At 39.9% G+C, this 72,089-nt stretch overlaps 1 protein-coding gene across 3 annotated transcripts; it reads right to left on the bottom strand.

Annotated features, from left to right (window-relative positions):
- Nucleotides 1-24,119: 24,119 nt before the first annotated feature.
- CTSC (cathepsin C) lies at nucleotides 24,120-62,430 on the bottom strand. Of its 3 annotated transcripts, XM_008515322.2 has the most exons (7): nucleotides 60,119-62,430; nucleotides 58,214-58,359; nucleotides 39,869-40,035; nucleotides 36,758-36,913; nucleotides 32,002-32,117; nucleotides 26,325-26,456; nucleotides 24,120-25,016 (listed from the first exon to the last, which is right to left on the bottom strand). In XM_008515322.2, the coding sequence occupies exons 1-7, from the start codon at nucleotides 60,588-60,590 to the stop codon at nucleotides 24,514-24,516; spliced, it is 1,692 nt and encodes a 563-aa protein (XP_008513544.2). In that variant the 5' UTR covers nucleotides 60,591-62,430; the 3' UTR covers nucleotides 24,120-24,513. The 3 variants fall into 3 exon arrangements, with proteins under 3 accessions (XP_008513544.2, XP_008513545.2, XP_070480040.1); XM_008515323.2 differs by lacking the exons at nucleotides 24,120-25,016; nucleotides 26,325-26,456; nucleotides 32,002-32,117; nucleotides 36,758-36,913; nucleotides 39,869-40,035 and adding exons at nucleotides 48,207-50,626; nucleotides 52,294-52,378; XM_070623939.1 differs by lacking the exons at nucleotides 24,120-25,016; nucleotides 26,325-26,456; nucleotides 32,002-32,117; nucleotides 36,758-36,913; nucleotides 39,869-40,035 and adding exons at nucleotides 48,207-50,128; nucleotides 52,294-52,378.
- Nucleotides 62,431-72,089: the final 9,659 nt, after the last annotated feature.

Genomic DNA, 72,089 nt, shown 5'->3' with positions numbered 1-72,089 from the left:
TTTAAATGGCTTTGGGTAAATTACCTTTTTTTTTTTGCTGAGAAAGATTCACCCTGAGCTAACATCTGTGCCAATCTTCCTCTATCTTGTATGTGAGTCATTGCCACAGCATGGCCACCAATGAGTGGTGTAGGTCCACTCCCAGGAACCAAACTCCAGGCCACCAAAGTGGAGTGTGCTGAACTTTCCCACTAGGCCACAGGACCAGCCCCAATTCTTTAATATTTTTAACAACTCTATGAGATCCGTGCTGTCATTACCCTCACTTTCCAGATGAAGAAATTGAAATGCCAATGGGTGAGTAAGTTTGTCGTAAAACCTGGACTTGAAGCTAGCCAGCCCGACTCAAGGATTTTGGCTCTTAACCCCTGTGCTACATTGGCTCTCAGTTTGAATTTTAACCCAAAGATAGTGGTAACCTTGTAAAGGTTTTAACCAGTGCAGTCTTAGAAATCACTGGAGCCAGTTTGGTTTTTATAAAGATGGCCCAGATGATAAAATAGGAAATACGATACAAAGGTTAGCTCTCAGTATTGCTAGGAAAATTAATAAGAATAATCATGTGCAAAGAAATTAGAAATAGGCTCAACATAACCTAGATAAATATCTAACGGCCCTGAAACAATTTGGTGATTTTAAAGGGTTCAGAACAAGGTTGCCCTACAGGCCAGTTTTCAGAAAGCATAGTTTGCTTACCCTTTTCTCTTGTGAAGCAAAATCTAGCTTAATAGCAGGACTAAGAACATTTGAGTTACTGACAGTGTGTCAAGCTTTGGGATAAAACAGCCTCAGACTCATGAAGAGATCAGTCAGGTATTCAGCATTTCTAGGATCAGACTGAGAGGGAGCTCCAACGGGACACAGGAGGCCTGAGCTGAAATCTCTCCAAAGCACAGGCCTGCAAAAGAAGTACCTATGTGCTGCGAATTCCACACCCGAACAATTGCCAACTGGAAGAAAGCCTGGTGAGCTCAAAACGTTTCATCTTCATACCAGGCACAGCCCCAATTTCCATCTGAAAGTTGATGATTAAAATCTTCAAATTTCTCTTGGAAATTGGCCTTCATTTCTCAATTTCTCATCTCTCTCTCTCTCACACACACACTCATACACACATATATGTGTATATATACATATATATATACCTACACATGTGTATGTATATAAATACATATACATGCACATAATATCCATACTTTACTGATTAATTTCCCTTTGATATATTGTGTTTAAATAAATTCCATTCCTGATAGCATGGATATTCTTTTGTATCCTCTCATATAACTCAGAATTCTTTTGGCTCCTTGTTTTTTTCAATCATTTATTTTTATGTTCTGGATTTCTTCAAAGTCTGCTCAGGGCCTACCTCTATAACTAAGTAATAGATTCAGGGCAACAAGAAATAGCTTTTTGATTTCTAGTAACCCAGGTGTGTTTCATGATATTTTAGTCCATCTTGGCTTATATAGGACATGAAGGTTTTATTCTGGTCACAAGAAGAAAGGAGTCCATGTTCTCCCTCCTTGGCAAGCAGCCTATTCTTCAGAGGTGGGGCTGTTGACCTAGATATACTACAGAGTGATCCGGTCACCTCTCCTGACTTACTTCCAGATGTTATTATATGGACCGTTACATAATTGCTAGATGACCTCTAAATATATCCTCCTCATCCTTCACACTTCAGAATGTCTGTGCCGTTATCCAAGATCAATATGAGGTTTACAGAGCAATTATTCCCCACAGATTCACTACCAAGACCCAGAAATAAAGCATGACTAGGTAAGGCACTTTATGTGTGTGCACAAGGCAGGGATTGGTCTGGAAAAGCCAGAGAGGTTTACTACCCATGACAAAGGAACTATGGAGATACTAGCATTTTTACTCTTTATTAGACCTTTTTAGTCATATTTAGAACAAGTTATCCCAGAGGATCTTTGATTATCATAGAGGCCTGCCTTGTAGAAGGCCTACTCCTTCTTTGCCCTTATTTCCTGCTATCCAGCACAACAGAAGAACTCTCTTTTTCCTCTTCATCTACCTATCCAAGTATATGATATGATGGAGTGATTTTTAGAGTCTATTTCACTGGTCGTTTCCAAAACAATATCTGAATTTCAGCACAGATTAAACAATAATTTAAAGGTGTATAATTAGTAGATGGGACTATTCATATTATTCAACCACCAATGTTTTTTGAGCATCAATTACGTGGCAGCAATTGTGTTAAGTATGGAAAATGCATCATCTGATTTCTACATTTTATTAGGGTGTAGAAAGTCAGAGGGGAATGTTGCTTCCACTCTAATCATGAAGACAAGCTGGATAATATGCTAAACCTTAAAAGACTTTTTTAGCCTATCAGAGAATTGATGGTACAAAGTAACCTAATGAGCTGAAATGCAGAAGGTGACAAGCTTCTCTGATGAGAGAAAGGACTCATCTTTGGTGGGGCAGTGAGAGAAAGAGGCAGCTGCTATAGATACGGGTAAGAAGAAAGTAGATGGAATTTTAATTGATTTTTAAAAGCTGAGGGACAAAGATCTCCACATCCACCCACCAACTGTTTCCCCCAAGTCTTCGCCAAGAGCTCACAAGAAAGACTGGGGACAGAAAAGAGGAAATAAAAGAGACTGTCTCTGTGATGCAATTGTGGATGGTTACCTAAATCTGATGGTGAAGAAAGATAAGCCTTCTGCACCCCAGACACTGAGAAAGTTGATGTGACTTGTGATTTAAACAGTCGCCCTTGGGGCTGGCCCCGTGGCCAAGTGGTTAACTCACGCGCTCCACTTCAGTGGCCCAGGGTTCGGATCCTGGGCACGGACATGGCACCGCTCATCAGGCCATGTTGAGGTGGCGTCCCATGTGTCACAATTAGAAGGACCACAACTAAAATGTACAACTATAAACTGAGGGGATTTGGGGAGAGAAAGAAGAAAAAAAAAAAGATTGGCAACAGTTGTTAGCTCAGGTGCCAATCTTAAAAAAAAAAAAGTGTTGCCCACTCATTAACACCTTGCTACAGGAATCAACAATCTATCCTGTTTTGACATATCTATATCCCTGAATATAACATCTATTACCTTACTTTCTCTGCACAGGCCATGCTTTATTTGTCATATGTTGTATTCTTCACTGCAAAGCATCCATGTATTTTTCTGATTATTTATAATGAACTTAATGCTATTAAATTCAGCAAATTCACCAAAGTTTACAATCTCTTCAGAGAAGTATGATACAGAAACAGATAATAAGTATTAAAGGATTTGGTAAGGGTAGTCCATTCTACAGATATTTGGAAAAAGAAGTCTGACAAGGATAAAGGTGAGACAGACAACATTTTGAAGATATCAGCAGCCTCCTAATTGGGCTTGCTGTTTCTAGTCTTCTCTTCCTCTCAAATGTTCTTTAACAACGCTTAAAAATAGTATCGAAATAAAGATCTGATTATGTTATTTCCCTGCACAAATGCTTTCTCCCTACTGACTCCATCCTCATCGTCAGGTGGGTCTATCTAGTATGGTTAAAATCCAATGTATATGGGATGAAACCCAGGCCCAAAGCTGTAGCCTTTTTTCCTCCCTAGAACCTTGAACACTCTCCTAGATTGTACTCCAGTTTCCAGGCCCTCTAACCCCCCGCACCAGAGCCCTGGCCCATTTTCCTGGGTTCAGACACCATGCTTACCTATTATTTTTGTTGTGTCCTAACACTATGCCTACCCATCTTATCCAGGAACTAACTGAGAATCTTTTGCTCAAATTTAGAACTATGTCACTGCCCCAGTTTGTGTCCAGGAGACTTCTACAGCCAAGTTCCATCAACTATAGATTTCCCCTTATATATCAAAGCTGCCTAGATCACATCACCATGTTTCGCTGAAATCCATGGATTGGACTGTTGCTTCCCTTTATCTCACACAACCCACCTCTGCGGTCCTCGATTGTCTCACAAGTATAGGTTTATAACACTGTTCCATTTGACTCTTCCCTCACGGACTTCTAATCACCCTTCTCCAAGAAAAAGAACAAAAGATGATAGGAAGCAATATGCACAGGATTGAAATAAGCCGTAATTATTATCAAACTGAAAGACAGTGAGTTAATGCTATTGGCTTTTAATACAGAGGAGACAGACTATGTCCTTGTCTCATAACAAAGATCCCATTTAGAGGTCTCAGACTTCTAAATGATATGATGTTAAGGGTTGGAGGATGGTGAATTTACAGAGGCAGGGGATTCTAGTTAAAATAAATTGTTTAGGGAAAAAGAACGTGGGTGATCCTAATTTACGGCACTAGAACATATTTACTTATGGGCGTATTTGTAGACAAGCAAGCCCACACCTGTTTTATAACAGATCAGTCATGAGTAAAATAATTACCTTTAAAAATATGTGAAAGTACTAATGTTGAGGAAGGCATAAATAATTCTCCAAGTCATTATTGGCTAAGAGTGGTGTATAATTTTCTGTCGGGTTCAGTTAAAGGAAGAATTACTAACTCAATGCCTACCACATTGCATTTCAGATGATAAACATTAAAAATAATGTGGCAAAATGGAACAAAAACAGGCTGAAGTCTAAAGCTGAGGATTCAAATACTAGTTCTCTCAAACACCCTTGAGCCAGTCTTTTGGTCTCATTGAACCTAAGTTCTTATATCTATAAAATGGGCTGTTAAAACCAATCTATTTTTTTCTATCTCATAGGTTGTTTTGAAGAACAATATAAACAGTACACTACCATGCAAAAGGTAGTTATTTTGTCTATTATTATGGCCATTATTATGGCACAGTATCTCATAATGGCTAATATAATGTCTTATTTCTCACATGTAAATGGACGGCTATTAAATGTTTTAAAACCTTCTTCAACACAGGAGATTTGAAGACTAGCTTTCCAGGCCAGAGTTTTGGGCAGAGGCCAAGATAATTCAGCTGCCAGCTACAAACTATTATAGCAAGTGCCAGAAACACTACTCATTTTTGAATGGGAAAATGTCTTTGCCAAACCACATCTTAAGGATTTTTATACTTATTTCTCGTATGTCCCTATGAAAACATTATTTTTCCTAGCTCGTTTTTGAATGGGGCTGTCAGGAAAACAAGTATGAAGTGTTTTCCAGGCCTGAGAAGTTGATTCAGTTAAAGTGAATTTCAGGATAAGGAGCATTTTAGGGAATCCAGTGACTTGGGTCTTGACGCCACAGGCAGCACAGGTTGAAGCAAGCACAGGTGTCTGGGCTATAGTTTATGGTGGGCACACCCATGTCTGCTTCTGCATAGGCAGCTCCCAGAAACACTCCCGAACTGGCATCAACACATCACGGGGACAACAGTCAGGGAAATTTTTGACAACCAATCATGTTACAACTGATTAGGAAATGCCATTTTCACTCTTAGCCATCCCTCATGGCCAAATTAGAAACAGGAGAGATTCGTTAAAAAAGCAGACCACAACATATCTAAATTCCAAGCAGCTAGAATTGAATATGCTTTGGGGATGAATTAGAGGTCTGAACTGATATGCCCAGGCCCCTCCCTCTTCTAGGAGCTGCATGAGAATATTTTCTTGTTCTTACATTGGCATCCTGTGGGCTAGCAGAGACGCTGAGAGACTGAAATGTTAGAATAAATAGGTCTGAGTTTCTTAGAACTGGTGTGTAACTTTAATAAATGAAAATGCCTGGAAAGTTATACGGTGGGACTGAAATATCTTCAAGAGATTCAGCCCTCCAAAAAGATAATATTTTAAAGAACAATTGACAGAAGTTATTGCAAATACAACCATTTTGACTTTATGTTCCCTATACTTGAAATACCACACTAAACCACTTGTATCCTATTAAGAAGTTTGGATACTATTCATATAAAAAGCTATTCCCTTCATAAATATTCGCCAGTCAACTTCCATGTATCCCTACCAGCCAAGAAGATTTTGCGGAGTTTAAATTTCTGTAGCCCGCATTATGAAAACCACAGGTTTATTGAATGTTCATTTTCACACTGTTAGCCTTGTCTGCTTGAAATATTCCTGAGCTATGGGAAGCCGATTAAAGATTTTAAGCAGAAGAGTGACAATGTCACCATTGCTGTGGTGAGGATTGGAAGAGGGCAAGGTTGCAAGTAGGAAGGTAGGCTAGGAGGCTATAGCAGTGACACAAGTTACAGATCATGAAAGTTAAACAGACGTGTATGGAGACAGACATATTTAGAAATTAGAATTAGTAGGCAGTCATGACTAATTGAATGTTGGGGGTGAGGAAGAAGAATAAATCAATGATAGTACCTAGGTTTCCAAGTTTGTAAACTTGGTGAATGATGATGCTATTAACTAAAAGGAAGAAAATGAGCTTGTTTTAGGGGATGAGAAAAAGATGATGTAGTCAGAGTTGTGCATTTCGCACTCGCTAATGAGACTTGTACATCTATGTACAAGTGGGAAGTGAAATATCTGGTTTAGAGTTATGGTAGGTGTCTTTTTGATGGCCCTGATGATCACCCCCTCCTGGTGTTCAGGCTTTTTGTAATGCTCTCTCCTTGATAATTTGCTTCTGGCCAATAGAATATGGAAACATTGAGGAGATATCTTTTCCAAGATTAGGTTACAAAGACTGTGAATCCTATCTTGCTAGTACACTCTCCCTATTGCTTTCAAAGCTTGCACACTTAGATGAAGAAAGCTGTCCTACTGGAGAGGCCCATATGGCAAAGCATTGAGGGTGGTCTCCGGCCAAGAGCCAGCAAGGAACTGAGGCCTTTAGTCCAAGAACCTCCAAGGAACTGAATACTGATTACCATCTCTGAGCGAGCCTTCAGATGAGACTGCAGACTGTGAACTGACTCCTTAATTGGAGCTTTGTGAGAAGCCATGAAGCAAGAATCCAGTGAAACTGTACCTGGATTCCAGACCCACAGCAATTGTAAGATAATAAATGCATTTCAGTTTAAACCACTAAGTTTTTGGGTAATTTATTGTGCCACAAAAGATAACTAATACGTGTGCTCTGGAGATGAAGCCTAGATTTGGGATTCACCAGAATGTAGATAATATAAACTGACCGTGAAAAAGCTCAACAAGAGATAACGTGTAGTGATGGGGAAAAGGAGACTGGTGTGGAAGCTGGAGAAATAGTAAATTATGGCATACATGGAGGACCAGGAGCCTGAAAAGAGAACTGCGAAGAAATAGTGATCTGAAAGCTGGGAATGGCACAGGTAAGGAAGGCAAGACCAAACATCAAATGCTGAGATAAAGACTGAAACCTGCTTTTAGCAACAAGATGTTTTTTGCTTACCTTGACATGAACAGTTTCGAAGAAGTAACCTGGCAGAAGGCAAATTTCAATAGATTGAGGAGAAAACACAAAGCGAGAAGGTAAAAGAAACTTCTTAGAAGAAGCTTAGCTGTTGAGAGAAGGAAAGAATAATATGATCTTTACAGTAGGATGAAAAGTTGGTGGCTTTGATCTGAGGGGAGAGAGACTGGAGCATATTTATGTGATGAGGGCTTCTTGGTCATACAAATTTTGGTTACATTTTCTGTTATTTATTACAAAGCTCTTACAACAAAAACAATAAAAGAAATAACTTGTTTAGCCATTCATAACCTGCCTGCCCTTTTGAAGGAGCTTACGCGTCCATTTGCATTTTACACAACAAAACACAGCATCATTTTTCTACATATTAGAACATAAACATTTCCTGGTGTTGTTACATTGGTGGCAGGGTTATTTTTAGCATTGTATAATATATTGTCAAGCTTGCATTCTATAAATGATCTATTTCCTATTTGTTGGACCTCTAGGTTGTTTCCAAATGTTTATAACTGTAAATAACGCTGTGATTAATTGCGCAAAGTCACTCTAAAACAAGAACAGAGAAGCTCCTCCCAAGAGACATTTTCTGGATGCTTGCCAAAGCCAACACTATTCACATGAACGGGCTCTGAGCTGAAGTCAATAAAAATTCATGCCAAAACTACAAGGGCTCTTTCTTTTTTATTCTTTTATTATCCCAAACTACAAAAGACCAACAGGTGGGCAGTTCAAATATAAGAAAGAAATCATTGAGTGCCCAGATTGAGGTTAAACTTTCTGCAAACCCTAAACCAAGGTGTTCTGCGAACCCTTCCTGAGTTGATGTCTCTCAACCAACATCCTGAGGTACATGAAATACAGGAGAGAGGGCCTCAGTCATCTTTCTTCTGTTATTTATTTATTTTTTATATTGGAGCAAATGTTGTTGTCTTTCATACCTTCCTTGCCATTGCACTCCCAGTAAAATAACCCACTCTCGCTTGGAGGGCTGAGTGCACTGCCAGAAAATAATTTCCATTTGAGCTTACAGCGATTGTTGCAAATCTGCTAAACATTAGGTTCTCCAAATCCTTCTTAAGAATCGCTATCACATTTCCGGTTAGACACTTGCTGAAAGGAAAAGCTTTTCCTGCTTTTGCAGTGGTCAGCTGAAATTCAACATGTTTAAAATAGAGTAGGTCATTCCATTCTCACGGTTCCTCTCCTGACTTAACCTCTTTATGTCTCTGAGACCACCCTTCTTTTATTCATCCTGATTTAAGATGCTGAAGGCATCTTCTTACCTCTCAGGGTTTGTGCAAGTATGAGAGTTACCCACAAAAAGACAAGGAAGAACAAAAGGGACCAGGACATGAAAAAGCAACTCTCCACTGGGGAAGACACGGGAAGGACATGCTGAGGGAGCAGGCGTAGAGTAGTTAAGAGCTGTGGTTCTAGAACAAAGAGACATGGGTTCAAATCCCACGTAAATGGATGAGCTCTGTGATTTAGGGCAAGTTACTTAACTGCTCTGATTCCTTATTTGTGAAACAGGATCTTTACAAGGAGTTGAGTGAGATATTGTATACAAAGGGCTAACCACACCATCTGGCACAAAGTAAGACCTTGATAAATGGCAGATATTATTATTATCAATAAAAACAGAACTGTTTTGAGGGCGCACGACTAACTGGGTGCAACAATAAAGCATAGTTTGGCAGTTAGAGCTATCTGCTGGGTGAAGCTGCTGCAGTGGGCAGTCAAGGTAAGGAGGCAGCAGCAGGGTCAAGGGGAGGGGAAGGAAATGGTGTTGCCTCTGTGGATGGCAGGAGCACAGCGAGGGGGACTCCACAGGCTGCACAAAATGAAGAATTCCCGAAGGCAGGAAGTGGCATCAGACAGGTCTCTCCATTGGTGGAAGGTGGGGCTTTACTGGTCAGAGTCCTGCTCTACAGACACTATCACAGGAGTAAGGCTAGGTCCCGACCCCAGAGAAACCCAGACCAGGGACTGGGAACCACTAGGCTCAGAGAACAAATGAGCAGCTCAGTTTCCAAAGAGCATCTGCCCAAGAGTGGGATTACGACTGGAAGTTGCGTTATCTACCTGGTATAGGCTCCCTGAATTCCCTGTGCCAAGCCTTTTCAATGGTCCCTCCCAGCCTGTAGCTGAATGAAAACATCTGCACTTTGGAATGGCTACTTGCTGGGAGAAAAAGCACCCGTGTATGCAAAGGCATACTGTGCTGGGGCTTCTGAGTCTCCAAGAGCTTGCTGAAGTTTTATGCAGAATTCAGGATGAGCATGTGCCTTTTTCTCGGGAAAGGACCCATGGTTTTTATCAATCTCAAAAGGGTTCACAGTCCATGACCCAGCAAGGGCAAAGGATCAATGCTTGAAGCAAATGTTCTTTTTAAGCAAAAATAATACAGTCTACCTGTTTCCTTCTTATCCTTATCTTGATCAAACGTGTAGTGAGTTGAGATGGTGTGTTCATCTTCTATGGCAGAATTTCCTCACACACGTGGGCCTCCAATTATCGTTCTATTGTCCCATTTGCTCCTCCCCTTTTTTTTAAACAAGGATTTATCCAATGCCTGGTCCACTAATGACACCATTCTTCCTAAAAATTATGGCTCTGTATTTAATAAATTTTATAGCTTTTAAAAATCATATCAGTGGGTTCCTGTTGGATGGGGGCTACTGCAGAATGGGCTCAATCTGTCGTCTTGAAACTGAGGGCAAGTGCCCTCTCTGCTCTCATTACTTCAATCTTCCCCCTGGGCTTCGCATGTCTTCTACTACTCCTCTTTATTCTTCACAGCTCTGCTCAAGTTCCACATACAGGCACACCTCATTTTATCGTGCTTCACTTTATTGAGCTTCGCAGATATTGCAATTTTTGCAGGTTGAAGGTTTATGGCAATCTTGCATCGAGCAAGTCTATTGAGGCCATTTTTCCAACAGCATTTCCTCACTTTGTGTCTCTGTGTCACATTTTGGTAATTCTGGCAATATTTTAAATTTTTCATTGTTATTATATTTGTTATGGTGATCTATGATCAATGATCTTTGGTGGTACTATTGTAATTGTTTTGGGGCACCACAAACTGTGCCCATATAAAATGGTGAACTTAGGGGAGGGCGGGACCAAGATGGCAGAGTGAGAGGTCTTCTTTGTCTCTCCCCCCTCGAATCTACAACTAATTGGACATTCACTGATTAACAAAGGATATCCAGATAGCATCTCAAGATGCCTAAAAGTCTCGTGCTACTACACATTGGAAGGCGGACGGACTTCCACCCGGGAGGAGGTGGAAATAGGTGAAAACTCACCGACCCCTGACCCCCGACCCCAGGACAGCCTAGTTCCTGCAAGAGGCTCTCTTCCAGCAGACTCCCCCAAGCATCGCCACACACCAAGGGCAGGAGTGTGCACTCACCAGCGGAGTGATGGTGGAAACAGGTGACAACACCCCTACCCAAGCCCCCACAATCACACCTAAGCCCAGGGGGAAATCCTCAGGGTCCTGCACCCACTGGCAGGGAAGGCCTCCGCTCGCCATTAGCAGGGAGGCCCTGCCCAGAAGCCAGATCAAAGAGAAGCTCCTGGCAGGCCCAGCACAGCACCAGACCGCAAGCTGCCACTGAGCTCACAGTCTCTGGCACACAGCTTGGTGCAGGGGGTGCCCAGACTTCCCATAGACGTGCTTGGGGACATAGTTGGAGCTCCAGTGCCTGGCTCTGCAGCACGGGGGAAGTCTTCAGGGTCCCACATCTCCCCGGCAGGGAAAGCCTCTGCTCACCAATAGCAGGGAGGCCACGCCCAGAATCCAGGACAAAGGGAAACTCCCAGTGGGAGGATCCCCTGGGGTGGCTCCAGGCCACAAGCTGCCGCTGGGCTCATGGTCTCCTGCACACGGGTCGGTGCAGGGGGTGCCCGCACTTCCCGTGGATGGGCTTGGGGACTGGGTGGAGCTCAAACACCTGGCTCTGTGGCCCGGGGGGGTCGCTCCAGGGTCCCGCACCCCCCCAGCAGGGAGGGCCTCTGCTCGCCATTGGCAGGGAGGCCCCGCCCAGCATTCGGAACACCAGGAAGCTCCCTAGAGCAGAATTCCCCACAAGGCAGCAGCTTACAAGCCACCGCCAGGCCCACGGACTCTGGCCATGTCTCAGACGAGGCAAGAGGCTCCCAGAGATCCCATGAGAGTGAAGTGGGGCAGAGTAGAGGACCGGTAAAACGGCTATGTAGCCCAGAGGGGATCTCCATGTTCTTACAGCAGCCTCAGCGAAAGCCTCTCCACAGCACTAGTGGAGAGGTCCCGACTGGCAATCGCAAGGCGGGAAGGCCCTGGGACAAAAGCAGCACAGGTGAGCTAATGACAGACTGCAGAAGATACCCATAGCTCTGCTGAAACCTATAGTAGACAAGTGTGATCTGGTGGGCTCTGTTAGGGACAAATCAGAGATTATAGGTGATCCTGCTCCTGGCTGATGGGAAAGCCCACAACACTGCTGCAGACCACAAGGAGGGAGCGCGTCTACGTGGGCTGCAGCAGTAGGTAGCAGCAGCCTGAGGCCCCCTTGCAATTGCCCCCACAACTGACGAGGGACCCCACAGGACCACTGTGACTACGAGGAGGGGTCCAGGCCCAGTGTGTAACAGCTGACAGGGTTCCTGGTTGGGGCAGTCTAAACAGCTGCCCCCCCACACACACCAGACACAACAAGTGGAAGCAGCGACTAAACTCTATCTCTATGAGGAGGCACAAATCCACATCATCAAGCAGTATGAAAAATATATTAACTCTCCAGAACAGAAGGAAAATGATAAGCACCCAGAAAACAATCCCAAAGACAATGAAATCTATAACCTACATGACGATGATTTCAAAACTGCCATTATGAAAAAACTCAACGACCTAAAAGAGAATTCAGATAGACAACTCAATGAGTTCAGGAGCTATGTCACAAAAGAGCTTGACACTATAAAGAAGAACCAATTAGAAATACTGGAGATGAAGAACACAATGGAGGAGATTAAGAAAAATCTGGACTCTCTGAACAGCAAGGTCAATAATATGGAGGACAGAATTAGCAATTTGGAGGATAGGAATATAGAAATGCTGCACGCAGAGGAGGAGAGAGAATTAAGACTGAAAAAAAATGAAGAAACTCTCCGAGAATTATCCGACTCAATTAGGAGATGCAACATAAGGATTATAGGTATACCAGAGGGAGAAGAGAAGGAGAAGGGGGCAGAAGGCCTGTTCAAAGAAATAATAGCTGAGAACTTTCCAAACTTGGGAAGAGAGATGGAACTTCATGTCACAGAAGCCAATAGATCTCCAAACTTTATTAACGCAAGAAGACCAACCCCAAGACATATGGTAGTGAAACTAGCAAAAGTCAATGACAAAGAGAAAATACTAAGGGCAGCCAGGCAGAAGAAAATAACTTACAAAGGAAACCCCATAAGGCTATCAGCAGATTTCTCAGGAGAGACCTTACAGGCTAGAAGAGATTGGAATGAAATATTCAAAACTCTGAAGGACAAAAACCTGCAGCCAAGAATACTCTATCCAGCAAAAATATCCTTCAAATACGATGGAGAAATAAAAACTTTCCCAGATAAATACAAGTTAAGGGAGTTCATCGCCACAAAACCTCCTCTTCAAGAATTGCTCAGGAAGAAACTCATTCCTGAAAAATCAAAAAAAGGAAAGGGGTTACAAAATCCAGAACAAAGGAGATAAGCAGAAGGACAATAACACAAAGTAACAGCTCTCCATCAGGACAAAATGCAAAAGAACCAGAAAACAAGTGATAAAATTGCAACAGTAGGCCCCCACATTTCAATAATCACACTAAACGTGAATGGATTGAACTCTCCAATCAAAAGGCACAGAGTGGCAGGATGGATCAAAGAACAAGATCCAACAATATGCTGCCTCCAGGAAACACACCTCAGCCCCAAAGACAAACACAGACTCAGAGTGAAGGGATGGAAGACAGTACTCCAAGCCAATAATGAAGAAAAGAAAGCAGATGTTGCCATACTTATATCAGACAAAGTAGACTTCAAAGCAAAACAGATAAAGAAAGACAAAGAGGGGCAGTATATAATGATAAAAGAGACGCTCCACCAAGATGACATAACAGTTATAAATATATACGCACCTAACACAGGAGCACCAAAATTCGTAAAGAAACTATTAACAAAACTAAAAGGAGACATCAACAGCAATACAATAATATAGGGGACCTCAACACCCCATTAACACCAATGGACAGATCATCCAGACAGAAAATCAACAAGGAAATTATAGAATTAAATGAAAAATCAGATCAGATGGACCTAATAGATATATATAGGACACTTCATCCAAAAACAGCAGGTTACACATTCTTCTCAAGCGTGCATGGAACATTCTCAAGGATAGACCATATCTTGGGAAACAAAGCAAGCATCAATAAGTTCAAGAGGGGTGAAATAATATCAAGCATCTTTTCTGATCACAATGCTATGAAACTAGAAATCAACTACAAGAATAAAGCTGGGAAAGGGCCAAAAATGTGGAGACTAAACAACATGCTACTGAACAAACAATGGATTATTGAGGAAATTAAAGAAGAAATCAAATATTATCGGGAGACAAATGAAAATGAAAACACACCGTACCAAATTATTTGGGATGCAGCAAAGGCAGTCCTAAGAGGGAAATTCATTGCAATACAGGCTCACCTCAATAAGCAAGAAAAATCTTACATAAACAACCTCAAATGACACCTAACGGAATTAGAAAAAGAAGAACAAACAAAGCCCAAAGTCAGTAGAAGGAGGGAAATAATAAGAATTAGAGCAGAAATAAATGATATTGAAACAAAAAAGACAGTAGAAAGGATCAATGAAACAAAGAGTTGGTTCTTTGAAAAAATTAACAAAATCGACAAACCCTTAGCCAGACTCACTAGAAAAAAAAGAGAGAAGTCTCAAATAAATAAAATTAGAAACGAGAGAGGAGAAATCACAACAGATACCGAAGAAATACAAAGGATCATAAGAGAATACTATGAAAAACTATATGCCAACAAATTGAACAACCTAGAAGAAATGGATAAATTCCTAGCCTTATACAACCTACCCTAACTGAATCAGGAAGGAATAGAGAATCTGAATAGACCAATCACAAGTAAAGACATAGAAACAGTAATCAAAAACCTCCCCAAAAATAAGAGTCCAGGACCAGACAGCTTCTCTGGAGAATTCTTCCAAACATTCAAAGAAGATTTAATACCTATCCTTCTCAAACTGTTCCAGAAAATAGAGGAAGATGGAGCACTCCCTAATACATTATATGAAGCCAACATCACCCTGATCCCCAAACCTGACAAGGACAACACAAAGAAGGAAAACTACAGGCCAATATCACTGATGAACATAGATGCAAAAATCCTCAACAAAATTTTGGCAAACCGAATACAGCAATATATCAAAAAGATTATACACCATGATCAAGTGGGATTTATACCAGGGACACAGGGATGGTTCAACATCTGCAAGTCAATCAACGTGATTCACTACATTAACAATATGAGAAAGAAAAACCACACGATCATCTCAATAGATGCAGAGAAAGCATTCGACAAGATCCAACGTCCATTTATGATAAAAACCCTCAATAAAATAGGTATAGAAGGAAAGTACCTCAACATAATAAAGGCCATATATGACAAACCCACAGCCAACATCATACTCAACGGACAAAAACTGAAACCCATCCCTCTCAGAACAGGAACAAGACAAGGGTGCCCACTTTCACCACTCTTATTCAACATAGTACTGGAGGTGTTGGCCAGAGCTATTTGGCAGGAAAAAGAAATAAAAGGAATCCAAATAGGCAACGAAGAAGTAAAACTCTCGCTGTTTGCAGACGACATGGTCTTATATATAGAAAACCCCAAAGAATCCATAGAAAAACTATTAGAAACAATCAACAACTACAGCAAAGTTGCAGGGTATAAAATCAACATACATAAATCAGTAGCATTTCTATATGCTAACAATGAACTAACAGAAAAAGATCTCAAGAACTCAATCCCATTCATGATCGCAACAAAAAGAATAAAATACCTTGGGATAAATTTAACCAAGGAAGTGAAAGGTCTATACAACGAAAACTACAGACCTTCTTGAAAGAAATCGATGATGACATAAGGAGATGGAAAGACATTCCATGCACATGGATTGGAAGAATAAACATAGTTAAAATGTCCATACTACCTAAAGCAATCTACAGATTCAACGCTATCCCAATCAGAATTCCAATGTCATTCTTTACAGAAATTGAGCAAAGAATCCAAAAATTCATATGGGGCAACAAAAGACCCCAAATTGCTAAAGCAATCCTGAGAAAGAAGAACAAAGCTGGAGGCATCACAATCCCTGACTTCAAAACATACTACAAAGCCACAGTAATCAAAACAGCATGGTACTGGTACAAAAACAGATGCACAGATCAATGGAACAGAACTGAAAGCCCAGAAATAAAACCAGACATCTATGGACAGCTAATCTTTGACAAATGGGCTGAGGGCCTACAATGGAGGAAAGAAAGTCTCTTAAACAAATGGTGCTGGGAAAACTGGACAGCCACATGTAAAAAAATGAAAATCAACCATTCTTTTTCACCATTTACTAAAATAAACTCAAAATGGATCAAAGACCTAAAGATTAGGCCTGAAACAATAAGTCTTCTAGAAGAGAATATCGGCAGCACACTCTTTGACACCAGCTTGAAAAGAATCTTTTTGGATACCATAACCCCTCACATGAGGGAAACAATAGAAAGAATAAACAAATGGGACTTCATCAGGCTAAAGAGCTTCTTCAAGGCAAGGGAAAACAGGATTGAAACAAAAAAACAGCACACGAATTGGGAAAAAATATTCACAAGTTATTTATCTGACAAAGGGTTAATCTCCAGAATATATAAAGAACTCACACAACTCAACAATAAAAAATCAAATAACCCAATTACAAAATGGGCAGGGGACATGAACAGACATTTCTCCAAAGAAGATATACAGATGGGCAATAGACACATGAAAAGATGCTCATCATCACTAATCATCAGGGAAATGCAAATCAAAACTACACTAAGATATCACCTTACACCTGTTAGAATGGCAAAAATATCCAAAACCAAAAGTGACAAATGTTGGAGAGGCTGTGGAGAAAAGGGAACCCTTATACACTGTTGGTGGGAATGCAAACTGGTGCAGCCACTATGGAAAACAGTATGGAGATTCCTCAAAAAGTTAAGAATAGAAATACCTTATGACCCAGCCATCCCACTACTAGGTATATATCCTGAGAACCTGAAATCAGCAATTCCAGAAGTTCCATGCACCCCTATCTTCATTGCAGCATTATTCACAATAGCTAAGTCATGGAACCAACCTAAGTGTCCAGCAACTGATGAGGATAAAGAAGTTGTGGTATATATATACAATGGAATACTACTCAGCCATAAAAAAGGACAAAGTCGTCCCATTCACAACAACATGGATAGACCTTGCGAGTATTATGTTGAGTGAAATAAGCCAGACAGAGAAAGACGAACTCTGTATGACTCCACTCATAGGTGGTAGTTAACATATGGACAAAGAGAACTGATTGGTGGTTGCCAGGGGAAAGGGGGGTCGGGGGAGGGCACTAGGGGTGAAGTGGTGTACCTACAACATGACCAATAATAATGTACAACTGTAATTTCACAAGGATGTTAACTTTTATATCCTTAATAAAAAAAAAAAGAGAAAAAAAATGGTGAACTTAATCGATGAATGTTGTGTGTGTTCTGACTGCTCCTGCTCCAGCGATTGGCCATTCCCCTGTCTCTCTCCCTCTGCTGGGGCCTCCCTATTCCCTGAGACCCAACAATATTGAAATTAGGCCAATTAATAACTTCTAAGTGTTCAGGTGAAAGGAAGAGTTTTTTAATCAAAAGCTGGAAATGATGAAGCTTAGTGAGGAAGTCATGTCAAAAGCCAAGATAGGCCAAAGGCTAGGCTTCTTGCACCAAACAATTAGCCAAGTTCTGAATGCAAAGTTCTTCATGGAAATTAAAAATGCTACTCCAGTGAACACACAAATGATAAGAAAGCGAACCAGAGTATTACTCATATGGAGAAAGCTTTCGTGGTCTGGATAGAAGAGAAACCAGCCACAACATTCCCTTAAACCAAAGCCTAATCCACAGCAAGATCCTAACTCTCTTCAATTCTGATAAGGTTGAGAGCGATGAGGAAGCTGCAGAAGAAAAGTTCGAAGCTAGTAGAGGTTGGTTCATGAGGTTTAAGGAGAGAAGCAAATTCTATAACATAAAGGCACAAGGTGAAGCAGCAAGTGCTGATGTAGAAGCTGCAGCAAGTTATCCAGAAGATCTAGCTAAGATAATTAATGAAGATGGCCGCACTAAACAACAGATTTTCAATGTAGATAAAATAGCCTTATGTTGGAAGAAGATGCCATCTAGGACTTTCACGGGTAGAGAGGAAAAGTCAATGCCTGGCTTCAAAGCTTCAAAAGACAGGCCAACTCTTGTTAGGGGCTAATGCAGCTGATGACTTTAAGTTGAAGTCAATGAACATTTATCATTCTGAAAATCCTAGGGCCCTCAAGAATTATACTAAATCTACTCTACTTGTGCTTTATAAATGGAACAACAAAATCTGGATGACAGCACATCTACTTACAACGTGGTTTACTAAATATTTTAAGCCCAATGTTGAAACGTGTTGCTTGGAAAAAAAGATTCCTTTCAAAATATTAATGCTCATTGACAATGCCCTTGGTCATCCAAGAGCTCTGATGGAGATGTACAACGAGATGAAAGTTGTTTTCATGCCTGCTAACACAACGTCTATTCTGCAGCCCACAAATACTCAAGAAGTTATTTTGACTTTCAAGTCTTATTATTTAAGAAATACATTTTATAAGGCTATAGCTGTCATAGATGGTGATTTCACTGATGGATTTGGCTGAAGTAAACTGGAAGCTTTCTGGAAAGGATTCACTGTTCTAGATGTCATGAAAAACATTTTTGACTCATGGAAAGGGGTTAAAATATGAACATTAACAGGAGTTTGGGAGAAGTTGATTCTAATCCTCATGGATGACTTTGAGGGGCTCAAGACTTCAGTGGAGGAAGTTACTGCAGACGTGGTGGAAACAGCAAGAGAACTTGAAGTAGAAGTGGAGCCTGAAGAGGTGACTGAATTGCTGCAATGTATGATCAAACTTTAACGGATGAGGAGTTGCTTCTTCTGGATGAGCAAAGAATGTGGTTTCTTGAGATGGAACCTACTCCTGCTGAAAATGCTGTGACGATTGTCAAAATGACAACAAAGGATTTAGAATATTACATAAATTTATTTGATAAAGCAGTGGCAGGGTTTGAAAGGAGTGACCTCAATTTCGAAAGAAGGTAAGGTTATCAAACAGCATCACGTTAGAGAAATTGTTTGTGAAAGGAAGAGTCAATTGATACAGCACACTTCATTGTTTTATTTAAGAAATTGGTACAGCCATCCCAATCTTCAGCAACCATCACCCTCATCAGTAACAGCCATCAACACTGACGCAAGACTTTCCACCAGCAAAAGATTATGACTTGCTGAAGGTCCAGATGAAGATTAGCATTTCTTATCCATAAAGTATCTTTTAATAAAGGTATGTACATTTTTTAGACATAACACTATTGCACACTTAACAGACTATAGTATAGTGTAAATATAACTCTTATATGCACTGGGAAACCAAAAAATTCATGTGACTCACTTTATTGCAATATTTGCTTTATTGCAGTGGTCTGGAACTGAATCTGCGATATCTCCAAGATATGCCTGCCCTTTCTGGAAGCTTCTGGGATAACTTTAGCCCTCAGAATTCTCTTCTTCCTCCAAAATCTATAACACTTATTTGGTGCTGGGAAAAAAGTGTAAGGGAGTTTGCACGTGGTAGAGCAGGCTTTCTCAACCTGGGCACTACTGCCATTTTGGGCCAGATAATTCTTCATTGTGGAGGGCATCTCCTCCCTCCATGTGACAACCCAAATGTCCCCTGAGGGACCAAATCACCTCTGGCTGAGCACCATTGTTGAAGCATGATCCCCACATATCAGGTAAGGGGCTAGACTCTGTACAGACTTTGCTCATGGTCATTTCCTACTTTCCTATCAATTTCCTTTACTTCACTTTACTCACTTATTTTTTACTTATTTTGTACTGCATCTTTACATTTGTAAAGCACTTTAAACCTTTTTTTTACAAGGCAGGTAATATATAAACACTCAGTGCTTCTTTCAAACCTTGCCACAACCCTTGAAAGTTGATATTAGCATCATCTTTTAACAGGTGAACACTGAAGACTGGAGATCTCTGTTTGGTAACTGAACTAAGGTCCAAATAACAAAGACTGGAGGAGCAAAGACTGCTCCCAAAGTCCACGCTATTTTCAGGGCACAATACTATTTGTTTACTTTCCGTAGACTTATCCATATAGGTCAACTGAATTTTAACCCGCAGAGCTGGGATTGTGTCTACTCTCTCTTGGGAATACTGTGCATTTTTTGCGATGGCATAGGAACAGTTATCAAAAGGAAAAACAGACTTTTAGCACCCCAGTTTCTCTAGAAAAGAGAGAATGGGTGTATAAAAATCTGATACTAAAAGCATTCATTTTCCATCATTTATCTTACACTACACTGAAACTATTCAATACTTTTGAAGTTTCAGAAAATACATTACAGGAAAAAAATAAATCATCTCAATGATCACTTTAATGCACAACCTCAGCTTCATGGCAATTCCCTCATTTCCTCAGGTGAAGCCTATTTCTCCAACTTATTTCTTTTCAATTGATTGCTAGGATTTCAATCTCTTTAGACCTTTTGCATTAGAGGAAGGAACAAGTCTTCTCTTTTTTTTCTCAACTTGGGAAATTTGGAGTTTATCACACTCTTTCCCCACTTACCTACAGAATTGAATTTCAAAAAACAAATTGCCTTTTAGGACAGAAAGTTCAAAATCAAAGCATTGCCTCAGCATCACGTCCTCAAATTCAGAGAAGCAGAGGTTAAATTTCTCACTCCTGCTTACTCTTAAAAGGCATTTGAAGAAACAGGATCTTGATAAATGGACTTCTGAAAGGAAAAGGGAAGACACCAGCAAAGGCATGAGTCGCATTTTCTGTCCAAGGGCTCCATTATCTCCAGCAATTTTGGTTCTCCATCATCAGAGGACATTGTGTAGCGTGGCTAGGTTTGCTGAGGTTTCAATTATTTTACAGTCCACGCAATTTCACATTTTCAATCAGAACTACAGTTCAATGACATCAGTGTTTTACAGCTAATGAAACTGAGGCCCAATGGCTAACTTGACCCACCACCAACATACAATTTTAAGTCCATGCCCTTCCCTTCAGAGCAGAAGAATTTGAATGTCTAAAGCTCTCCATCTTGGTCAGGAAGTTTCTACTTATCTATAGACCAAAAGTAAATCTTTATTACAGTTAAGAAATATAAATGTCAACCTCACTTTAATGCGAGGAAAACTGTTAAATTAAACCTTCTGAACACATGGATTGGAACTTAGAGCACTTGCCCCCAGAGACGAGAATAGGATTTCTGGGAGCTGGAAAGGATCTTAGAAATGATTTTATAGAACAAGGTGAGGTTCTTTGTCTCACAACATTTAGATTTCTTTATTTTTCTTAATTGGGAAGCAGTGGGTAAAGTAGAAAGCTCTGGATACACTGGGGTCTAGATTTATAAGCTGGAACTCCAGGCATGATACTTCATCTCACTGAGCCCATTTTTACTGACAGAAGTGGACTAGACGACCTTCTAGAACTATTGTTACGTGAATCTCTTATGTTTACCTTATCCTAATAGGAAAATCCTGAGTAGGAAAATCAAATTGTGACAATGTTAGATTAACCTTAGTCTTTTTCCCTTCAGAGTTAGTGACTTTACTGTCCATGGGGACCTGATTTTCATCTCCACTGTAGCCATCTAAACTTGATCACCTCTCATACTTCTTCTTCTGTCCACAAAGGCAGCAGCAGAAACAGCGTAGGGGTGAGTAGGGGGTGGGAGTGGGGTAATGTAAAAACCTCCATACCAAAAAATCAAAATCGTCTCCAAAATTCAGTTTTTTAAGGTTTTTCTCTGTCGGTTTCTTTGTGCCAGTGTTCCTCTGTCGATTCTTTTCTCCCTCTCAAAAAAAAAAAAAATTTCCTAAGGCCCTTCTCTTCCCTCTCATAGTAGGGTAGAGCTTGCTTATTAATAGAACAAGTCTTAGCTGCTTCCCCATAGCAAATGGTTATTTTACAATGTGCATTCAGAATGACTTGAATAATTAATATTTATATACTTCTTATTATGTTCCAAGCACTGTTCTACCTACTTTGCATGTATGAAGGCATTTCACCCTTCGAGAACTGTCAAGTAGGTGCATGTATCCCTCACTATCCAAATCTCTTCACTTCCTGAGTTCAGTGGTTAGAGGTCAGATAGAGTTCAGTGAGCAAGTTTAGATGGCCAGGGAACATTCATTACCCGCATTTACTTTAGTTCGCCCACGCGGGATGGTGAAAGGCCTGACTTTAAATAAAACAAATAATGTCAAACAAAAGTACAAATCCATTGGGTTCCTTTGTTGCAATGGCAAAGGTTTAGTCGGGAGAGTTCGGACAGTGAGCGAAAACTACGCTATTATCTCCATTCCACAGAACAGGAAACTGAAGCACAGGAAGCTGAAGGAAACTGCCTAAGGTTTCATGGATAACGAGAGGCAGAGCCAGAAATCTTATCCAGGCACCACAGCACCAGTCATGACCATGCTCATGCTAGACTGCCCAGCTAAACTTTATTTTTCTTTGTGGCCCATGGCGTCATCCATGTATATTATCACTGTAGTGTTTCTGGGAATGTCTTTGGGGAGGCTAGCCAGAATTCCCATCCCACTTTTTCCCGAGCTCCATTTGTCAAGAGACTTTGATTATATGTTCTATTAGCACCAATATAAACAAGTTCTAGATAACAAAACTTGCTTTTTGTACAGCTTAACAATTTAATCACATGGCTTGAGGACCCATGATGTTCCATTTAGTCACTGTCTTTAATGAATTCCGCCACTGTGGATGAAACAGTGATCTTTCTGTTGTATAGAAATAGGAAAAGCAGAAAGCAGACTCCCACAGCAGACAAACGCAGGCTGAAGTGCAGTGTAACTTGAGCTCTCATTCTGGGCAACCCTTCTTGCAATCTCTGAAAACTTTGGCCCTCTTCAAATCATTGCTTGTCCTCAACTGATAATGCTTGAGACCCGCTTGCCATTGCCAGTTAGGTTCGCACCTGTATGTAAGTCTTTCAATATTACCTAAAGCATTTAATGAAGGACAGCAGCAATGACTCTTCTTAAGAGCTCAGTCAGGGCCCCTCGAGAAATTGTGCAAAAGCAGGGGTGCAGTGCGTCTTCATGACTTGCTCTTCTATGTGTCAGCTGATGGCTGTCCAAGTAGAAAACCAGAGGATATGCTTATGACTACATGTTAAATAAAATCTCTCCTGTTAAGCTGACAGGTAGCATCTTTATAAATTTTACTGAAAAATAAATTCATACTTGATTTCAAAGTCTACTTACACTTTCACATAGTCACAAGGTTAGGCATGAAGTAGGAGTAAACCTACATTCAATCAGTAAAAGTAACAAAGAAAATACACCTCCTTGGAGGCCTTCCAGATGCTAAGGGCCTTGGTTATGCCTGCCACTCAGACTGCCTGCTGCTTTGTCATCATGTGTTGAAAAGGTGAAAGGTATGTGGCAGTGTGCCAGGAGGCCCAAGAAGCCACACTTTAAACATGGGGCAAACGTCTGGAATAATACTTCAGTTCAAAGAAAGTAAAAATGTCATGAATGTAGTGAATTGTAATACAAAGTATATGAGGTTTAAAACAAAACTCTGAGACTTAACATTTCACGGTGAGATTTCCAAGCAAGCACCCGGTATCCCTGGTGATTCTGGATACTCTGGTGCAAAGTGCTGAGATTCTGTGTCTGAGGTTCTCAAGGAGAACTGAACTGACAAGACCTAGGTTCTCATCCAGACTCCGTCACTTACCAGCTGTGTGATCTTAGACAAGTCACTTGCCCTCTAAGTCCTAGTCTCTTTTTCTGTGCAAAGAAGAGGTGGGATTGCATGATCTCTGGGGTCCCTTCCCGCTCCAAAAGGCTGGTGGTTCTTGTTTATATTTGGAGCTCTAACTGCCTAGTTTTGCCTGATCTATGATTTCTAGTAGATGCCATGTGTTTACTCAGCATAGAGGTTTCACATCACTGTGAAATATCCCTTGGCGATCCCAAAGATCTGTCCAAATCTAAGATGCTAATATTCCACTGATTAAGCCATTACCACTCACCCAATGAAGGCTAACCAATACTTCCAAATGCAAGATACACCGTAAGAAAGTTTAACCAATATCCAGACTTTTGCCAAAACTCTTATTTCTTTTCTCCATGGCCTCTGGCTCATCAAATATCCCGGAGATGACTTTAGTGTTCACTAGTCATTATTTGAATATGCCCCTATCATAAACGTTCATAGGCTTGCTGTTTTTAATTGAAATACCCTAAAATCCTTTTCCTTCTTAAAGTATTTACATAAGTGACAGAAGCGAATCTAACTGGAGTCAATAGTAAAAATTCTCTTAAGCACACGCACATAAATTCTATAACACACATCACCTGAACACTTACAACACATTTTAAAAAAATTTAATAATCACTGCCATATTTCCTTCTGATGTATACAATTTAAAAATAAGTCTTGTGCTTTCACAAAGATTTTTTAAAATACAGCACCTGTTTGCATTACAAATGATTAGCAAAATTAGCAAAATCCATTACTTCATAGCTCACCATCATCCGTAAAAACCTCAATTACTTGAGTACTTAGAAAAAAGTTGGCTGGTGGTTGATGGGAAGGTACATTAAAATCAAGCGCGCTTTTCATTTTAAAGGCAAAAAAATCTTCATCATAGGAATCTATTTGTAATCTTCTCAAATTGCTGCTGTCAAAGTCTCCAGTCTGTGAATACATCGATCCCCTTTCATGACTGACAGGGGTCAGTATGAAATGCTGGGAGGTATACCCTACAATTTAGGAATTGGCGTGGCTGCCATGGCTATGCTTTCGATTGCACACTCGTCAGTTCCTCTGCGGATCCGGAAGTAACCGTCCTCGCCCCAGCTGGTGCCCCAGCTGTTTTTAACAATCCAGTAATCCTGCCCGGAGGCTGAGTCAGTACCATAGCCCACCAGCAGAACAGCATGATTAGTCAGCTCAAACGGGTTGAAAGGGTCTCTCAGACCAGTGTGGTGGTAGATCCCGTCATGGTAGTGGAGGAAGTCATTATAGACTTCAAAAGCAACTGCCATGGGCCCATGATGGACCAGCTCAAGCTTCATCAGGGCTTCATTGCAGCCCCCATAGAAACCTCCCACATAGTAGTAATCGGAGGAGTAGTAACGAAAGCAGTCCTTTTTCAGTTTGCACGGCGAATCGGTGCCTGTGTAGGGGAAGCACCCCTCTTCCACCACCCCAAAATCTTGGGCGTACTTTCCTGCGATGAGGTATGGGAAGCCACCTTCACAACCTGAGGATGAATAACACACAGAGTTAGAAAGGGACACAGGAGAAAATGTCCCATTTCCTTTTGTCTTTTCTACTCCATTAATTCTTCTTTATGTAACCCTAGGAAGTTGTTCTTAGTTTAAATGTCACTCCATTCATCCACCCATTAGCCATCGAGCTACCTATCCTCTCATCTCCATCTATCTAACAGACATGTATTTGGCACCTGATGCGGAAGGTGGCTATAACATAATGGTTAAGTGGGAGGCTCTGAAGCCTGACTACGTAGGTTCAAATCCAAAGCTGTGTGAGGAATTTAACTTCTCTGTACTTCTGTTTACTTATCTGTAAAACAGAGACGGCAATAGTAACTTCCTTGTAGGATTAAATTACTTACTTCAAGTAAAAGCAATGAAAGTTCGCTATTATCATCATTATTCAATAGCCAGAACTCTACGTTGGCTTTTCCTCAATGAAGTCTTCTCTGACCACCTTCTGCAGAAAAGTCTAAGTCAGCTCCTCATGTCCCTCCTCCCGTCCTGGCCCTATTGTGCACATCTGTAACCCTGTACTTTTTCTTCTAATTCTTCAATTTCTATTTCCCTCACTTAACTGTAAGCTCCACGAGGGTAAGGACTCTCTTGATACATCGGAGTCCTCAGGGACTAGAAGTCACAATGTCAGTGTTTAATAAGTATTTCAGAAAGAATGAAAGGCTCACTGACAAATAATCATTCACCAGCAGTTTCACTGGTGAACTGAGGAACCGTCTAGTGCCAAATCTCGGGTTGACAGAAGAAAACTTTAAAATGGAAATGTTTCTTCCTCAATCGGTGGCAGCTGAGCTTTCTACATATATTATGTATGTCCTGTTCTGAAAGCCTATGCATAGAATTTTTAAATTCTCCTAGAGAGAAACCAGTGTTAGTATGGTTTTAGTAAGAATCAGTTTTTGAAGGGAGACCTTCCTTGGAACTGAAACTCTAACGCTTAGAAGCTGTGTGGCCTTCAAAATATTAAAGAATAATGTATCTATTTCCTCTCTATAAACAGGGATCATATCTACTCTTTCAGGGTTTTGAGCGTTGTTGGGTAATGTATGTAGAAGGCTCCTAAGAGCCAGTGCTCATTCAATACATAGTAACTACTGACATGTTGCTGGATGGGGCGGTGAATTCCATGAGAAACCACCCATTACTAAGTGATATGGCCAGAAGTGCACCCAGGTTTTCTGACTAGAGACCTGTGCTCTCTACTATACCACCCTTCTGCCTTTGCCCACAAAGGCCAACTACATGCAGGTAAATAATGCCTGAAATATGCAACTTACCTTGAGCATACTGGCTGCAAGACACAACCTCCTGAGGACTCAAGATTGGGGTCTGAGAGTTGTTGGTGAGGATACGGATTCGTGCTTCCAGCATACCCATAGAAGCAAATGAGTAGCAGCTTCCACAAGATGCTGGTGATGGAAAAGAAAGCTATATAACCCAAGGGACCTTTGAAGCACTCACGAAGAAACAGAAACAAACTTGAGTCGATGAGATACGTTAATGTATTTCTATTGGGTATTGCTGCTGCTGCTCATAAGGAGCAGCACAATAAAGAGGATTCAACCAACAGACACTACTAACCTTGCAGGCAAACACTAAGATTTCAGCTTTTTCATCAAAAGGCAAACATTACCACATGGGGCTTTCCTTGAGAATATTTTAGGAGAAAAAAACTCCTAACTTCTGCAAAGTATTTGACACTATTCTTGAAAATGAAGAAATGATTTATGTCTGCAACATTCTGAGCCATCAGGTTGAGAGAAATCTATGGAGGGACACGTGAAAGTCGAACTTTTAAATAGCCCCAGAGCAGCATCTTCCAAAGCAACTTGTTGGGTGGAAGTGACCCTACGAATAGCTCAGGATGGGTGTATTGTAGAGATCTGGATTTAACCAGGGTCAAGGAGGCAAGAAACAACAAAGCTGAAGAAAGGTAAGAGAGTAACGCTAGTGATGGATACAGCATTCAAGGTGGCCAAGGAGGAAGGAAAGACATAAGGAAAATAGAGGTAGTGAAATGGAAAACAGACTGGCTCTAAGGGAAAAGCGTAACAGCACACAGCCACGTTCCCCGAGAAGTGTCGCCAAGAAGAGAGAGGAACATAAAAGCCAAAGGGAGGGAGGTGAGAAGGTAAAAGAAAACAGATTTATTGAATACCTGGATGCTCTGGCAAGAACAAAACATGTTTACGTAAGAAGCATATGCTAGGAATATAGTTGCTACTTCAAGAGAAGGAAAATGTATTATGAGGTAATTTATATAAACATTATTATTTTTCTATATGTGTCTTCAATATGTGTGGGAAAAAGAAATACATGTAAGAAAATATGGCATGGGGCTGGCCCCGTGGCCGAGTGGTTAAGTTCGCGCGCTCCGCAGCAGGCGGCCCAGTGTTTCGTTGGTTCGAATCCTGGGCGCGGACATGGCACTGCTCATCGGACCACGCTGAGGCAGCGTCCTACATGCCACAACTAGAAGAACCCACAACGAAGAATACACAACTATGTACCGGGGGGCTTTGGGGAGAAAAAGGAAAAAATAAAATCTTAAAAAAAAAAAAAAAAGAAAATATGGCATGTATTTAACAAAACTGGGACTTCCACTTGTTAGAATTCTAGAAAGAAAGGAGCATAATTTAATCTATTATTATACAGCCTCTTTCGCTTCTGCTACTAATACAAATTCTTCAGAGATATGCTTGTACCAAATCCAAGACACTGGCATTAAATGCAGTTATACACAATTGATATGTTATTCAATTTATTAATCTATTAGCTACCAAATTATTTGAATGGTGAGTACTCCCTTAAGCACTTAAAATAAGATTAATGAACAGACAATATTACAATTCAAAAAATTCATCCTACATAAAGAGAATGCTGCTTTTGTTCTCTTTATTAAATCTGAATTTAGTAATTTAATAACTGCCTTCCTTAGACAGAAAAGTATTCAAAAGAATATTACATATTCAAATATTATCAGGAATGTTGTTTTTCCTTTCTCCAGGTGACTTGCTTCACGGCCTTCCCTCAGTACAAAGGAAAGCCAGGATAGTCTACGCTAGGATAGTCTGTGCTCAGCCTCCAACATGCTAAACTCTACTTGAATTACTTCTGTTGTTTTCCTCGAACTAAACTGTGACTTTCCTTGAGTGTTCACAGGAAATGTGTTTACTTCGTCTTGGTGCCTGATGTAATGAAGGAATTCAGTGCATGTTTGTAGAAAGAAAAGTCAAGTTATGAACAAGTGGATAAATATTTACATCCAGGAAAGCAAGTGACACCAGTGGAAAAAGTCAACTTGTTTCTAAGCTATAAAGGAGACAGAACCCTAGGTGCTAATGTGAGCTTTCTCTAAGTAGTTCAACAATACCACAGGGCCTAGACTTAGGGTCTGTTAGAGCTCTACTACCATTTAACTGCTATCATTTCTGATGTTCTCCAAAATTCTCCCACAAACGCGTTAGATTTATCCATACCATACACTGCTTTTGCTGCTGAAGGATCACCTAAATTATAAAGATTAGAAGAAAAACACTCGGAAGAGGGCCTTGGAATTCATCTAGCGTGCAACCTACTCACTTGATAATGCATACACTGAGACTCAGAGAGAAGCAATGATCTGTCCAAAGTCACAAGGCTAAGAGATGGCAGGTGCTAGCAGCTGAGTGTCTCCCAATGCAGGACTAGTATCCTATTCTGTTTATAGGTCTGTATCTGCTTTAAAAAAGCTTTAAATTTTCTTTCTCCATCATCTAGTTACTAGATAAACCCAAATTAACTTGTACATTTTGCTTTTAAAACCACCCAAATACTACTCTCCTTAGGATCCCTCTTTCAAATGACAGAATGGCAAAGAACTAGATGAGTGGTAGTAATAGCCAAAGCCAGTGTTCCTTTAATAAGACATCAGGTCTTATAATAAATAACACCCCAGAGAGTCTGGAAATGGCCCCATTTTCATTCCTGGCTCATGGCAGCCACAGAAGTAATCTCTCTTGGTATTAACCATGACATTATCATCTGACCATCCAGCACTGTGGGAGGACAGGCCACATGAACATTCAAGGGCTCAGAATGTGCTCTGTTAACAGAGAAATCACAGGAATGAGGAAAGGAGATAAGCTTCCCCAAGCCCCTGATGTTCCCAGAAGAACTGTGTCAGCTGCCAAGGTAACCAATGCCTCTTTCCAAAAGTCAAGGCCAGAATCCAGATTCTAAAAGGACCATTATCCCTTAAGAAGACTATGATGCAAAAAAGAATAAGAAGGGGCTCTGGCTTAGCAGAGCTCTGCAGTAATCAAATTTCCACAATCTCACTGAGACAATATGATCGCCACATAGTTTAACTATGTTCAGCTGCACCTTCCAACAGTGGAGAACACACTGAACGAGGAGTAAGGAGTAAGGGTTCTTTTCTGGCTTTCTTTTCCCCTCTCTCTCTCGCCTTGTCACTCAGCGATGTGATTCTGGGCAGGCCACTTGACCTTTTTGGCATTTCTGTTTTATTTTGTGTGGAAAATGAATAGGGTGAGGCAGACTGCTTAGAGTCCCTGCCTTCCAGCTCTAGAGCATAAATGTATATAGAACGAGACTTAAATGAACCAGATTTTAAACATTAGGAAAACATTCTGCATTTCCTAATTGATGCGACCTGAGAGACACTCCCCTTCTCTCTTGAAGACACGATAATAAATAAAGACAGCACAGCTGGGAGAAGAACAAAGAAAGTTCCCATCTTCCAATTGCCTAGCCTCTCTTCCTTCTTGCACTTCAAAGTAAATCTAGCTAGAACGCTGGAGCTTAAAGCTGTTTTCAAGCAGAACGGTAAAAATCTCATTTGTCCTTCCAATATTTCTTTTTTCATCAATCTTGATTTGTGCTTTGAATAGAAAAAGTTGTGAATTCCCTTAACTGTGGGTATTTTTGAATTCTGGGTTATGTAGAATACTTGGTATTCTTCAAGTTAGTGGAAATTTCCAAGCAGCCCAGTTAGCAGGAAGAGAAAATAATTTTTTCCCAAGCTAAAGTACAGAAAACCAAAAGGAAGTCAAAAGAGGAACCTCTAAGTACATTACTTTCTCAAGTATCTGATAAGATACTACAGACGAGGGATCAATTCAAAAGCAATTAATCTATCAAAGCTATCAAAGCTATCCAATCTATCCTATTTATAACACTCGAAAAATAGGCAAAACTGGAGACAATAATAGATTTACCAAGTTACAAGAAAACCAGTGTCAAAGAACTTGGCTTTAGAAAGTCTGATTTCCTTCCTTTGAATTACAGTCTCATCACTCAATCATATCTTTTGGAAAGTGAGTGAAACTAAACTTTTCTTTCAACCTTCTATGCTCCCAAGTGAACTTTAAAAACACTTTATCAAAGCAGTTTATCATATTGTATTTTAGTGTTTTGCTTGAAGGTCTTGCTAAACTGTAAGTCTCTAGGACAAGGACCATGTCATATTAGTCTTTATATCCTTGGCCATGAAACAAGAATTTCCTAACATGTTGGATGCTCTATAAACACTGCAACACAGCAGAAGCAACCATGTAACAGGCCCTCAATAATCAACACCTGACATGCAGTATTTACACTTAACCCTCTCAAATAAGTATAGGGAATCTACTTGAGGATAAATTTTAATCCTCTCTTAACATCACCCCTTTCATTTCATGTTCCATTCATTTCTCAATTACCTTCAAATTTCTCTCATTTCCAACCCCTCCTTTCCAAGGAAGTCCTTCCCAAGAAAGAAAAGGTAGGGAAGGATTTCAGGAGCCACACTTTCTCTAGTGCAGAAAGGTCTCAGAAAAACTGGTACAAAGGAAAGAGATGAGATGAGACCTCTGGTGTCAGATGGCGGACAGGAAGTTTGCTGACTCGCTGCTACAGACCTGCTCAAAGCCCTGCATGTTCAGAACACTTGGCAAGAATTCAGTGAGGACGGAACTGAAGGGTCAGTGGTAAACGCTGAGAAGTGGGAGAGGCTGATAATCACCGGATTTTTAGAAAGGGGAAGAACAATTTATCTTTCAGCATTAATTTATAACACTCTCAGGAGACACTAATCAGAATGTTTCCAGACAGCAAATACTACACCTATTTTACAGTAACAAATCAGTCATGTGTACTATAATTATCTTTCAGATGAGCTTAGAAGTAGTGAACCTGAGTATTGTATAAATGATTCTCCAAGTTATTGTTGGCCAAAATTGAGGATAACAAGATAATTTCTATCAAGTGCTATTAGAGGAAGAACTATTAAATCTACTCATCCTGTATCCAATTTCTGAAAATACCTGGTAAAATACAATTAAAGGGATGCTTTTGGTAAACCTGGGCTCTGCTCCCAGGCCACCATTCAGGAAGCTGCGTTAATACTTATTACCATATGTTATATTCTGACATAAAGTGAATTGAAAGGTCTTTAAAAAGCTCACAAAAATCTACTTTACCAGAACAAATTTCTAGGATCCATCTTCTGCGCTTCTATAGCAATTAAAGACTAAATAATGTCAGGCGGAGGAGTGGGGGAGAGTGGGAAGACAAATAGCAAAGAAGGATTCCAGCAAACCTCTTGCAGAAGGAAGACCAATTTGAGCTGTGTGCAATTCTTTGTTCCTACACTAGTCTCTCCTACTAGGAGAGCAAATGAGTTGGGCTTGCAGATCACTCTGATTAATTTCATTAGCTACTGGAACATACACTGAGAAGGAGACCGAAGAAATGCCGAGCCCAGCTGGAGAGACTATTTATTACCAAAGCACATCATGGATACAAAAGGAAGAAGTGAGTATTCATTGGCCATATATTGTCCATTTCTTTACTAAAGTGGATCATGCCCCCTTCTCTCTGCATCCCCAGAATCTACGCCAGAGCCTAGCACACAGCAAATGTTCAGTAAATATTTCAGGATGAATTAATGGAAAAGCAGACTTTCCTTTTTACCTTGGTTTCGAACAGGGGCAACATAATTGATACCGTGAACATTTCTCCAGTCCCAAGATGTCGGCAAATGTAAAATCTTTTCCTGTATTTCAGCAGTCAGTGGTGCAGGTTTGGGCCTAGGATGGAAATACACAGGCGACGTCAATATATAGTCTTTCCTTCGAGGATGATTTCCTAAGCTCTAATTCCATGATTTCAACCACCTGGCTGGCTAGGCTCTAGGATCAGACCCAAACAGCAGTTGTCCCATCAGTGTTTCAAGATGTCTATCACGCAATAAAGTGTCTGTTACACAATGTGTCAGTTACACAACTAAGTCGTGTAAATGGTTTCCATTATCCCTTTCTTTTTCAAGATCTAGTAACTCAATCCTATGAAATGACACTGGTTTTGTAATCACTGTGATGTTATTTTTTAAAAATTTTTTATATTTTTGGTGAGGAAGATTGGCCACGAGCTAACATCTGTTGCCAATCTTCCTCTTTTTGCTTGAGGAAGACTGTTGCTGAGCTAACATCTCTGCCAATCTTCCTCTATTTTACATGTGGGACACTGCCACAGCAAGGCTTGACAAGCAGTGCGTATGCAGGTCTGCACCCGGATTCTGAACCTGTGAACCCCAGGCTGCAGAAGCAGAGCATGCGAACCCCTACACCACGGGGCCAGCCCCTGTGGTGTTATTTTTAGTATGCCTAAATAGTTGCATTCTCTTACTTCTGACAGATTTTGACCAAGAAAGAAGAGATGGGAAGTTGAACATGGCCTAGAAAGGATACAGAGAAAACAGAGGTATTACTGATGGGTGACTCAGGAGATTGTGAAGTGACTATAAAGGAAGTGAAGCAGGCACAGAAATAAAAGGTCTAAGTAGAAAGTAGGCAGATTAGCTCCATAAACAACAGACAAAACTGCTTCATCATTACAGAACTACACCTCACATGATATGGTTGGAAAATAAGACAAGAAAAGGAGAGTTGCCTGGCACGATGAATGATGGATAGACATTTTCTGGAAATGAGACAAGTGTTCTGTCAGCTTCCCTGTATTACAGATTGAAAACAAACAAACAGCATTCTAGCTCTTGACACACTAGACTTCTTGGAGTTTCCCCAAGTCTGTCAAATGCCCGCAGTGTTCCACATCTTGGTGCTGTTGCTCCTTTTCTCTAACATGCCTGGTTGCACACCGCTTAGAAGAAATCCCCTTCGAGTTGTTCCTAACCTCTAACTTTAAGGACAGCTCAGAGAGCAGCCCCTACCCTCCATCAGCCCCTAACAAAAACTCACTCTCTGTGCTCCGTCAACTCTTTCGTTAGGGCACTATTGTCACACTGTGGTAACATGTATTTTTCTGTTACTGTAAACTACTTGAATTTCTTATTCCATTCAGCATTGTCATACCACACTGTTCTAACTTTTCAGTGGTTACCCAGTTGGTTTTTCACCAGGTTCCAATTTAGTCACTGGCAAAGATTCTTTCTGGATGTCTTCATGTCCTCTGCAATTATTCCCACTTGGTTTCCTCTCTCACACACTTCTCTTAGAGATGATATAAGTTAACACTAAGATAAAATGGAAGTAAAACAAAATGGAGAGAGAAAAAAAAATCCCTCATGACTAGCAATCATGACCTTAAGACTTATAAAGAATAGAGAGCATGTTACGTACAGAAATGTCAATTAAGTTTTCACTAAAACATTAACTAAGCCAGGTACACTGCTAGAAGCTCTACGTAACACAGAGATGAGCATGAGGTGGTCTTTGACCATATGAAAGACAGCATTAAGAGACATGAAACATACAGAAATTACCAAAACAAGTACAAAGACGCTATAGTGATGTTATAAAACATACAACTTGGATCATGACCATGGAATAACCAAGGTACATAAAAAGCTATGCACCGTGGAAAATTTTAGATATAGGGTGGGGAAAAACCAAACCAAAAAACAAACCTTAGATATTTTGTCTGAGATTTACGAATAAAAACCAGGTGTAAACAAATTCTGGAAGGAAACAGTTTCTGTGATTTCACACTGAGAGATCAGGAGACTCAACCAGTAACTACCATCACCATCATCCACGCCATTAAGAGGACTAAATATGATACTGATACCTTTAAGCTACTATCTGGCACAAAACAGGCATTTAAATGTTAACTTCCTTCTTCCTACCATCCTATAAGGCAGAGTGTTTGCCCATCAATGTGCACACAGACAAAAACAACGTGACAACTAAAGCTCAACGGTGTGAAAAGGAAGAGAGCAAGAGGAACGTGGGAGATTGAGAAGTGAGAATTACTAACATTATAATACGCTACACCTCATTAGCTCTTAATCATTTAGGTCCACATTCTTTAAGAATCTGGTGAAAGCTCTGGACTCAGAGAGATATCCATACACACTAAATTTTTCTATAATTTCAGCAGTTTCACAAACTCCCTAAACCTCAAGTTAAGACTCTCTGAGAGTTTTTATTATGTCATTGGATTCTTAGAACTAATTTATCCAAAAATGCTACTGAAAACCAGCAGCTAGACCACAATGTCTCCTTCAATATTTCGCACTGCACTCAATTCCATCTCCTTATCTTAAATATTCTATGGAGACTTAAGACTTAAAAGCAGCCCTTGACGGCCAGCTTGGTGGCACGGTGGTTAAGTTTGCGAATTCTGCTTTAGTAGCCTGGGGTTGATGGGTTCGGATCCCAGGTGCAGACCTACACACCACTCATCAAACCACGCCGTAGCAGCATCCCACATACAAAATAGAGGAAGATTGGCACAGATGTTAGCTCAGGGCCAATCTTCCTCACCAAAAAAAACCAAACCAAAACATAACAAAAACACACACATAAAAAGCAGCCCTTCATAAAGCTAGCCCTTCTCTAAAATAAAGGTAGTTGGGTGGAGGGAGAAAGAATCAAATACAAAAGACTTCCTCAGCAGGGCTGACCCAGTGGCAAAGTGGTTAAGTTCGCACATTCTGCTTCGACAGCCTAGGATTCACAGGTTTGGATCCCGGTTACAGACCAAGCACCGCTTCTCAGGCCATGCTGTGGTGGCGTCCCACATAACAAATAGAGGAAGACTGACACAGATGTTAGCTCAGTGACAATCTTCCTCAAGCAAAAAGAGGAAGATTGGCAACAGATGTTAGCTCATGGCCAATCTTCCTCACACACACACACAGAAAGAGTTCCTCAGAAATACGGGAGATGACATATGGCAAAGCAGTTGTGTCTGAGGCTCAAACCTTTCAGGCAAGAGCCCCAGTCTCTCTGGGCTCACATGCTGACAACACCTCCCCTGATGCTCCCCTGGATGTTTTTTGAACAGCTCGCAACTTCCTGTCGCAGACACACACAGTAAGACTCTTTCACTGTAGCAACTCTGAGAAGAGATACGCTACGCTCTCTCTCCTAATTTCGATTAACCAGAGCATCTCATGCATGAATAATTCCTTAGAATACACTCCGAGAAATACTGTGTAGGATTCTTTTGAGAAAGGGGCAGAATTACAAGAATACCATCAGCTGGATAGGAAAAAACTCCACAGTCTCACAGTTGAAAAATGCCAACATCAGGATTACTAGCCAGATGAAAAAGTTGGCAATGCGTTTTAGTTAACAATTAATCGAGCCATTGATTAATTAATTAATTGAACACTGCCTGCTCAAACAATAAAATTGGAACCAAGGACCCTACAGATGTAAAGGAAATCATCATTGTATTCTCTCAACATTGGAAAATGTTTCAACGTACTAAGGGAAAATAACCTATCTAGACAATTTTATTGACTCCCATTGGCTTCCCACTGGTTTCCAGTCTGCTGCCCCTTCAGTTATATCAATTTCTTCTGAAGCAAGGTATGGCATATCACCAGAATAGCCGTGGCCATTTAACAAATGTTAAGAGACTACATACTCTGCCAAATTCAGCTATAGCTTTGAAGGAATAAAAGAAATCTACCAAATTCCTGACTACATAAATTCAAAGGATGACGTATTTTCCCAAAGAAATATACCACGGGGTACATATGCTAAAGAAGGGAAATGCCACATCTGGCTGAGGGTAGTACAGATATATTGATAAATATGGAACATTTTTTGCTGGATGTTAAAATAGAGAAAAGGTTTGGAAATTTTTACAGGTGGCTAATGTGACAGCTTTTATAGGCAAGTTGAGGGGTATTTGAGGCAAAAGGAGTGTTATGAATGGAGGAAAACGAAAGGAATGTTTTCAGCAACTATGTGTCATTGTTTGAACTTAGATCAAGGTAGTAAATATAGTTATGGTCAAATTTAGATGGCTTTGGTGGCCAGGCGAAATGTATTCATTAGACAATAGGTAGTAACTCAATCATAGCTACGTATAGGAAGATAAAACTGGTAGTATTTCATAGAACAGCTAAGAACTGGGACAAGGAGGAAAAGAGACCAAAGAGACAGGACCAGGGAGACAGGAGGCTGATCCATAATGCAGGAGAGAAATGACAAAACCCTAAGTCAGAGCGTAGGAAATGGAAAGAGAGTAATAGAAGCGTCAGACACTGTGAAAGCAAAGCCCATGAAAAGGACTTAGAGAGCATTAGAGTATGAACGAATAGGAGAGGGAGACAGTCAGAACAAAGATAACATGAAAAGTTTAAGTTGGATGACCAATAAAACGGTGGGAAACCCGGAGAGAGCTGGCTGGAAGGGAGGATGTCATTCAACATAAAGATCCCTATTAGTGATGAACAGATGTGCTTTATTACCTTGGGATTCTCCGGCTGTGGCCACCACCTCTCCTAACCATCTCTTTCAGGGTAAGGGTCTCATACTCCATGTATGTGGTTGCAGTCCAAGACTTCTGAGCAGCATTGATGGCTTTCACAAAGTCGTGGTTATATTTGTAGAGCCTATTAGAATGCCTGCCAACAAAAGTAAGACAGCTTCAGATATAATCTTTACGGATGTAAATAGACTCCATCAAAATAAGCATTCTTATACTCTGGGCCTAAGTGGAAAGTGGTATAAACTTTCAGGAAGACGGCTGAATATATCAATCTATTTATCTATATCTGTATATATATAAATAGCCTGGAAGTGGAATGTCTCCTATGAAAATAAAAGTTCAAGTTAACTAAGATATGTATAAGGACGTTCAGTGAAACACTTTCATACTGGTGATAGATTGTAAACAACCTAAGTAAATGCTGTAAGATAAGGGATTGATTAAATCAATAATGGTCCTTCATTTACTATAAAGTTTATTCAATAAAAATGTTTGGAAGATGTATTTAGTGATATGGAAGTGTTCACACTATATTAAATTTAAAAATCAGGATATCAAGGAAGTTTAGACAGAATTAATCAATTTCTATGAAAGTATATATATTTATACTATAAGTACATTAAAAAAAGCCAACCACGGTTATTTCTGAGTGGTGACAGAGGATCATCACCTGCTCCCCATTACAATTTCTACAATGCACCTTTATAACTTTGTAATAATAAAAAAGGCAGATCACAGCAGAAACTGGTTACAACACACATCCAGCGAGGAAGGCACTATAACCACATGATGCAAAGAAAAGTTTTATATCCTTATTACTTAAATTTGGTTCTTGAACCAGTATCAGCAGCAGCACCTGGAATCCTGTTAGAAACGCAGACTCTAAGTATCCAACCTAAACCACCTGAATCAGAATCTGCATATTTTAATAAGATCCCCAGGTGATTCACAATGACATTAAAATTTGAGAAGCACTGGTTTATCTGATGTTGTACGCTTGGATATGGATATAAATAAATCTAACAAACAAAGAGCATGTTTACAAAGCAAAAACTTAACGGAGTTGATTGCTCATTTAATTTAAACATGTATCGCACCTATGCGCCAGGTGCCAGGAATTATAGAATTCACCACATTATTTCTATTAAAAAAGATTCTGTGGCTTAAATGTGACTCACTATCCAAGACTTCCATTAACATTGAACCATGCAAAGCAAGATATATGTAACCTGAGGAACATCTTAGGCATACCGTGAACTTTTCTTTCTCTTTTAAATTAGATGTTCACAGAGAAAGCATTTTGATACAGTCAGAGAACCTGGTAGCACAGAAAATAATAATAAAAGTGTACACTCACATTGATAATAATGTTTTCATGTTTTTATCAAAGTTCTTTTCCACTTGTTGCAAAATATGACGCCAGAGAGGTACCTTCATGAGATTATAAAACTGCCTGTATCTTATTTCTGACACACTAACACACAACAAAAGCGAGTTACAGTTGTTTCTTTAGACACAAGAGTAAATTTTAAGGTCTATCTTGACATATTTGCCACTGATGAGAGTCATTTCATTGACTCTAAGCATTTGAGAAGCAGTAACTACGCTTACTTCCCTTTCTTTATCATAACCTCATACGCCATGTGCATTACAGTAATGACAAACTAGGTCTTAAACATTATTATTTTCAGTGTTGAAGATCCAAGGAGATTAAAAATAATGTCCCTTACTGTGGGAATAACAGCTCATTAAGAGCTGAAAGAGACCTTGATGGTAATTTAGTCCCAATGCTCACTTACCCGTGAGGCAATACAGGTTCTGAGCATTCCAGTTAGCAGCTTCTTCATTAAAGGAGGCAATGTTTGAAATATCAAAAAAAGCACAATAGTACATAGTACACGTAAATGGCAGAGCGGAAAGTAAACAGCTTACTAGGAAATGTGTTGCTCCAGGATCAAGACAAGCAAAGCAATTTAAAAGCTAAACTCAAAATGGAGGGGATGAATTAGTCTAGATCTCGGTCAGCACTTTCCCAGACAAGTGCAATTCATCCTCTTTGAACTCACGTCCCCTCCCCTCTGCTGCAGACATTCGTTGCCAGTGTGGCCTGGCTTTGGATGATCCGTTCACGGCTCCTTTCAGTGGATTTCACAATGAAACAAAACAGAAGAAGTTGCTACCGATAATATTCATTTATCTTTTCCTTCCAAAATGAATAGAGTCTGAAATCTCTTGTTGTGTGGCTCAAAGTGGACCCAACTTAACAAAATATTAACTGCATGTTACAGGCTGAACTGTGTCCTCCCAAAATTCCCATGTTGAAGCGCTAACCTCGAGTACCTCAGAATGGGACTGAATATGGAGTCAGGGCCTTACAGAGGAAGAAATTAAGGTAAAATGAAGTCATATGGGTGGGCCCTGCTCCAATACGACTGGTGTTCTTATAAGAAGAGGAGACTAGGACACAGAGGGACGATCCTGTGAGGACACAGCAAGAAGGTGGCCATCTGTAAGCCAAAGAGAGAGGCCTCAGAAGAAACCAAACCTGCCAACACTTTGATCTTGGACTTCCAGCCTCTAGAACTGTGAGAAAATAAATGTCTGTGATTTAAGCCATTCAGGCTGTGGTACTTGTTATGGCAGCCCTAGCATACAAGGACACTACATAAATACTAGGAATTTTAACTTCAGATACTTTTGCCAGGTTTAAAATTTATGTTCAGTTAGTATTGCCTACATTTGCTGTAATAGAAACATATGTGTTTGCAAGTATTATGCAACATGTTTTTACATGGCAATAATAAAATGTTTTTTCTCTATTAGTTACTGCAATTCTGTAGTCCTTTACAAAATTTTCTTTAAAGCTATCATTGGTCCATTACTTCTGCAGTGCTTTGAAAAAAATACTTTCTTCCCTCAATGACATCAATCAAACTATTTTCCCAGTAAAGTTTTATATAACGTGGCTTAGGTTTCAAAGACAAATAAATTCTATGTAATCAAAACAAAATTTTCCACGAATTAACATACACACATACTTATACATACCATAAAACAAAACTAAATGTATCTTTCACTGGTGACAACTCACTTTTCCGAGAGACTCTTAAGGTTTGCTGTCTTCTTGCTCATGGTCTCAGAGGTGGTCCCCACCTTGCTTCCAGTGAAACAAGCCCAGTTTCGGCCCAGCACATCATGCACCCAGCCAGGCATCGTCTCATTGCAGTAACTGGTTACCTGGATGCCCTCTTCTTCATACTGTGACCAAATAAAGGAAGGAAAGGCCGAGTGAGTCTGTGTTCAACTCTCAGGTCCATTTCTCTGGTTCCCATTCACATTAAAGACATCCCTTTTTCGGTTCACCTTAGGGGCCAGCCTCTGCCAACCAAATCAAAAACTTTCGCCTGAGAGCTTACATCCTGAGAATTAATCTAGAAAAGGAAGAGAAATAAACGTTTATGTGAGTAGCATTGTTGGCCACCAAACAAAATCTACATAACAAAACACTTGGGAATGGAAGGCAGGGAAAGAAACTAACATTTTTAGAGCATGGGCCACTTGCCAGGCATTTTCCAAAAGTTACCTCATTTACTGCCACAGTAAGCCTGTGAGGAGGCAGGCAGCTATAACCTTATTTTACAGTGAGAAAGTGGAGGCTGAGCTCAGGGAGGATGCGTAGCTCCCACCTAAGGAAACAGAGCTGTTAAGCGGCAAAAACAAAATTTTGCTCAGTCTGTCAGATCATACTTTTCCACTCAGAGAAGAATCACTCCAGCAAAGTACAAAACAAATGATGAAAATTTCCTGTAGAACTAAACAAAATCCTTTATTCTGTCAATCCTCCAATTTAATAGGATATTCTGATCATGAGCAAACTAAAGCAACCTGATTATTAAATATTCCCTCCTCTTTATTTCACTAATAGGGGCCTTTGTCTTATTTCAATGTTAGTAGAGAAAAATAAGTATAAAGTGATAGATCCAGGATTTGAACTCAGATGCTTTGACTCCAGAGTCTAAAAACCCTCATGTTATAACATCTCCTCATGGAGGGGGGACACATAACCCAGAATGAGAGAGGAGTGTGGAAGGAAGAAAGGAAAAATGCGTGCTAAATTTCTATGAGGGGGCACTGGGGGAAAGACAGTTTCAGGCATTGACTTAATGGAACCAAAACACAAAAGCAGTCGAACACAACACAGAAATTAATCAGCACAGTGGTCAGCTGTGTTTCAATGCTGTCCTTTACAAGAGTACACAGTAGGCTGGTTTTGGCCCACAGGTGGTAGTTTACAGATTCCTAATCTAACATAACCAATACTACTTTAACTGTGTACAGGGCTTGGCAAACTTCTTTTTTAAGGGCCAGTAAATATCTTAAGGTTTGCAGGCTATAAGGCCTCTGTCACAAGCACTCAACTCTGCCACTGCAATGTAAAAGGTGCACAGGGAACACATGAATAAATGAACTAGACTGTGTTCCAAGAAAACTTTATTTACAAAAACAGGCCTATAGTTTGCAAACCCCGAGTTTAGAGGAATGTGTGGGCTTAACTGTACTTAAAGGTAAAATTACCTTATTGCATCTCTCTCTGAATTCAAATCATATTTAGGGGTAGAGTTGAAAATCTACGGACTTAGAATGCAGGAGAGCTGGATCTGAATCCCAGGATTCATCGCCCACTAAGCTACAGAGCACAGGATAAGTTACTATAGCTACCCATTCACACATCTTGCTTCTATCTTGGTGGTTCATGATATCATGAAGCCCGTCCATCGCCCTCTGGCTAAGAATGTCTTCACTAGCAAGAGTCCAACTCACCACTCAAGGCCCTGTGAAAGCCCCAACTCAGGACAAGGAAGACTGAAATCAAGGCCCAGGACATGATCAGGCTGCCACGTTAGAGGGTGCGCTGTGTGAAAAGGTTAATAAAATTTGTATTTATTATGCTCAACTACACAAAACTGCTATTTTTATAGACCAAAAGCAGTTTAATATTGGAAACCTTACATGATGCAGCCTAAATCTCATAGAGTTCTAGTCAGTGTTTCTCTTTGACCCAGGCTCCGGATCATGTTCCCTTTTCTGTGTTGCATGCTGGTCAGACAGGCCAGCTGAGGCTAATCCACTGCCCACCCCCCACCTCGGCTGTTTTAGAAAGCAGTCTGACAGGGCTTTAAGAGTTCTTGAGATCTCCCATATAGAAATCGTCAAATACATACAAATGGAAAAAAATACTAAACACAGGAAGAGGTTCATTGCAGCAGGACAGAAAAGTTAAAAACAAAACTTGAGAACAAGAGAATGTCCTAAATGTTCAAGTATAAAAATGATTAAGTAAATTAATAACTCAAAGGAATATCATATAATATTTTAAATGATAAATATGGGTTCTGTTAGGAGAGAAATGAGCAAACTAAGGCTGGGGAAGGCTGCCTGCCGTATAAATATAGTTGAGGGGATCAGAGCCAGGCCCACTTGTTTATGCACTGTCTGTGGTTGCTTCTATGCTACGGCGGCAGAACTGAGCAGCTGCCAGAGGCCACAAGGTCCACAAAGCCTAAAACATTTACTATCTGGCCCAGAGAAAAAGTTTGCTGACTCCTCTAGAGAACAATAAAAAGAGAAAAACCTATGATATATGAAGAGGAAAAAAATGACAAGATAGTACTTAAGTTGAATGCAAATATGTGAAATTTTTATGAAATGTGGTTTTTAAAAAATGGAAATGACAGGTGAAATGGGTCTCTGGGTGGATTTTGTTTATTTACAAAATGGAGATTGCTATATGAATTTTGTAAAGTTAATCACTTTTAGAAATACTCTTATTCCCTTAGAATGAGACTCATAGGATACAAAGTCCTAGAAGATGACATCTATGAGAGGTGGTCCAGGTATGGATAGAGGCTGCTAACTTTGATGTCTGGGATTATGATTACATTTCCTGAAAAAAATCATTATATCACCTATTTTGTATTTTGCTAATAAGCTCTTTCACTTATTTATCAAATACTTATTGGTCGTATAGTATTTCCCAGGCATCATGAAAGGTGCTAGGCATGCAAGCACATATGTACTGATGTGGCCCCAGCCCTTAAGGAGGTCAGAATTCAATGAAATTAACAAACATAGAAATAATTCATTACAGCACCATCTGGTTCAGCAAGCTAACCACGCTTGGAGAAGCCCGAAAATTCCCCATCTAAGCAGAAATTTAGAACACAAATGAAATGACGATGTACCAAAAGAGTTAGGCGCATTCAAGTTAGAAGAAATGGGCCCCAAGTTTCTCATCAGTGTGGTTTTGCTCACCTAGCTGGCACAACTGAGTCATAGCTGTAAGCATGATGGCTAACACCAAATGAACTTCCCCTGGCAGGGCAAGGAGGACTTGTCATTTCGAGAGGAGGGGGAAAAAATCACTGGAGCATAATTGATTTTGCAGCCGTCCCTTGTCACTCATATTTGTTCAAGGACTCTATACTCTTCATCATCAAAATTACAGAACGACAGGACCTTAACATTTACCTCTCACTTCATACTTCATAAACATTTTACAGATTACTCATAAATCTTAGGGGCTCAAGATTTGAAAACATGGAGATAATATAGCCTCAGGGGACAAAAAGAGAGACCAAGAGGAGGTGGTTGAACTAGAATTTATAACCAAGGACTCCTAGAACCAAGTGTTCTTCTCAATAGCATGCATCACTTCTTCATACACTTGGTTGGCCTATATGGCCTAAACATATAGGCCAACCACCAAAAACACTGAAAAGAGACACCTAGAAACCAGGTAGCAAAGGCGTAGAACCCAATTTGCAAAAAGTTTCCATCTTCATCATTTGAGCCTCACGATGATTCCTTGGGATAATAGGCATTATTCTTCTCAAGAAAAAAAAAAAAGTGGCTTTGCAAAGTCAAACGGAGAAGAGAGAACTCAAATATGGCTTCACAGGTTACAACGATCCTTGCTTTATCCATTGTTCCCTTAAAAAAAAGGGAACAGTTGGAGAAGACTGACTGACTCTTGTAGGTCAGGTCCAAATTGTTGCCCAAGGCCTGGTAAGGGCCACCTAAATTCTCTAGCAGTCCTAAAGATCACTGCCTGCTATACAGGTCCCCATGTTGCCTTGGCTAGTTCAGTCTTTACCATTTTTGCCAAGGTTTTTGATGCAGGACAGAGGTAAAGGACACGGTCTGCAGGCTTGACTGCCTAAATGGAATCCAGCTCTGCCACTCACTGGCTGTGTGATCCTGAGCAAGTTAACGTATCTTCTCCGTACTTTCCATGTCCTCATCTATAAACCAGGATGATGCTAGGAGATGCAATTTCACAGGCTGTGTCTTATATATACTAACTCATTTAATTTTCACAGCAGCCTATGAAGTTGTACTTTCCACAAAAACATAAAGCACTATGAGAACAGGATTTCTTTTTCATTCAGTTAACTAGGAAACTGTCTGGCACTAGGAAGCAATTCGCTATGGAATGAGTGAATAAATGAATGAATCATAGAAGAGAAAGAACAAATGTCAAGTCCTATTTCAACAATAACACAAGAAATTCAGAAAAGATATGAAGTTTATAATTAATAGAAGGGTGGTGCTTCCAAGATTTCACAGACCCAAATTCTGACTCATCACGCTAATTTACAAGTGTCAATCTTCCTCTCCACACCTCAGCTTCCCTATCTATAAATTTAAGTTGACCTAGAAGTTCCAAAATATCCCTTGAAGCTTCCTAACTGCACAGTCCTTACAAACGTGGATTGCTTATTTACTATTTACAAAGCCAAGTGAATAATTCTTAGACACACTCCTTATTTATACACTTGAGTATTTATATACTCTAAGTAATCCTAAAAAACTACAGCTGTTTTTGTTGTTATAACTCAAACAAATGTACTAAGGAAGTTATCCATTTGTGTGCCATTTTTGACACATAAAATTGAAGGAAGTATTTTCCATTTTAAAACTTTACTTTAGGGGCTGGCCCGGTGGCGTAGTGGTTAAGTTTGTACACTCTAGTTTAGCAGCCCCACGTTCTCAGGTTTAGATCCTGGACGCGGATCTAGCACCACTTGTTAAGCCACGCTGTGATGTCTTTAAAAAAAAAAAAAGAAAAAGAGGCATTTACCACTGGAGAAGCCAAGTACTGGGTACCTTAACTTTAGGACCACATACTGTGTCCCTGTTACTTTCTTGATTTGAATGTTCTCATGTCATCTTTCATTTTACCTGCTATTGTAAAATACTTCTTATGTGAGTTTTGACATTACCACCAATTAAGAAGTTAGAGTTTTAGCCAAACTGTACAGTTTGAAATGTAGCCAAAACTTTTTCTAAAGGGTTTCATTTATATAAACATCAGTCTCTGAAGACTGCCTTGCACAGATGGGCTAATTAAAGTTTCTATTCATTTACGCCGATTTCTGTTGCAACAAATAGATAATTTTATAAAATCTGAAGAACCTCCAAACCTAGCACTTAAGTTTAGAAAACTACTAGGATGCAATAACTATCCCTTTCCTTCTTCAAAATCACCATTTGGTTGCCTAACATTTTCAAAACCCCCCTTCTTCATTTCCCACTCATTTAATCAACTATCGAATCACATCTACCAATTACATCCACATTAACCAAATGAAAAAGAACAGGTTGGGATATTTTAGGAATCCTGTTATTTATCCTGGATCTCTTTCTCAACTGCTTTTTGACACTGGGGGCAAGGGGAATCACACCTTGTTCCACTGTGTCCCAGATTAATAATAAACTGAGCAAATACTTGAATACTCACTTTCTGTAGTGCACTGCGTATGAGACACATATAGTTTAGTAAAAGGTCTTTGCCCTTTAAATCGCAGTTCTGCCACTTATCATTCATGTAACCTTGAGCAAGTTACAACTAGGGAACCTCAATTTCTTCATCTGAGAGCGGGAATGGTAGCCACTGCACTGGACTCCTCTGAAGGATAAAGATGACACTGAAGTTTGAAGAGTTTACAAAGTTATAAAACACTCAACAGGCAACAATATAAACACTACCATCTGTTACCTCAGAGATAAAGCTGTTGAAGGTTTTATCTGTGCCATCAAAGAACTTATACTCTAGTCCAAACTGTCAACTAAGCAGTTGATATGGGTCCTATCCCGTCAACCAGTGGTTTCCAGAAGGACATGAAAAGATGAACCACTGGAATAATGGAAAGAAAATACCTACTTTCTATTCCTATTTGTAATAGAGAAAGAAAACTAAAAAACCAACTTTCACTATTATTTAAGATACAGATCAACACTGGGAGCCCCACTCAGCTCCAATGTCAGATGTTCACCTGTGGTGTAGCGTGCTACCTCTGAGATAGGACACAGCATTTCCCTTTCCATGTGCCTGCTTAAACTGACTTAAGCACACATCTGATTTAATTAAGCTAAGTCTCACAAAATGAACTAGTGGCTTAAAAGAATACTTGCAAAGAAACCAGGATTTTCAAATACTAGTGATGCAAACACGAGAAAAGTGACAAAGCTTACATTTGCCCTATTCCTAGTATGAGCTCTGTCAGCCATGTTAAAAGATAATAAGTTTTTGAAAACAGATGTTTCAAGATGGTCCCATCACAGCAGTATTCACTTTTTAATCCTATTTATCAATAAAGCATATGCTTCACTTAAAATTTATCTATTAAATTGTCATCATCTCTAATACCAAACAATAATTCTTCTAAACTCTTCAAAAGCTGTGACACTTTCATACTTTTAACAAAATCAGTCAAAACTACTGAATTTTTATTTTTTTTGAGGAAGATTAACCCTGAGCTAACCGCAGCCAATCCTCCTCTTTTTGCTGAGGAAGACTGGCCCTGAGCTAACATCCATGCCCATCTTGCTCTACTTTATATGTGGGAGCCTACCACAGCATGAGCTTGCCAAGCGGTGCCAGGTCCGCACCCAGGATCCGAAGCAGCGAACCCCGGGCCAACGAAGCGGAACATGCAAACTTAAGTGCTGCACCACTGGGCCTTGGACCCAAAACTACTGAAATTTTTTATGCAGATTTTAAAATACATTAGAAAACTCTGTTTCCAAATATTGAAAATTTGCAGTAATGAAACAATTTATTCGTAACAGAGACTCCTGCACTGCTTCTGGCAACAAAATCATGATAATGAAGCATATTTTATATCATTTCAAAGGATCATCACAAAATGTATTTTGGCAGGATGCATTTTTGTGACAATAAATAACCAATTATTTAACATTACTTCACACGTTTGGTAGCAAAGACATTAGTATAGTAGTGAATGTACATAACTTTTGAAATGTATCTATATATACTATGGAATATATAATAAAAAATTTGGACATCAGGTCTAATCCATCAGGATCTACCATTTCAGAAAAGAATGCTTGGAATAAGTTGAATGATGTAATGATAAACCATGTATGTGGAGACAGTACATTCCAGCAATGTGGAAGAACAAGGCGTGTGTATTCACTTCTTTGCCCTTGTTTACTCTATGTAGCTACATAAGTGCAGACAACCACCTCCACTTGCAATCAGGTCTGGACTGTAAGCACAGTCAGCAGAGGCAACAAAAGAGAACAAGGCACATTTTACTAAACTGCTATTTTCCCAAACCCACCCAAGAGCACCACATCTTTCCTCAGAAAGAAACAAACTTCCCTATGTCAGTTTCAAGGATCGGCTCTAGTTTTCTGCCTAGTAACTAGACTTAACCGTTTATTGAAAAAGCTAAATTTTAACGAGTTGTGAAATGCCAGGAGATTGTTCTAGTGCTTGCAACCAAATAACTTACAGCATTTTACTGAAAGAATTGGCAGCTAGATTTACCTGTGAACATGGAGCGTCATAAAAGACATTCTGTTTAAATCAAAATATATGTTCCAGAACTAGTTAAGAAAACAGCAATTTACCACTCAGCATAGTAGTCCAAGTCCCTTGGCCCATTACTCACTCATAGGCTCTTAAACTGTGAGGTTGGAAGAAATCTTAGCGTTCATCTAACCTCACCTTCAGCTGGGGCTTCTCACTGTGCTGAACAGAGGTGGGGCAAAGCCTGCAGCTCTCCAGGCTGGCCCCAGTCACTAACTCCCCAGGACTCAGCGAACTTGACGACTGCCAGGGTCCCTACTTCCCCACAGCTAATTTAGTTTTTAGTAATTCTGAAAGTTAGAACTTCACTGTTCTTAACTTTGAGCCCTCTCTTGGCCTTCAGAGTCTCACACAAAAATTAAAACAAATAAATAAACAGAACAGAATTTAAAAGTCTCATCTGTCTTACATGAAGTCTTTCAACAAATATGGCCTAAGGGTTCACCGCAGCCTCCAAGGACACAAAGGTAACAATACTTCCAGAAAAATATCAAACAAAACAAAGGAAAATGCAATGATATATTATTCATTCTTTCTTTTACAAATATTTATTGAAGGCCTATTATTTATCATGTATTATGTTATACATAAGGAATAAAATGGTCAATAATACAGAGCTGACCCCTGCCCTATGGAGTTTAAGGACAAGAGGAAAGGACAGACACGCAATTACAACAGAGAATGCTAAGCACTATTATATCACGGGGCCTTCTCACGCATACATCTGTAATTTGTACCCACCACGTCTTTTCTTCCACAATCAAAACAAACATTTAGATACAAAGTTACTCAGAGAAACAGTAAAAAAAAAACAAAACAAAACAAAAAAACAACCAACAACCGTCAGTAAAGGTGATTTTAAATTCCATTTTAAATCTATTCCTATATACATCTGTTGCTTTGTGAGTATTTACATCCTGAAAAGCTGTTTGAAAATACACAACTCTTTTTAGAACTCTGGAGGCAGGTAACCTGATATTTTTTACAGCAGAGAACCAAAAATAAATAGTACCGTTCCTGATTTGTGCTTCTAGAACCCTAGAGAATTAACTCTTTGTAAACTGGTATTACTTTTGAAAGTCTTTGAAAAGACAACAGAAGTGTGGTTAATTTACCAAGCACCTGTAAAGTTCTATGTGCATTAGGTGCTGAGCATACGCAAGGAGATACACAGATTTTCAGTCTGAAAGAAAATGGAGACATGCTATCAAATCATTCCATTACAACAGTTAGTATGCACAGCACAGCTCTCTGGAAAGGACCACGGAAACCAAAATAACGGCCCTTCTCCTACTAACGGTGAGTTGGGGAGCGTTTCACAGAGGTGGCATCCAGGTCCTGAGTGATGAAGAAGTATGAGATCCAGAGGTAGGATGGAAGAAAAGTATCCAGGTAGAAGTAGTTGGCTGCACTGTTAGTTCACCTTTATTAAGATAAAACCTTTCCAGAATAGCAGATCAGCGCCCCTAAGACGGTATAAAACGTTATCTGAACCAATAAAGTAACGATGGCCACCTGCTATCTAGAGAAAGCTTCCTCAAGCAGGGATGCAGGAGAAAAGTCCTGCAGACAATCTGGATTAGGTGTAGCCTCACATTTTTGGTTTACCAAGGCTGATATTAATCAGCTCTAAGTGACTGAGGAGGAAACTAGTCCATTGTTTAGCAGGAAAGAACTAAAGGACGGCAATCAGTGTGAACAATAGTGTAATTAAGAGAAGTCAGCTTGGCAAGGGCACTTAATTTGTACTTTGCAGTTGATAAAGCTCTCCTTCCAATTTTGGGGACTACAAACAGAAGGAGCAGGAAAATTTTTGTCTTGAATGAAAGGACCCTCGCTTAAGAAAGTGAGTAGCCGCTTTCGGTAAGGAAACCTAAGCTTCAAGCCAATTCTCCTCCTCAAATTTCAACAGGAGCCAATGCAGTATGTATCCTATTCCATTAAACTAACATCTGTGATGTTTACAGACTGGGAATCACCAGAAAATCTATCCCAATGTGACTCCAAGTACCACTACTTCTTTGTGAAACGGCTTTCTTTCATTCTTTAGCCCCAGGGAAGTCCTTAGGTTTGAAACACCAGCCTTTATCATTTTACGATTAGAAGCTGTGTGAGCTTAAGCACTGTAGGAGACTTATTTTTCCTATCCATAAAGTGATGCTGGTAATATCTACTTGATAGGACTTTTGCAAGGTAAAGCATGTTAAGTTCTCAGCACAAGGCTGGCACCTAATCAAAAAACCAAAAAAAAGGTATTAATCATCTTTCTGGCCAGGGGGACGGCAGACCTACAATCTACAAAGACAACTTCAGCAGTGGCTTCTCTCAGAAAGCCTCTTTTTCTCCCCTCCTTTAAACACATCTTCCACAGGACTATCTTCCCACCCATAACATAATCTGTGCATCCTGAGACATCCTGAGACTATTTTCTCCTTATAATGGGTGCTGGGGCCCCTGCAAGTAATCAGAGAAAGAGAAGGCACTCAGGAAAATAATTTAACAGTGAATAAAATGTGCACTATCAACAAATAAAACACAAAATTGAAATCCTAACCAGTTTGGAAAAATCACTTCAATATAAGGGTATTCCAAAGAGAAAAAAGCTTGTGTTGCATATTGTTTCTTTTATTCAAAGGCTAAATGGTGAAGCCACCTAAGACTTCCAAGTTTGCTTGTCTTTTTCCTGCGCAGTCTCTGGCTGTTCACATTCCAAAATGGTGATTGCTGCTTTCCAAGGAAATGTTCCAGAGGGCAGCTGCCTTGGAGGTAGGTCACCAGGACTCCTCTGCATTTTACATGCACACAAAGACTCCAGAAGGGTCTGTAGCTGCCAGAAGCCTCTGCTAGCTGTTAGAGGTGGGTCCACTGCTGCATGCTGCTCTGCCTCAGCCCCAAAGTCTGTTTTTGGCTGTGGTTTTAAGAGAGCGCCTCAATGGGTACTCTATTTAATAACTAAAAGACAATAAAAACTAGAGTTACAAGCCAACAAGGATCATGCTGTCTCTTAAAAATCTTTCATCATATTAATTTCTTTTAAGTAAAAAAATACCAGTACTAGTATTTGAAATGCTGGTATTTTTTTTTAACGCTATTTAAGACATTCACAAAAAGCTGCCATTCTCTAAAGCAGAATGCTTAAGCCACACATATTGCACTTACAGCCGACATGCTCAAGAAGCACATGCAGATACATTTGAAATGAACCGCCACTGCATAAACCTAACACAATTTTGAAACGTGCTTAAGAAATAGGCTAATCTCACAACCTAGATACATTAACATGTACAAATTCTAAATGTAAGCTTAATGCTGCTTTGATCCATATTTCCAGGTACAAGGCTATTTATCTCACTTCCAGAGCAAATACTAGGGTTTATTTTCTTTACTGGTAGAGGTGTCTCCCTAATTAGGAGGAAGAGTGAGAATTTTAAGACAGAATTTTGTAAACTGCATTCTGAGAATACCTTATTTTTTGTGAGGAAAAAGTGATGAACTTATTTTTGGAAAGTTTCTTATTCTATCTTCCTCCTGTGCTACCACTCTACAATATACTAAAGATTCTGAGAAGTTCTGAAATAAAGGAAACTATTTAACACAATCTACACTTATTCAACTATCAGCAGAGAATTCAGAACAGCCTATTAGTTCCTAATTTTCACTTTGACCTGTTATTAGTGGCTGCCTGGAACAACCTTTAAAGCTTAACAAGAGAAGAGACACAACTGATGAGCAATTCCTACCGGGCAGATGGTGTGGGCTACTGTTGGCCCATTAAACAGTGTGGAAAACGCTGATAGAGGATAAGGCTTTGGCGCTCTCAACACTTGCCCAAGTTCCCCTTTTCATATCACACTTCTATACTTAAGAGCTAAGTAAAGGAGGAAGGGAACAGGGTAAAAATGTTATGTTAAAATGCAAGGAAGGGTAAGTCCCTATCAAGTTTTCTTGCTAACCACTCATTTTTCCACCAACATTTTAGACATCTAAATCTATCAATCCGGTGAGAGTACTGATTTAAACATCTATTTTGAAAGTGTGAGGAGACTATAAAGAGTGAAAGAGATCCTCTTCTTCCCACTCAATAATCTATGTTCTGAGAAGGAGCCAGTTTAAAAAAGATGGGCGATGGCTCACAGGGATGCGTGACAGGTCTATGAGTTTCTCCGGAAGAGCCACCTTCTCTACTGGAAGACAGATCTAAACTGCTATGGCCTCACCTGGTTTCCTCTTAAGTCTTTTGAGGAAAAGAATAAGCAACCTGAGGCAGCACGGCTACTTCCAGGACGTGAATGGAACTTAAGCCAACTGGTTCTTAACTGGGTCTTTACCTTTTGGGGTTCATGTCTACTTATGTTATGAGCATCGTACTTGGCAGAGCTAATCTGAAGTGTGTAAACAGCAGACACTAAAGTGAAAACCACTCACATAAAATAGTGCAGGCAGGTAAGAAGTAGCAAATAAGCAGGCCCAAGCAAGAAATCTATAAAAAAAAAAACCCGTAACATCTCCAGTCTCCATCTCCCTCTCTCCCTGATGAAAAACATTAATTCGCATAAGCCTCTAGGGAGGAGAGAAGCTTGCCTCTAACAAGAAAATTAAAAGTATTCAATGGTGCTCACCCAGTTTGTTCCTCAGATGTGGCAAATCATATATCCCCACAGTTCCCAGTTGCATGAACAACTGACTGACAAAATCAGTGACATCCTATGAAGAGTTTAGTTTACAATGGTAAACTGAGTCATTAAATGTTGAGATTAAGCATTATCATAAAAGAAAATGAAATAATTAGGCATGCATTAACTTCTGATTCTTTCCCCAAACTGAAACACTCTTAAAAGTAAACCCCAAGTTGTCAAAAAAAAGGACAAAATCCTGATCTTGGTGTATTGAATCTATACTAAAACAAGTAAATCTACCCCAATAACAAGTATTCTAGAAGCTAATTGTTCTATCTTAGAAATGAACCCAGAAGGCATGGTGGAAAACATGGTACAAGATTCCCACATCGTTTATGGTAGAAATACATGATTGACATTTCTGGCTATTGTGACAAGCATGAAATTTACAAGTCCCTAGCACGTAAAATGGGTAAATAAATCCTCTGGTATGAATTTCCCAACATACTGTTCTTACTTTGAATAGCAACCTGTTTTAGAAACACCCATAACAGTATTTTTTACCTTACAGTTCTACTAAGACTGGTGGACCCTCCAAAAAAACTCAATTAGAAATCAATGAAGATTGACTAGCACCAAATTTTCAGCCATAATGAGTCTAGTTTCCCGTCTATGCACTTTCTTCAGCCCTTGAGTGGCTTAATCTTCAACATAAAATCTGAGTTCCTTCTCTAATGCTCCCTTTTACGGCCTCAGAGAAAGTGAAATGAGAAACAGCAGCCTGTTCAACTTGAAGGCATTCCTGGAGCTTAGTTTGTTTCACGACTTCCTTCCTCTAGGCAAACAGAGGATGGAGTACAGAGCAGCTTTATACAGGTTCATCATAAAAAAGGAACAAAGCACATAAAAGCCTAAAGACGACGAAATAATCTCTTACCACCCATCACATAAAGTCAGGCAGAATTCAACATCCTTTGTTTTATTACATTGTGTTTTCCTATAAGAGGTTGGTTGCTTTTAATCTGCAGGTACTTATAAAGGGGTCCAAATTTGTTGGAGTGTGCCAATTATCACCAAATGGTAAACGTTATTAAAATCTGATAGTCTTAGAAAGCAGCCTGCAGATAGTATTGCACATTTTATTTTGACCACCATTGTTTTAAAAGAAAATTGCAGGTGAATGCCTCTAGGAAAGTTTCCATTGTGCCATAGTTCTAATTACTCCTTAATGTTTTATATAAGGTTTGTTTCAAATGCTTAAGGGTATCTGCTTGGGTAGGCCCTAAATGCATTTGAGTTTGTAACCCCCATAAAGTGTTCAGATAACTGAATGTCTGCAGGAAGTTGAGTAGAAAAAATGTACCTTTTAAGAACATATACCTAGTGATTCCCACCCAACTCAAACTACACAAAAACTTTGTGTCAAGAGTTATTTCCTTCCAAGCTTTCATCTATGTTGAAATCACATGCAAAAAAGATAGATTATGCCCACTCCACTCCCAATTTCTCAAGGAGTAAAAAAAAAACTAAGGGGGGGCTGGCCCCGTGGCCGAGTGGTTAAGTTCGCGCGCTCCGCTGCAGGCGGCCCAGTGTTTCGTTGGTTCGAATCCTGGGCGCGGACATGGCACTGCTCGTCAGACCACGCTGAGGCAGCGTCCCACATGCCACAACTAGAAGAATCCACAACGAAGAATACACAACTATGTACCGGGGGGCTTTGGGGAGAAAAAGGAAAAAATAAAATCTTTAAAAAAAAAAAAAACTAAGGGAAAAAAAAGCTTAGGAACCTCAAATCATGTAAAATGGTCATCTTCCGAGTGAGGCCTGAATATGGAGAATTGAATAAAGCAAGTTCCTTACAACAGGAGTGGTATCACAATTGCTTCAAAGTTGGAGTGCGGGGAGAATGATGTGGAAGCTGTCTGCTCAGTGGTGCTGCAGGAGGCTCTGGGGGAGCTGAAGGTGGGATAGGAGCCTAACAGAACACCAGGCAAGTACCACCTACTCAACAAACTAGCTGGAACAATAAGAAACAATCCAATGAAAGAGTATCTGAAGAGTGCAAAAGGAAATAAGCGGTAGGGTCTGGTATAAGTCAAGGGAGAGATCTGGAAAGCTGACTGATTTATAGAATAACAACAGCAGATGTATACAGGGCAAAACACTTCCGTAATGGTGGTAGGTTCAGTGGACTATGTTGTAGTTTATGCAAGATACTAAACTTGAATAGTAAATGCTTAAATTTTAAGAATTCTTCATTTTTAAAAACAAATCAAACAGCTGGCCCAGTGGCGTAGTGGTTAAGTTCACACACTCCACTTCCGCAGCCCAGGGTTCACAGGTTTGGATCCGAGTCACAGACCTAGCACGGCTCATCAAGGCATGCTGTGGCAGCGTCCCGCATAAAACAGAGGAAGACTGACATAGATGTTAGCTCAGCAACAATCTTCCTCAAGCAAAAAGGAAGATTGGCAACAGATGTTAGCTCAGGGCCAATCTTTCTCACAAAAAAATTAATTAGTTAATTAATTAATTTTCATCTGAAAGACACTTTCTAAGCCAGTAGGAAAAAGTCTCATGCACTTTATTCACTAAATAGCTTTGTTTTTTGAGTTACACACCCAGCATGGCTCCCCCAGCAGCACTGCAGGGAACACCCTGATGCTTGCAGGAAAATCTAGCTCTTTGTGTTAACATGTGTCACCCAAAGTGCCTGACTTTCCTATTATCTAAAGTCAACTGCACTCTATCATTTTTCTTACATTTTCTAAAACTCTGCTCCCCATTACTCTTTCATTTGGATTTGCTGAAAGAACATGGTGTTTTATCACTCTGTAAAATATGTTCATCTGGAAATACTTGATTATATTAAGAGACAGTTTAAAACCAAGTATCTTACGTAATTCTACTCTGCTTTTATTGAAATTATGATCCTTATCACAAGAGCTAACTACTGACCAATCAGAGTGGTTGATTTTTCAGGAGAAAAGGAAAAATGGCCTTGATAATGGTTCAGGTCAAATGGGCACTTTAAAAAAAAATACACTGAAATCAGGAGCAGCAGCAGAGCACTCTTCCTGTTTTTATCCCTAATGAGAGAATGCCACCCCGAAGCATACAATTAGGTAGGGTTCTGCCCCCCACCAGCACATATATTGACTCTTCTCACTTATGGTCGAGAACACTTGAAACCCTATTGGTACTAAAGAGGGGGTTTCTATTGAGCTGCAATTAATGTTCTGAGGCTATGGAAAAATACCAAATCTGGTTACACTGTGAGTCAAGAAGAAGTACAAGGAAGTGTTCCAATTCCTCCTTCAGCCACCAGCTCTGTCCCCACTAGATCTGGACTCCTATTACGCTGAGAGCAAACTGATGAAAAAATATTAGTGGAGAGAAATTGCCTTTGTCTATTTCAGATTATGGCTCTGGTAATTAAATGGTGACTTTATAAGTTTCCCCACCAGTTTCTCCAATTTTACAGAAGACTAAAGAGTTTTCTAAGCCAAATGGGTAAAACTATTCACTCATCTATTTATATACTACTCCTCATCTTGCAATTAAATAATTTGTTCAACTCCTATTTCTCAACCGAATTCCACTTCATGGATTCATTTTCTTTTTTTTTTTTTTCTTTTTAACAAATATGGACTAAGTGCCTATTATACGTCAAGCAAGAAAGGGGAAGGGGCAGGAGGGGAAGATGATGGGAAGGAGGAGAAAGAGGGAGGAGTGAGGACACGGGAGGGGGAGGAGGAGGGTACCTAGTAACAATTGCGTTGAATCTCTCTTTTCTTGTGCATCAATTCCATAAATAATTGTTTCTCAACTTGAAGGCAAATAAATTTGAAAGGTTTTGCAGAGTACCTGTAAGAGGTGTGCAAAGCCTTAGGCTCATAAATATGCAGACCAAAAACTATATTCAGATTGAATTACATTTACCACACATGCACTACAATTTTAAAAATTCATATAGACATTGTTATGATGTTTTTAAAAAGTACAGAGTATCTAGGGATGATATTAAAAATGCTTAATAACTGGTCAAGCATGGGCTTCAATTAATCAAATGGACTGCTGGCCCTCAAAAACCAGCATGAACAGACCAGTTCCCACCAGGTGAACATGAGACCAGCCCATCCAGGTGAGTGGAGACAACTTTTTCCTCTGTCTCTTCTTTTTTCATATTAAAGAGGGGTCCTGATAGTGAAAAAAAGTCATTGGGAGTTATTATTGTAAGAAATATGGTTGGCTCAGATGTAACACCATATCCTGGTGATTAAACCACAACCCATGAGAGAAATCACAATAATTTAGAAGTTAGGCTTTTGTTAGCGCTTTGTCTTTCATCATCTTAGGCTCACTCCCCACTTTCCCACGAATCCCTATAATTGGTCAATTCTTACCAGATGTTCCCAGGTTGTAAACCCTATCCCACGAAGAAGCCTGTCTCTATTTATACTCTATTTATAATAAGAAACAGCTCGTCTCAGGCTTGTGGATTCAATTTACTTAAACCATTTAATACTCTGCTAACAGGAAAAATTCCAACTTCAGAAGGCTATCTGGCATGGACTGCAATCCGTGCTCAACTATTTTACCCTGCAGCGTGTCTGCAATTGGAAGCAATATGTTAGAACACAGCAGTCGCCCCTTATCTGCGGTTTCACTTTCCGCGGTTTCAGTTACCCATGGTCAACCTCGGCGCAAAAATATTAAATGGAAAATTGCAGAAATAATTCATAAGTTTTAAATTGCCTGCAGTTCTGCGTAGTGTGATGAAATTGGTGCCATCTTGCTCCATTCTGCCTGGGTTGTGAACCACCCTTTGTCCAGCACATCCATACTGTATATACGCTACTCACTCCTTAGTCACTTAGAAGCCATCTCGGTTATCAGATCTACTGTCGTGGTATCGCAGTGCTTGGGTTCATGTAACCCTTATTTTACTTAATAATGACCCCCAAGAGCAAGAGTAGCGATGTTGGCAAATTCTGATACGCCAAAGAGAAGCTGAAAAGAGAAGCTTCCTTTAAGTGAACAGCTGAAAGTCTGTGACTTAACAAGGAAAGAAAAAAAATTGTATGCTGAGGTTGCTAGGATCAACGGTTACTTTTATTACAGTATATTGTTATAATTATTCTAGTTTATTACTATTGTTGTTAATCTCTTACTGTGCGTAATTTATAAATTAAATGTTATCATAGGTATGCATGTATAGGAAAAAAAAACAGTATAGCATTCAGTACTACCTCGGTTTCAGGCACGGTTTCAGTCTTGGAACATATCCCCTGTGGATAAGTGGGGACTAGTGTGTAAGAATGGAAAGCAGTTCTTTACTAGTGAGAGAAGAAAACACGCTGGGCTGGCTGGGCTCCCTTTTACTTTAATTAGCCCAAGGAGTAACTCCGAAGCTCGCTCTCTTTATCTTAGTTTAAATAGCTTATTCACTTTAATATATTTAGTACATTACTTCACTGAGTCATTTAGGTTAATTTCTCAGAGCCAACAAGCAATGATAAGAAGGATAACATAATGACTCCAAGAAAAAAACATTTATAATATCCCTATCTTTCCTGCAGATTCAGTACAAAGCCAAGGGACTAAGGCAATATTGAGAAATAGAGGTGTGGTGATAAGGAAAATAAATTAAGCATTTAGTCATACTTACCAAAATGTAAATTTAAATATGGATGGATTGTACATATTCAAATATAGATCAGGTTTTATTTTTTTTTAAAACCCCTTGAAATCATTTCAAATAAAGTGACAAAATTACACCCTCTAATTTCTCTTGGAAAAAAATGGTGTCAATTCTGGTTATCTTCTTAATCAAAAATTAAATTACAAGGGTCTCCTGATTAGAAGAGGTTTCAGATATCAAATCATGGAAAATACGAATGCATTTTCCAACAAAACTAACCTTAAAAAAGGCAAACCACTTGTAGTCATTCAACACAATCTCAAAGCCTTGATTGTAAACGATGGTGAAATGGCCAGAATTGCCTAAGTCATCATACGCTGTATCCAACTTCTCAAGGTGCACCACTACTTTTTTTTCTGGTGGTCCTAGAGAAAAGAAAACGCACAAGAAAGGAAAATTATTTGGACTTCAATGGGAGCAAAAATCTCCTTCATAATTTCCATTCTTTGTAAGCTGTTGCCGTTCATGCTACTCAATTTGGGCCAATCTGCCTTATGAAGATACTAGTCTCCAGTGTGTTGCCTCCGGCCGTAGAGTCCCAGAGGGGTCTCAGGCAAGCCTGTGAAGTGAGGACTCAAAACACAGCAGGCAGAGAGACCCCAAAAAGTACAGCTCCTACCTTCCCTGAGCATCCAAACACTGAAGGAGAGAGAGGGGATGCTAAAAATGACAGGCGGAAATGGGAAGACAAAATGGTAGTCAAAAAGTGGAAATCTAAAAATATAAAAAGACCTGCTATCAGATGATAAGGACAAAGGAAATGATCTCTTCAGAGTAGAAACGGCGTATCTTTCTCCTCAATTGCTCTACAGTTCAGAAACTCAGAATCGGAATCCTTCCTAAGTATTTGGCAAACTCGAAGTTTCTATCCTATAAAGCTAATTTGTGCAGATAGGAACTAACCTTTTAAACTTCAGAAGATGGGGGCATCAGATCTGTGAGTGTCTTTAATTATTAGGTTAAGGTCAAAGGTATGGTCTACAAGCAGAGGCTGCCTGAAAAGGGTTCTGCTGTGTTCGTTCATGTGGAGGTTTCCACACTTTGGATAGTTTTTCCACCTTTCAGATTAATACTCTCAAATAGGAGATTGCATGTGACAGAACAGTGCAAATCCCAACCTCCCTTCTGCTTTGGACCTCCCAGTTCAACTTTTAAAAGAAAAATGGTAATAATGCCCAGGATTCCCAGACACCACACAATCATCTGGAGTCAGACAGTTAAAAAGGTCTGTTTAGTAACAGATGACCTGGCAATCTTTGTTCTGCTGACAAGGAAATTGCAGCTGAGGGCTTCACTCCTTCTGCACAAGCCACACAGTGGTAAGAGTTTGGGCAGAACAAGAGTGCCTCTTCTGACCCAAGAGTCTCTGTTTTTTCTTCTCCCTTCACTAAATTCTTTGTTCCTGGTATAGACATGTTATCTGAGGATTCATGGAATATCCCAGTGTATTCAAACATTAGATACTTATTGAGAGCCTTCCATGAGCCAGGCATCGTGGTTGGCTCTGGGCATTTCCAAATGTAATTACTGGCTGAAGAGTTACTAAAAAAAAAAAAAAAAATTTATATGCCTCCTTGCCTACATGAAACAGTGCAAAGTGGTACCAGAAATTTTCTCGGACTAGTAGCATCAACACATGTCCAAATCAAAATCGCTGGGCATAACGGCTCTTTCCCATAACCTAACAAAACGAGAAAACTTTTCCTTCTGTATTCTCGAGCATCTTTCAGCTCATTTTTCACTGGCACAATTAAAACTGCAGATGGGAGAGACTGCACAGTCTCAACTCTCTTCCAAACCAAACAAACCAAAAAACAAAAACAAAAATGAAGGGGAGGAAAGAAAAAGTTATTGAAAAAAAATGTTGAGGCCCCGGGAATAATCAAGAAAATGTGAAATGAGAAGTTCTCAGCAGCTGAACTTGGACTTCCCGGCCCTGGCGTGCGCGAGGGCACCCCAAGGGGACCCAAGTCCAGCCAAGACGTCCGGACCTCCCACTAGCCTTGACCTCCTGCATGAGCGCTCGGGGTGGCCGCTAGGGGTGAGGACGGCTCGGGGACAGAAAGGAAGGTGTCCCGGGCTAGCGAGGGAAGGGAGCGGGTCTGGGGGGCGTCGGAGGCTTACCCACAAAGGAGCAGTTGACGTCGCGTTGGGAACCGCTGCGGCCCACCTGGAAGACCCAGGTGCCCAGCAGGTCAGGGTAGGTGCAGTTGGCAGGTGTGTCGCAGCGCGCGGGGCCCACGGTGGAGAGGAGCACCAGGAAGGCGGCGAGGAACGAGCCGGACCAGGGACCCATGGTGGCCGGGGCCCGGAGGGGAGGTGGGAGAGGCAGCAGAACCGGAGGGCGGCAGGCTGGGAGCAAGACGACCTGCACCTCGCGCGCCCTGAAATAGCCAGCTGGGCCGGAAACCCGCCGCGCGGCGGGGGCGGGGTCTCGGGGGGCGGGGCGTCCGGGCGCCTCCAGGCTGGGGAACCGGTGAGCTGGAGAGCTGCGGGGCTGGGGGGCGGGGGGAGGTGGAGACTGGGAGTGCTCGTTGCCCCTCACCTGGCTTTGGCCCGACCTTGAACCTGGGGAGATCCCAGGGACCGGTTCCATTGCCAAGGGACGTCTCAAAATAGGATTAAAGAGCCACAGTGGGCCCGCACGCGACCCAGACTTCGCTCCTGGAGAAGTAACGGAGAGAAAGAGAGAAATTTGGGGGGCGGGGGGGGGGGTGGTACCGCCAAAGGTCAGAGAGAGAGAGAGAGACAGACATGGTGGTGGTGAGAAACAGAAGGTGAGAAAAAGCCCAGAGAGGGAGAGATCTAACAAGTGGGTTTCCTTTTACTTGCGTTTCTTCCCCACTTAGTCCTCACCAACTCAGTTTTTTCTCCTCAAAAATTGTACTTGCTACCCCCAGCCACCCCAGCTGTTTGAGAACTGCTCTTCCTTCCGTTTTCCAAAACTTTCACTACCTTTTTTTTTTTTTTTTTTGCTTCGTTTTGTCCGGTTTCCTGTTAATGTTGTTTGCCTATTATCCACTGGAGAATTCAATTGTAGTACAAACGTACTGTTTTTGTGTATTAGTTGTTTTTTTTTTCCCCTGCAAACTTTATAGGATTTAGTTACCACACACACAGACTCGCACGAAAGCTCTTGGAGATTAGGTTGCCAAACCCTTCTCCTCTTACGGCTGAAAAACAAGAAGCCCAGAGAGAGGAATGAACTTGCCCGGGATAAGGAAGAGAACTGGTGTGAGAAAGCTGGTCTAATGAGCAGGTTCCTGGGTACTAGCCTGATCACCAATAATTATTAGTAGCACTATTTCCAGGTGCCTCCTCGCTCGGTTTAAATATCACCCTTTTCTGTGAGAGCTCCTCTCACCTTCCTGGCTGTTGCTGGAAGTTGGGGCTCCTTTCCTGCAAAGCCTGTTAGGTATCAGGCCTTGTGCCAGCGTTAGGGACGAGTGATGCACAAGACGGACCTTTGTGTGCCCCTGCCCTCTAAGGCACGTGCGTTTTGCACTCATCTCACTGGTTATGATAAATATTTGTATGTCCAGATTTTCCACCAGGTTACAAGCATTCAAAGGGAGCAAATTCACATGATTCACCTTTGTCTCCCTAGATTCTGGCTTAAAAACACTCAGAAAGTGTCCGGGGTGTTAAATGCACTTAATAACCTTTTGGTTTCCAGGCCTGAAAGCCAGTTTTGATTTGGCAAGAGTAGCTGCCCTTGAAAGCTCAGAAGTGAAAATGCTCTCTAATGTAGGCAGAAAAGACAAAGGCAAGGGTGGGGCCAACACCCTACTTCTAGGTTTTACAGCCCTTTGCTTAAAATTAACTGCTGACATCGTCTAATTACTGTTGAGAGACACTGATGGAGTAACATTGCCTTCCTAAGTTTCTGGGAAAGCATGTCATTGGTTGTTAAAACATTAAAACTTTTACTAGGTCATCAATATTGAAGAGTTGAACAGTCAAGTTGGAAATTTCCTTAATGGTTGGTTGTGATCAAAGTAGCACACTTAACTGTGAAGGAAGTTTGAAACAGTCTTTACTCAATGAATAAGTAGAAAGGGATCTTGGAGACCTCTTAGTCTAATAGATTCATTTCAATATTGGGAAATGGAGATCCTAAGATAATAGTAATTTAGTGCATGTCACATTGCCAATTAGTAAGATTCAGGAATAAACCTCAGGTAACTTCATTTTCAATTTAGTTTATTGCTACTAATCCAATAATTCCCAAAGTATTCTTTCTCAAAATAAAACACTAGACCTCTCTCCATTAGCAGAAGGAAAAATTAATTAGTGATTGTCAAACTGACCAGACCCAGTTTTATTTTTATAACAAATATTTTATAGAAACCTTTTGCTATTCTGAACTGAAATTCATGTATAAGCTACTTACACACTTAATAAAAAAGAAAAATACCAAATGTAAAAAAGAACAAAAAAAATATTTTAAATAAATTCCAAATAAAAAGACCTAAATTCCATTGTCTAAAATGCTCATGTATGAATGTACTGAAAAACAGAATGAGACGTTCAGATACCTGTTCTCTGCAATTCTATGTAAAACTATAGAATCACAATTGATAAGTAAATGAAAAGCAATAGGATATATTGGAGTATATGAGGAAGCCATTTGGTTACAAACTAATTTGACCTGACCTTGTTTTTCTAAAGTGCCTGACCTGGCCTGTTGAGCATGCATTGTACATCTGCTTTAAATATTTACAATGTCCCAACGACAAGAATGATGCCCTTAAAGATAGGGATGTATCTTCCCTCATATTGGCGTTTCCTTAAGGATAAGCATCTCTTACTAGAAACTAAGGATTAATTGCCAACCTGCTGTGCTCACCTTGAGACCACTGATTTGCTGTGCCAGCAAAGCAATCTCATGACAATTATAAAAGGGACATTCCTATCATATACGATGTATGCTCTTTGTTCCAAGATGGTATATAACCACTCTGTACACCCCACTTCTTTGGTGTCCTTTCTTCCTTGGGGAAGGAAGTCCCCAGGCTATAGTCCTCAGGCCTGGCTCATAATAAACTCACCCCAGTTTTGATTTACAGATTAATTATGGATGGTTTGCTTCAACACAATGAAAGTGACAGATACCCTTCTTCTGAGAACAGAAATTATTTCAATGAGTTATAACTCAAATACCTTATCAGGTGGTCATTCAACCACCGTACCTCAGTTGTTGATGCCAGACAACTCTTGGTCATCTTCCCAGCAGAACAAAGTACAATGCTCTGTTGATTATCTGAAAGTCGCATTCCTGAAAATTTGGTATACAGGTTTCCCCGACTATCCAAAAGTTTGCTTTATGCCACTTGCTTTTACAAAAGACCTACAGTAGCACATGTTTTCACTAACTGAAAGAAATGTGGAGAGAATTTTTGCTTTTATGGAAAAAGGTGAAAAGTGAAAATAGCATTCAGCATTTGTTTTGCACTCAGCAGTTAGACAGGCAGCGCACACCCCAGCAGTGAGAGTGGGGTCACCACTCTCCTTCCCCAGGAACTACACTCAGCATCTTGCCATCAAGTGGCCATGGCTTGGATCTGTGTCTGTGAGCATCTGTGCTTCATCTCAATTTATCTTGGTAGGTAATTTTTGGGGTATGGAAACACTCAAAAGTTTTTCCCTTATAAATTAATGGTAATTGCTTCTTCACTTTACGCCATTTTGACTTAGGAAAGGTTTCGTAGGAACCCTCTACTTTCAGATAGTGGGGAAACCTGTATCTTAGAATGAAGTGAAACACGAGCAAGTTTATATGCAAACCAGATATTGGTGCTAGGCTCATGTCATAAGTAGCTTTATAAAGAGGCAGTGTGGCTTAGCGGTAGTTCTTGATGTGTGGCTCCAGGACCAAGAGGACCGGCAGCATCCAGATCTCCTTGGAATTTGTTAGAAATGCAAATTCCTAACCCCCACCTCATACCTATTTCATCAGAAAATGTCTGGGTAGGTCCTAGCAATCTGTGTTTTAACAGTCCCCTTTCAGGAGATCCTGAAAGCTGCAGTTTGAAAATCACTGGCTGAGAGATTAACAGCAAGGGCTTGAGTCACACTGCCTGAGTGTGAAGCCCGGCCCGGCCCCTCACCAGCTGTTTGACCTTGAGGAAGTTTTCTCATCTATAAAATGTACCCTATGACTACTTCGTTTTTTTTTTTTTAAGGTGTGCTTTTTGGTGAGGAAGATTGGCCCTTTGCTAACATCTGTTGCCAATCTTCATCTCTTTTTTTTCTCCCCAAAGCCCCAGTACATAGTTGTATATCCTAGTTGTAGGTGCTTCTAGTTCTTCTGTGTGGGGCGCCACCTCAGCATGGCTTGATGAGCGGTGCTAGGTCCACGCTAAGGATCCGAACTGGTGAACCCCTGGCTACCAAAGCAGTGCGTGCAAACTTAACCACTACACCACTGGGCTGGCCCCCTTCATCTGGTTTTGAGACTACTAAGTGAGTTAATGCATATATCTGCAGAGATCTGACTACATTTGTTATTGTGTATATTTCTATTAGAAAACTATCCTTATTAATTAGACAGTTCCAAATCCTGTTCTCCATTGTAATCCCGCTGCCCTCCATAATTTCCAACACACAGTAAGTTCTCAAATATTTTTTGAATTAATGAATAATATTATGGGCATAAATATATCTATATTTCATTGTATTTGATAAAAAGCATGATTTCCATGTTCCCTACCTTGTGAATAAGTTTGAAAGCCACTGGAAACGTTCTGGAATGCATATCAAAACAGATCTTAGAAAGCTCTTAGAGGGAAAATTTGACATATCACTGTAGAATGCTATTTGGTTTTGTAGACACTTCTGTCATTGGTAGTCATAATAATACCCATAATAATCTTATTTATTTAGGACTTTACATTTTAACAAGATAATTCACTTATATTAGCTCATTTAATTATCACACAATTGTATGAAGATGTTACCTAATTTCCAGTTTATTGGAGACAAAACTGAGGTTCAGGGAATTTATTAGGGAATGATGCCTATGAAAGCGGAAGTGGACAGGAAAGAGGAATAAGAAGGGAAAGCCTATGACTGCGATGTAGTTCTGACGTCTGTGAAAGGAAGGAAGGAGGACTGGAGAGAAAGAGACTGAGGACTACAACCCTGATTTAGATTCGGCTGGTCAGTAGGGAACTCTGGTGCAATGACACCCATAGAGGAGTCTGGCTTGAGCAGAAATGGCCAGGCCCCAGGTCTATGCTGCGCTTAGTCATTGCCGTTAACTGGAAAGCTGAGGTGGACCCTGAAGTCATGACAGCTGGGGGCTGGCAGCAAAATGCACTCCTACCATCAGTTCTCTCTTGAAGAGAAATTGGAGCGGTGCACCACCATGGCAACTTCTGTTTGAAATTAGGGGTTGATCCACAAGTGCAAAAAGGACACTGGAACATTTGTTTAGGTCTTGTGATGTGCTAAGTCCTGAAGTCTGGTTCAGTACTTCTGAATCTCCTAGGCAGATGTCAAAACTCTGTCTTCTGTGACCTCATGTTCCTGCTTTCAAATTTACTGCAATGATCTGATTGACTGCCTTTTTCACTAGGATCCATGCTCCTTGATAGCAAGACTGTGTTATTTCTGTACCTTAAGGTTTTTGACAGAGTCTGGCCGATATTTACTCATTCATCCTGTCAATAAAATTTATCAAAGAAAGGAAAGTAGGTCCGGCCCGGTGGCTTCGTGGTTAAGTTCACGCACTGCACTTCAGCAGCCCAGGGTTCACAGGTTCAGATCCCAGGTGCAGATCTAGCACCGCTTGTCAAGCTGTGTTGTGGCACCATCCCACATAAAATAGAGGAAGATTGGCACAGCTGTTAGCTCAGCGATAATCATCCTCAAGCAAAAAGAGGAAAATTAGCAAAAGATGTTAGCTCAGGGCCAGTCTTTCTCATGGAAAAAAAAAAGAAAAAGAAAGGCAAGAAGGCAAGAAGATAAGCAGGAAGGAAAGAAGAAAATAATTAGCTTTCTGTGAGTGAAAACTCAGCTGCTTAGAGCTTACCCTGGATGAAATCAGTCACTTAGTAATGCTGTCCAGGTTGGTTGATTGCACTATACCAGTGTTTCTCAAACTTTTTGTTCTTAGAACCCATTGGCATTCTCATCAAGACTCCAAAGATCTTTTGTTTATGTGGATTATATCTGGCAATATTTACCCCTATTAGAAATTAAAAGTAAAAAAAAAAATAAGTATTGACCTATTTAATAATAACAATAAAAGTAACACATTTTTAAAAAATATAGCTATATTTTAAAAAAAATTAGTGAGAAAAGTAACATTGTTTTACAGTTTTGCAAACTCTTTAACGCCTGGCTTAACGGAAGAGCGCTATATTATCTTATCTGCTTCCGCATTTCATCTGTTGCGATGTGTTGTTTTAGTTGAAGAACATGAAGAAAACCCAGCATTATGCAGATATGTACTTGACAAAGGAAGAACCTTGTGAACTCCTGAAGGAGTCTCATGGACCCATGTTTCCTTAGACCACATTCTGAGAACTTCAATAGAATAATTTTCCACCTGAGATTCTTTCACTATCACCTATTTCAAAAATGTCTACTTGGTAGACAAGGTGAATAGGGACCAGCAGAGAGTATGGTTATATGAGCCCAGATACAGTTCTAAGAATGGAAAAATCACTCAGAGCGCATTCCCTACTAATTGTGGGTCACTAGTGTCATTATTGTATATCAGAGGTAGGAATATTCCAGGTTTATTCAGTTAAGAAATCAAAATAAGAGGTGGACATCCTTGAATTTGATGGAATACGAGCTTATGAATTTAGAAAAATAATAATTATGCTTTCTATTTGAATAGCTTATTATCAATGGCAGCGCACAGTCACACATTATTTCAGTCTGATAGTAATCTCTCAGGTGTTATTACTCCCATTTTACAGATAAGGAAACAGAGACTCAGAAAGGCTAAGTAACTTTTCCACTGCTAGTGAATATAGATCTGATCACCAACAAAAAGACTTCCTGTTTTAAGTTAGATTGTTAGAATGGAGTTAAGAAAGTGAAGTTTTGTCTACTTATTGATGCCGTCAGATATAAAATTAAGAGAAAGAAGGGTTTGACACGTGAACTGGACAGACGATGTGTGTTGAGGCAGCTGTGGACCTGTGAATGACTGAGATAGTCTCTACTATTTGATCCCATTCTCACTTCACTATTTCCTTCTACGCCAAGTTTTTCGTATGAAAATTTTGAGATGCATTATTTTATACTAATAGACTAGGATTATTCCATAGGCCCCACAGAGTAAGAACAACCCTAAGGAGTCAACAAATTTAATGATTTTGTCTATTTGTGTTTCTTGCTATCAACACCACTGTGGTCCAATATGCCATCATTTCTTGCTGGACAACTGCAATTACCTTCCAATTTCATCCACTTTTTCTTAAATTGAGTGTCCAAGCCAGGAACCTAAGTGTCGTCCTTGACTGTTTCTTCGCCCAGGCCCCTGATCTGATCAGCCAGTGCATCATAGTGAGTCTACCCTCACCACTGCGAGGTTTTATTTACATGTAAATCAGATCAAGTTACTCCCTATATTGCGAAGCTAAATACTTCCCAACAGGTTACCTTTTCATCATCTTTGAATAACATCCTGTAAGACCCTGCCTGATCTGCCCCACCCAGCCCTTCATTCTTCCGTTGTTCTCTGTCCCAGAAACGCTTGCCTTCTGTTTGATCCTCAAACTCTCCACATTCCTTCTCTTCCTTATGTTTGCCCTTTGCTATCTTGTCTGCCTGAAATAATTCGTCCAGTTTTTCACGTGACTGCTCATTCTCCCTGTTTATGAAATTCTCCCTGATAAATATTTCACCTCCTCAGAGAGGCCTCCTCTAGCCATGTTCTCTGAAGTGGCCTTCTCCAGCTATTCAATTTTACAGCCTGTTTATTTCTACAGACAATTAAAACAGACTATAATTATTGCATTTTCTTGTTTATTATGTATCTGCCCCACGGGAACATAAGCTCTATGAGGCTTGGGCCTTGTCTGTCTTGTTCGCCACTGTATCTCACAACATAGTAGGTGCTCAAGAAATAATTGTTAAATGTTAATTGAAACTCCTTACTCTGGAGTTTTAAGAATCAGGTTTATTAGGAGCAAATTTTCACTGGGCAAACATTTGTGTCACTAGATGACTAAATAAATTTTTACATTTCACTTTCAGAGATATTCAGTTAGCATAAGGGACCAACTTACCAGCCCCAGTGACATCTGGATTTTAAGTTCATGTACCTGTGTGGATTCGTTTGGAAGTTGACCCCGACTACTTCCTAAATATTTGACTTCCTATTCTGAAGTCCAGTATAAAGGCATGTTGGGCAATAGGAAGGCTAAGCCATGTCTCAGCATTTTATTTTTCAAAGTTTTGTGGTTTGATTTGACTTCCCTACTTTCTATAGATTATTGCTGAGAGGGAAACAGGAAGTCAAACTAGGTAACTTGGCTAATGTAGCAAAACTGTAGTCTTGGCATGACGAGAACAAAACCAGACCGGGGGACTGGTTTAAAGGTCAAGACTATCAGTTTCTCCAAGTTGAGAAAGTGTGTTCCTTTTCTAAGAATCAGATAACTTACCCAGGTAATGAGATGGGAATATTTAAAATATTTCATTTTGTTAAATAAAGTTGACTTATTTATTATTACTTATTATTTAAGTAAAAAAGATCAAGCTAATGCGTGCATTCCTCCTCTTTTTTATTTTTATTTTTTTGCATTTATTTATTTATTTTTTTTTTTTAAGATTTTATTTTTTCCTTTTTCTCCCCAAAGCCCCCGGTACATAGTTGTATATTCTTCATTGTGGGTTCTTCTAGTTGTGGTATGTGGGACGCTGCCTCAGCGTGGTTTGATGAGCAGTGCCATGTCCGCGCCCAGGATTCGAACTAACGAAACACTGGGCCTCCTGCAGCAGAGCGCGCGAACTTAACCACTCGGCCACGGGACCAGCCCCTATTTATTCAGTTTTTAATTGAAGGAGGATTGATATACAATATTATGTTTGTTACAGGTGTCAAACGTACTGATTTGACATTTATATACATTACGAAATGACCACCACAATAGGTTAGTAACCGTCTGTCACCATGCAAAGTTATTACAATATTATTGGCTATTTTCCCTGTGCTGTATATTACATCCCCATGACTTATTTATTTTACAACTGGAAGTTTGTACCTCTTGATCCCCTTCACTTATTTCCCCCATCCCCCAACCCCCTCCCCTCTGGCAACCACCAGTTTGTTCTCTGTACCTATGAGTCTGTTTTTTTTTTTTTAGTTCGTTCCATTCCTCTCCTTTTTTAAACAACTCCTAGTATATTCAGAATTTAAAAATAAATAAATAGGTCGGTAGATCTTTAAATACATAAATAAATAACTTTAGTGCAGAGACAATTAAGGTAACAGAACTCTGAGGAAAAAAACCCAAAAATGTATCATTATTTTCATTTGTTCCTACTCCTTGCCTTTTTCCCTTCTAGTTAACCATATTTAAGGTTTTATTATATGATGAGATATAAAATTCAATACATTTTACTTAAAATTACACCAAGTATAGTTTCCACTGGGCTCCAGGTTTTTTTAATCCAACCTCCCCCTTTCCTTCCCACCCACACCTGCCAAGCAAGGTAATCTCCGTGCACTCCCTGGTCTGTATACTGAATTTACCTAGCCATTTACAAACATGCGTTAGAAGCATGTGTGACCATAGGAAAGCTATTTATCTTCTCTGACTCAGTTTCCTCATCAGTAAAACTCAGATAACAATAATACCTACTTCAAAAGTCTATAACAAGGTTTTGAATGAGTTAATAGGTGAGATGCTTAGAACAATGCTGTTACAGAGTAAGCATCATAGAAGTGCCAGCTGTGTATGTATTTTGGAGTTCATTTTCATGAAATGGGAACATACTCTATACATTTCTCCTCAACCTGATTTTCATTCTTTCCGTCACTCTCATCGATCTGGTTTCCTTCTTAATGAAATTCTTTCATTCTTCAAAATACATTAGAGAGATCTCTTCACATCATGAAATTGAATTCATTTAGGGAAAATAGCTGCATGGTACTTAAGGCATGTAACAATCCATTTAACTGTTATTAAATGGGCATTTGGGTTGTTTCCAGGTATTATATCACTAGTATTTTTTGCCACTGCAGACACTGTTTCAGTAAGAATTTTTGACCATATATCCTTCCTACAGCTGCTTTATTTTCTAGGGGAAAGTGACAGGAACGAATTGCTGGGTCAAATAGACGTTGCAAGATTAAAGTCCCCAACAGGCCTAGCAAAGCCAGTAGACTTCTACCCACCCCCGCCCTACCCTCTTCCTGCAAACCTCCTTTCTTCCTTGAGTTGTTTTAAATATTTTAAATTTAAATATTTTCAGTTGTTTAAAATTGGTTGAAATATTTTAAATAATTATTTCATTTTAACTTTGTGTCTCTGAAGCACCTAAGGTCTATTTTTGTATGTAGTGTGATATAGGGGTTCAGTTATCTTTTCATTTAGCTAATCAGCACTGTATATTAAATAAACCTTATTTCATCTAAATTTAAAAACCAAATTTGAATATACTCAGTTCCCATAAATACTGGAATATTTTGTTTTGTTTTGTTATACTGATTGACTTTAAAGCAAGTTCGCTTCCTGTTCTTCTTTTTCATATTTTTCTCAGCTCTTCTCAGGTATATTTTTCCCCTCCATATGAATTTTAAGATCACTTTATTTGTGTTAAAATTTTTTCTCACTTTCAAAATTGTATGCTTTTGCTACCTTCCTCCCCTTGCATTTTTTTTTTTTAACTTACTGGAGCATTGATGGGTTTAAACTTTGAACACTATTTTCAAAGAACCAACTTTAGATATATTTATCCACCCTAATATTTTTGTTTATTTTTGAATAAGATAATTTCATCTTTTACTTGGAATAATTTTTTCTTCCTACTTTGTTTGGTTCCTTTTGTTCTTCTTTTCTTCATTTATCAACACGAGTACTTGGCTCCTCATTTTCAGTCTTTTCGTTTAATAATGCAGGTGTATTAAGCTTGCATTTTTCTTCTGAGATGGGCTTTACCTGTATCCCATGAGTTATTGTATGAAGCACTTTTTTTCTTTGTAATTTAAATAGTTTATAAGTTAGCTTTGGTTTCCAGTTGATTCCTTAGGTTATTTGGGAGTCTATTTCTTATTTTAGGTAATTAAGTTTTTATTTCATTGATTTTTTTATTTTATTAGATTATGTTCAGAGAATGTGGCCTATAAAATATCAGCATTTAAATTTTATTAAAAATTTCTTTGTGGCCAAATCTATGGCTGAGTTTTATAAAATTAGCACATAAACATTATGTGTTCTCTACTCAAAAGAATGTTGATATACACTCAGTGATTGAATTGATTCTCTATGGCTGTGCTTTATTTTTGTCTATTACATCTTTCAATTCTGAAAGAGTGATTGAAATATTTCAGTGTGACTTCATTCCAGTAAAATTCTCAGTTATCAATTCATTTGTTCTTAATATTTTGATTGCTTTGTTATTTGGTACATTTCCATGTAAGTATATTATATCTTCTTTGAAATATATGCTTTTTGCCTATTCTTAGATGTCCTGCAATAACCCTCTCCTCTGGAAATTCTACCGAAGCCTGCAGCCTCAAAAGTACCTTCTAAGACTTGCTAGCTAACCAGTCCCAGGTGTTGTCTTGTTCCAAGACCTAGTTAAGATTGAGTTTAGTGGAAACAAATACTTGGAATGCAAACTCACACTCTGTTAGGTGCTTTAGGCTTTTAATTTCTAATATAGTTTTTTCCTTCCTGACTTTTATGATTTTAGCAGACCCTCTCACCAATGTAGGCTACAGAATACTGACAAGAGTATTAGTAGTAAACTAAGAGTAATAAAGAAATTGAATTAAAAGTGAAAGCATGGAGACAGGCACAATGTGCCAGTATAATTCCTTCTTATGATTACAATTACATTTATTGATTGTCTAATATGTGTCGATACTACGTACATATGCATACTGTCTAATCTCTACAGCTGC

This window comes from Equus przewalskii, chromosome 6, assembly GCF_037783145.1.
Source record: "Equus przewalskii isolate Varuska chromosome 6, EquPr2, whole genome shotgun sequence".
NCBI classification, from domain to species: Eukaryota; Metazoa; Chordata; class Mammalia; order Perissodactyla; family Equidae; genus Equus; species Equus przewalskii.
This window is presented reverse-complemented; position numbering and strand designations above follow the sequence as displayed.

Excerpts from the sequence above, each read along its gene's own strand:
- CTSC (XM_008515322.2), bottom strand. The coding sequence starts at position 60,590 with ATGGAACCGGTCCCTGGGATCTCCCCAGGTTCAAGGTCGGGCCAAAGC. Across the intron at positions 32,118-36,757 it reads CACAGCCGGAGAATCCCAAG|GCCCAAACCTGCACCACTGA; the intron begins GTAATAAAGCAC and ends TTTCCATCCTAG. Across the intron at positions 25,017-26,324 it reads TTGCAGCCAGTATGCTCAAG|GTTGTGAAGGTGGCTTCCCA; the intron begins GTAAGTTGCATA and ends ATTCATCCTCAG.